Source organism: Dysidea avara, chromosome 4 (genome assembly GCF_963678975.1).
Source record: "Dysidea avara chromosome 4, odDysAvar1.4, whole genome shotgun sequence".
Lineage (NCBI taxonomy): Eukaryota > Metazoa > Porifera > Demospongiae > Dictyoceratida > Dysideidae > Dysidea > Dysidea avara.
In genome coordinates, this window is record NC_089275.1 from 40146941 (window position 1) to 40219029 (window position 72089).

The 72089-nt window shown below is 37.9% G+C and overlaps 4 protein-coding genes across 7 annotated transcripts in view; 2 read left to right on the forward strand and 2 right to left on the reverse strand.

Moving 5' to 3' along the window:
- Window positions 1-21463: 21463 nt before the first annotated feature.
- On the reverse strand, window positions 21464-24979 carry LOC136252120 (52 kDa repressor of the inhibitor of the protein kinase-like). The gene has a single exon (XM_066044497.1). The coding sequence runs from the start codon at window positions 24237-24239 to the stop codon at window positions 21477-21479; it is 2763 nt and encodes a 920-aa protein (XP_065900569.1). The 5' UTR covers window positions 24240-24979; the 3' UTR covers window positions 21464-21476.
- Window positions 24980-31729: 6750 nt separating this feature from the next.
- Window positions 31730-41458, forward strand: LOC136252121 (uncharacterized). 4 transcript variants are annotated; one of them, XM_066044499.1, is made up of 10 exons: window positions 31730-32057; window positions 34065-34263; window positions 37074-37266; window positions 37509-37810; window positions 37994-38102; window positions 38435-38679; window positions 38893-38967; window positions 39061-39981; window positions 40098-40271; window positions 40506-41458. In XM_066044499.1, exons 1-10 carry the CDS (start codon window positions 31740-31742, stop codon window positions 41324-41326), a joined length of 3357 nt encoding a protein of 1118 aa, XP_065900571.1. In that variant the 5' UTR covers window positions 31730-31739; the 3' UTR covers window positions 41327-41458. The 4 variants fall into 4 exon arrangements, with proteins under 4 accessions (XP_065900571.1, XP_065900573.1, XP_065900574.1 ...); XM_066044501.1 differs by lacking the exon at window positions 31730-32057 and adding an exon at window positions 32983-33233; XM_066044502.1 differs by lacking the exon at window positions 31730-32057 and adding an exon at window positions 33010-33130.
- Window positions 41459-47522: 6064 nt separating this feature from the next.
- Window positions 47523-49544, reverse strand: LOC136253857 (uncharacterized). The gene is made up of 3 exons (XM_066046518.1): window positions 49226-49544; window positions 48045-48243; window positions 47523-47679 (listed from the first exon to the last, which is right to left on the reverse strand). The coding sequence occupies exons 1-3, from the start codon at window positions 49542-49544 to the stop codon at window positions 47523-47525; spliced, it is 675 nt and encodes a 224-aa protein (XP_065902590.1).
- A 22038-nt stretch (window positions 49545-71582) lies between these two features.
- The window catches only part of LOC136252122 (uncharacterized), a 5407-nt gene continuing 4900 nt past the window's right edge, over window positions 71583-72089 (forward strand). Inside the window, exon 1 of the mRNA XM_066044503.1 lies at window positions 71583-71934. Within this exon, the coding sequence (XP_065900575.1) occupies window positions 71587-71934 (348 nt within the window). The 5' untranslated portion in view covers window positions 71583-71586. The remainder of the gene's footprint in view (window positions 71935-72089) is intronic.

Consider the following 72089-nt stretch of genomic DNA (forward strand, 5'->3'; position numbering starts at 1 on the left):
ATGTAGCTGAATTCTCTCCTGTTTCCAGCTGATCTCTCTGCAAGGGAATTTGTTTCTAACTGAATACTGTGCAGGGTGATTTATTTCTAGCTGATATTTCTACTGAGAGATTTGTTCATAGCTGGATTCTCCATGGGGTGACTTGAAAAGTAGTTGGCTCCTACAGGGTGACATAATCATGCTGATCTCTCTACAGGGTGCCTTGTTTCCAGCTCATCTCTCTATAGAGTGATTTTTTTAGCTGATCTCTCTACAGTGTAATTTGTTTCTAGCTGATCTGACTTATTTCTAGCTGAACTCCTAGAGAAGAGCCTATGAAAATGTGATGGTAAACCATGAAATTTCATGTAGTTTTCAAGGACACTGCCTATAAAAATTCATGAACACTGCCTATATGAAAATTTGACAATTCATGGCCACTGCAACCTTGAAATTTGCTTGTACCATGAAATAATTTGTCAGTGCTATAAAAGTACCGTGAAATCTTCACTTTTCATGAATATTTCATGGTATGGATATTACAATGAAATATCAACTTTGATGGCACTTAATGGGGATTATTTTACTGTTCATGGATAATCCATATACGTAGGTGTTTCATGGCACTGTTCTCTGGTAGAGCTGTGAAACACCACTACCAGAGAACAGTGCCATGATAGAATGAAGTTCACACTATTCTCTGCAAATCACGGTGTGGACTTCATTATCAGATCTCTCTACAAGGTGACTTGTTTCTGATTAATCTTTCAACAGAGTGATTTGTTTCAAGCTGATCTTTCTACAGGGTGATTTGTTTCTAGCTGATCTCTCTACAGGGTGACTTGTTTCTAACTGATTCTTCTATAGGGTGATTTCAAACTGATCTTTCTACAGGGTGATTGAAATGTAACTAATCTCGCTACAGGGTGACTCGCTTCTAGCTGATCTTTCTACAAGTTATTTTTCTAGCTGATTTCTCTACAGGGTGACTTACTGGCTGAACTCTCTATAGTGACTTTTTTCTACCAGATTTCTCTACAGGGTGATTTGAAATGCTACGTATCTACACTGTTGCTTAATTATCTCTTTATATTTGTTGCTAGCTGTTCTCTCTACAGGGTGACTTCAAATGTAGTTGAACTCTTTGCAGGATAACCTGATCTCTCTACTGAAAGAGTTTGTTTGTAGCTGAACTCTCTACAGCGTTGCTTATTTCTAGCTGGATCACTCTACGAAATGTAGCTGAATTCTCTCTAGGTGGTTTGTTTAATTAGCTGATCTCTATATGGGTGACTTTTTCCAGCTGAACTGTCTACAGGGTAACTTATTTCTAGCTGATCTCTCTACAAGGTGACTTGTTTCTGGCTGATCTCTCTACAGGGTGATTTGTTTCTAGCTTATCTCTACAGGGTCAATTGTTTTTAGCTGATTTCTCTACAGGGTAACTTGTTTCTACCAGATCTCTACAGGGTAATTTTTTTGAGCTGATCTCTCTACAGGATGATTTGAAATGTAGCTTGTCTCTTTACAAGGTCCAGTAATCTCTCAACAGGGTAATTTGAAATGTAGCTTATCTCTTTACAAGCTTACTTGATCTCTCTACGGATTGACTTCAAATGGATTTGAACTCTTTGCAGGATAACTTGCTTCTGGCTGATCTTTCTATTGAAAGAGTTTATTTGTAGCTGAACTCTCCACAGGGTTGCTTATTTCTAGCTGAAACACTCTATGAAATGTAGCTGAATTCTGCATAGGGTGATTTAATTTGTTTCTAACCGATCTCTCTATGGGTGGCTTGTTTCCAGCTGAACTCTCTACAGGGTGAATGGTTTCTAGCTGATCTCTCTACAGAGTGATATTTTTCTAGCTGATCTCTACAGGGTGAAGTACTTCTAGCTGATCTCTACTGGGCTCTTTACGTGCTGACTTGAAATGTGGCTGAACTCTCTGCAGAGTGATTTGTTTGCTGCTGAACTGTTAGTTGAACTGTCTACAGGGTGATTTGTTTGTAACTAAACTCTCTACAGGGTTATTTGTTTTGATACTAGTTGAAAGGTGACTTGATTGTAGTTGAACTCCCCATGTTGTTAACTGAATTCTCTACATAGTGATTTAATTGTAGCTGAACATTCTAATAGAGTGACTTATTGTGCAGCTGAATGTTCTATTAGGATAACTGCACTATTAGAGTATCTCGATCGCACACTTGTTATTTATACTTATTAATACTTTACAGGACTGTAAAGATCAATACAAAATTAAACTTAAGAGCGTAACTATTAAATTACAGACCTGAAGGTCTACCAGTGTCTTGCACTGATAGCCATAATTAATTACCTACAAATTACAATTAGCTATATAATATATATATATACACATAATAATTACAAGGGGCAGCTACAAAGAATACAAGTTAAAGAGTTAAATAGTTTGTAGGAGCTTGAGTGCTTAAACATTTGGAGCAGGGGCAATGGAAGTAAAAAGTACATAGATTGTTACTGTCAAAATTGTTAACGAAATGATTCCAAAAATAACTCTTGAGATTGAATTTGATAGTTTGGAGGGTTTGGGATAGGTAAATTAGTGGTAAACTGTTTCACAATCTGGGTATACAGTAAAAGTAGGAATTCATTACATTGTTTTTAGATGCTGTCATGTGCCTGAGTTTGTATCCTGCTGATCTGGTGGGTCCAGAGCCAAATTCTACAAAGTTTAATATGTTGAACTTTTCAGATGGAAATTTTACTGACTATAAAAAACATGATGTCAGCTAGATCGTAAATATACATGAGTGGAAGAAGTTTCAGTCTCAAAAGCCTTTCTTTGTACGTAGTTACTGGTGTAGTCATTAAGAATGTATTTGGTTGCCCTCCTTTGCACTCTTTCTAACAGCTCAATATCAGATAGTAAATAGGGAAAGAACAATACATTAAAGTAGATCTAATCATCAAAACATACAGATTCTTCCTAGTCTCCAAACAGTAACTGTCTTTAAATATACGACGAAGTAATCCAAAAGATTTATAAGCTTTAGAAGTAATGTTTTGATAGTGTAATCTCCATCATAAACTATCAGAGAAAAAGATACCAAGATCTTTACAACTATCGGAGCAAGGAATGGCATTACCGTTGATAGTATACAATGAATTAAATTTGTTGTGATAACGTAAAAAAATAAATTTTGGAACACTGAAGGCAAGGTTATTGTTACTACTCCAATGAGAAACTGATACAAATCTTCTTGAAACCTTTGAATGTCTAGCTCAGACTTTATTCTCAAAAAGCACTTGGTATCATCAGCAAAGACAAACATATTGGATGAATGAATATCAGAGGGAAGGTCATTAAGTAAGGGGCCAAGAATACTATCCTGCGGTACACCTGACAATACGCGTACGGGTAAGCAATTAGACAAACAGTTATTGATAGAAATGCATTGTACCCTATTGTATGAGTATGATTTAAACCACTTCCAAAGAGTGCCGGTGATCCCAGTGTTCCAGAGTTTCACCAATAGTTGATTGTGCGGCACACTGTCAAAAGTCTTTCGAAAGTCTATGTGAACAACGTCCACTTCATCCTTTGAAGTTATCAGCTGGTGGTGACATAAAAGTAATTGTTGTAGGGTTGATGAGTTACTCTGGAAACCAAATTGACAAGGGGTAATGCACTTGGCCACAGTACCAATCATCTTAACATATTATATCAAATCTTCTAATGCTTTTGAAACATTGCATAACAAGGAAATAGGTAGGTAATTTTTGACAGAGGTTTTGTCACCAGTTTTGTAAATTGGAATGATCTTATGTGACTTCCATTCAGTTGGAATTACACTGGTGTTTAAGCTGGTGGTAAATAGATGAAACAGTGGTGCCACAAGGGAGGTTGCACATTTTTTCAAGATGCTACACCTAGTTCACTTTCATAGTGTAGCTCAGTGGATTTTAATCTGATTCCTCGTAGCTAATTTACTGAAAGATAGTTCAAAAATGATTTATCTACCTCTCTACCTGATTTCAGCTGATTCCGTTAACTAGTTTGCGTGGTAGGTGTGACAAGTATTACTTTTGAACAAAACTCGATAGTGCACATTTTACATATGGTTGGAATTTTTGTTATAACTCCATGGCTGTTAGTACGATTTCTTTCAAACCACAAAAGGTTTGCACTACGATGGTTACTCCATGTACAGACCGATTTTTAAGTTATTCCTTCAAACGGTTTACCCTGTGGCCGTGACAAAAAATCACTATCAAATTTTGGCAAATCGTGTATAACTCCCTTGTGCTTTTATCCAAAGTGTACAAAAGTTGGACTGTTAACATGCTACATTACATTCTTACAGCCCTCCAAATTTGAAGAGAATCGACTAAAGCATGCGTGAGTTATAGTAATTTTTCTAAATGGTGCGAAAAGAAGAAGATAAAGAAAAATACGAAGAAACTGAGACGAAATTTGAAGGCACATATCTCAATGATGGCCTGGTGGATTCAGCTCAAATTTGAAATGGGAGGTACCCCACCCCAAGGGAGTTTCCACAGCAAAAATAGTTAATTTCCGTCGGGCAATTGGAAACAGTGGAACTGGAAACTGGAAATGGAAAGTGGAAATGGAATACAAAAATGGTCAAATCGTCATAATATAAATGTACCCTAGAGTGAAACCCTTGTTTAGTGACCACCTTCTTATAAAGACCACCCGTGTACAAAGACCACATTGTAATTAGATCTCTAAGATGGCTAAGGACCACTTTGTGGTCACTTTTGATAAAGACCACCACTTTACATGGTAATATTTGGTTAGCTTCAAACATGTGTTTCATGACTTATATTTTCATCTCCTTCTCCACACTTCACTCAAGTCATATACCATCATTGCTTAGTTTGTATCAGCATAGATAATACTATGGTACCAAAATGTGTCATACAAAATAATATATTCCATGCAAGTGAAATGTAGCTAGTACACCACAACCTACTGTATCAACGAAAAATGACTTGGTTTGACGACCTTAAGAGCCTAGTCTTTTTCAAAGCGGTCATGACATAGGATGTTTGGAACCTAGCTATTATTGCAATGTGAAGAGGTGGTCTTTGCAAAGAGGTGATCTTTATAAAAGGTGACCATGAAGTGGTCAGTATGTTATTAAGATCTAATTATAAAGTGGTCTCTGTACAGAGGTGGTCTTTATAAAAAGGTGGTCTTTAAGAACTGGCCACTAAACAAGGGTTTCACTCTAGGGTACATTTATATGATGATTTGACCTTTTCTGTTTTCCATTTCCACTTTTCGTTTCCAGTTTCCATTTCCACTGTTTCCAATTGCCCATTTCCGTCCAGCCATTATCAAGCTACGGATGCGTGAAAACGGCGTTTTCTTGGTTCCCGTAAAATACACACTTGTCTGTCGCGCGCCCACACAGGCTGTATTTGGCCACACGATATACTACCGTGTGTCTTGATATGTATTATAATTATGTATATTTACTGATAAAATCAAAATAGTTAAATCTGCTTTATCTTTTTCTTCTTCCTATGGTAAAGAAAAAAAAGATAGGTTTAAAAAGCCCCAAAGCCAGCATGTAGCTACCAATACAAAAAGGTGATATCTAATCCAAAACAGCCAAGCTGTAAAAAAAGAGTGCGGCCCCCAAAAAGGCTATGGTGAATAAAGATGTAAAATCCAAAGTGGCGGCCAAGAAATGGCTGCGATGGTAGGTTAATGGTAAAAATTTTAATAACCACAATTTTTACCCTGGGAAAATTTTACAGATTAGGACTGTCTGAGATTGAATCTGAAGGCATTTTTGACAGTTTTGTCACAGTGTGCCATTTTAAAATCAGAATATAGTGTAGTTGCCACTCACAATTGTAGGGGAGAGTCTGAGATTTTAGGGGGGAAGATCCCCTAACAGCCCTAGAATAAACAGCCCTCCCTTGTCTCACAGTGTGTTGGTGGTACATAATTATGGTAATTCTTGTGACCTAGTGTAAAGCACATTTGCCTATACCAGCCTTCAAGTTATCATGAACAAAGCATTACATGCATTGCTAGTTTATAGATAATGAATGAATTAATCTGAGAATGCAGGAAGTTTTCCTTGCAAGACAGTGGGATAGTGAATATAGTTTTATCTAATCTCATGACATCGTATACTGTATAATTATACAGAAGCTCTATAATGTGAGTGGTTACATTTTTAGGTACTATATGACGTACGTGTATGTAAACTATATAGCACAGCAGAAATTTAGTCTCACATCGCCAGACCCTATTTCTCCACAAGGCACTTATCGATTGAAAATTATAAGCGGGAGCAGGTTTTTCTTATCAAACAACTATTTTGGCTTGGTTTTGCTTTAGTGCTTCATCTCTTCCATGTAATAATACCCTTGCTACTGTACAAATAGCATATTTCAGTGGTATGATCTTCACTTATAATGAGTTAACACTTTGGTACTCCAAGTTAAGGCTAGCACAATTATACAAACTAGCTCCAAAACAGTATTTGACCATGACTGACATAATTTTTTGTGAATAAGACTGGTACCACCTATCTATAGTGACCACTCCTGGTAGCTAGGACTCCTAAACAATACACAACCTCCTTAATAAGGCCGCTTCATTATAAGGATTGTGATACAGGTGTGAATTAACATTGTCAATTTTATGCCTTAGGTAACAGTGAAATCTAACTGATACTATGAACCAATTAAGGCCTCAGTAATGAGGTGGTCTTATTAAGGAGTTCACTGATGAGTTAGTTGCGTTTAGAATTGAACCTGCTTAACATGGTCACTATGAGGTGATCTTACTGTACTTGTGTAATGTTGTGGCATATCTCTGAAAGTGTCTTTAAATTCTTCATTGCAATTGCTTATCTGTTGTAACCAACTAATGTATTAGAATGGACCAGAAATTGCTATACAGTGCACACACTGGATGCACACTATGCAGTCACATGTCACATGTATGTATGTTCACATGTATGTATGCATACATACTGAGATCTCTGACCAAATATGGAATTATGTGTTGAATCCCTCCATTGGCGGTCTGAAATACCAAATGTGGTTAGCATACAAAAGTCTGATAATATTTCCAATAAAGGATGTGAACTACTCTACTTTCCTGTGATGTACTGTACCACATATGTCTGAATGAAAAAGGCTGCCAATGGTATGGCTTAAGGTAGCCATAATGACTATTGATTAGATCACACAGTACACCTTTGGACCTGGCCACTACCCCTGAGGGGCAGATCCAAACTTCAAAAGGGAGTTCCACTCCAATGCATGGTAGCTACTGAGCTAGTGGTAGCTAGTTTCACATAGTGGCTAATGCACAAGTTGTAGCTAGCTTGCTCAGCTAGCTATAATCTAGTTGTAGTATTTGAGATCACTTCCAGCAACATTACATCTTACCATTTAGGCCTTTGGCAGTGCAACTGATTCAGAAGTAGCTGTATCAGATAATCAATAACAGTTTCAAAACAATAATTAATTTTAGAGGTCACTGGTGCTTATTTCGTTTGAAGGTGTTGAGACAGCAGTTTCAAGTGATTTTTGGAACCCCTCGGTGATTTTACAAGGTAAAATGAGTCAAAACATTATGTTTTCTTTGAGTGATAACAAAAAGCTCATAATTTTGTAAATACACAGTTCCTCCCAGGCCATGCTTAATATTCTTCCCTAGCAACCAGTTAGGTTTGCCTACACAAACAAGTATATTGCAACCACGAGTACTCCTATAACAGCCACTTTCTAACCCTGTATCAACAGCTGCACAAAAAAAGTTAATTATTTTGTCATACATATCTTAATCAAATTCTTTCAGACATGTTTATAAAAAATAAATGCAGTGGTTAACTTGCATTGGCTTGGTGACTGATTGCCAGTTGCAGGCTATTAGTCTGCAATATGCTTGGAAGAACATAGCAAATCAATGATCAAAAGTGAGATTTGCAATGCTAGAGATATTTCTGCTAGCAGGTCTCTACCCAGCGGTGGAGGAAGTAGTTGATATGAGGGGGGGCTGGGCTGACCCAGACTTATTTCTATAGTTTGGTAAGGTGAGACCGAAAAAAAAAAAAATAAGGTCACAACCGACTGACAAGAGCTTTCCATCTCACCAGCTACCATTTCTAGCTAATAAACTACATAAAAATCCTTACATAGCTCGCTACACACTGACTACTTTATTAGAGTGACTGCTCTATTAGAGTATCTCGATCTTTATCATGGTTTTCAGCCCCACTCCAAGAAAGATAATTTCGGTGTGATATCATTCTGAGGGGGGCTAAGCCCCCCCCCCCCCCTTTTCGCCGCCTATGTCTCTACCTAACTATATAGTTTATTAGAGACCTACTAGCAGATCTCTTAGTTAGGGTGCTGTGAAAATGCCAAACAGTACAAGCATATTCCAGCACAAAGCGGGTTTCTTGAGATTGTAGCTTTAACTGAACATATTTACAATGTTCATTCTAGTTGAGTTTAGAGTCACGAGGTAGTGAACTACAGGATAATGTGAAATAACTTAGGTGCCCAATGTAAAGGTGGAGAATGACTACTGGAAATTGCTTTCAAAATGTAAATGGAAAAGTCATTTCTTAGCCCATCGGGCTATGCCTGACAGGTCAAACTGAAGCAGAGTATCATTAGGACAGGATATTTACAGTGCTATGTGGTGTTATATTTTACTAAACAAATGTGGGGTTTAAATGCAGCCACCCAACTTCTTTAGTTCACAGAAATGTCATCAGAAAAGTTTATAGCTCAATGGTTCACATTTTTTCAGCTGGCGGATTTATCTCTAATGCCAATCCTGTACCAGCATCTCACTGACACTGATTTTATTTCGGAAACTTTTAGGTGATCATTGCACAACCTCATCCCACAGTGAATCATTATCTTCTGCAATTATGCAGCATAAAGGAAATGCCATACTTTATATGCTGCTGGTTACATATGTAAGAAGGCTTCGGGGAAAAAAAATTGAGAGTAAACATGACTACAAAGAAGAAATGGTATTGTGCTTTATGGAGTTTGTCAAAGATTAAGATAGCACCTGTGACAATTCTGAAGAATGAACTGTGAAGATGAATAGAAGGGGATTATGTCATATCAAGGAGGCCACTTTTAATGTATTTCTAGCTATTGAGGAACAATTGAAGGAGTGTCTTCACACGCTCACTGGGATGCCAAAAAGGATGAAATTATTCAAAGGGTCACTCTGCAAATGATGGCGTTGAATTCTATTGGACAGCTGATTTTGAAGTTGATGAAAGAGAAGTGCATCAAGAACTCTTAAGCAAGATAGTGGAACTGTGTACAGGATTTTTCTTTCACCAGTGCATGGCTTGAAAAATACAAACAGAAAACCAATGAGTACACAGCGATCCAAGAGTCTTTGTAGAGGTTTATACGACAGCAGTATGTAGATTTATTATGCAACAAGATTGTTCAATTACATAATTGTACAATTATTATTGCAATCTATATGTTCTTCAAAATAATTTATATGATTAGGGTAATAGCTTCTGCTCAACTATAAGGAGCTCAAGTTCTTCCTGACAGTTAAGGATAGCAAAACTACACAGCCATATTCAGAGGAACCCAATTTGTAGATCATAATTTGATCATTATCATATTATTCTATCCAACCTGCAGTCACATGAAGAGCTAATACAAATGTTTCATATTAATATGCATACCTGTAGGTACAACAGCACACTCCTTCAATCTACTGTGTAGTGCTTCTAAGCTTTCGACTGGTGCATCACAGTAGCTATGCTGACAACGGTAGCTTGACATTGAATGACAAGAGCAAAGATACTTTCAAGACTGAAACTTCACTCAATGGGATTGATGCCCATCAGGCTTAGGCTTAAAATGCTTTCTACTAGTGAGCCTGAGTGGTCTTTTCCTTCTCCTGTCATTGTGCTGTAAAAACACAGACAAATTAAGTAATTATAATACACATACAACACATCAGGTTTTTAAAAATAAATCTTTCAGAGCAATGCCTACTGACAGCAGCCAGAAAAAACCGACAGAACATCTACTATAAGACTGAATTCTTGGAAATACACAGCAAACCTAATGATAACAGCTCCGGCAATGCTGACATTTGAAACCGCGATGGAAAGCGATTTTCCTTGCAATTTCCCTTAAAAACCAACTGATGGTAGATTTTCACCGTGATAAGTTTCCAAGTTAATAGCATTCACAGTTGATTCAGTTAGTAGTTGTTGCTTTATCTGATGTGGACTATCATTTGGGTACCTTTGCAGTAGAGAGCAACTGCTCCTGCAACCCTAGAACATTATCGTGTCAAGCCATGGAAGTACCCCACTCATCTGTGCTACCCTTCTATCATTCCTATAGCACATGAAAATAAATAAAATGATTCATGCAAATATTAATATTATGTGTATTGGTAGAGAAAATAATCACTTGAGTGTACATATGTCATGTATGTATTTACTTGTGTGAAGTGTAACAACGTGCTAAGAATGTACTAGAATGATTTCACAACACCCACGTGCCTTGTACAATCACGTGCTAATCTATATATTACATCTCCATCATTACAAAAAGGAGTGTGTTACAGGGTACAAGGATGAAAAACCCTTACAGTGCTCTAATCAAATAAGTGAAAGTAGTGCAGTGTGTGCGTATGTTATAGTCACGAAAACTGGTCAGCATATCGAACTGGTGCTCTTATGGTTCTTTGGGAGCGTCTCAGGGCTGGAGCTGATACAACAGAATTAGTGCCACAACTTTCCTCAACTGGTTCATTTGTGTCACTGTCATATGCTTGATCATCTAGGAACTCATCAGTGCTTGTGTTAACCTCTGTTTTACCCATCACCTTTCTTAAGTCCTTTCGGTTTCTACGATAGTATTGCCCTTGTGGTGTCACAATGTTATAGGAGCGTGGAGCTCTTTGACTAATGCTGGTTACTTTGGCTGGCTTCCACGTGCCATCCTTTGATGTCATTAACACTGAGTCACCTATTTTGAGGCTTTTCAATGGTTTTGCCTGGCGGTCGTAAAACATCTTTTGTTGTTTTCTGTGTTTTTGAAGTTCCTCCTGTACTGCAGTTGGGTTAATTGTTGCTGGCTTTAGTAAAGTATTTGCTGTAGGTATGAGAGTCTTTGTCCGCTTCCCCATAAGTCGCTGGGCTGGTGACCCAAGGGTGTCTGACCATGGTGTGTTCCGATACTCTAGCAGTGCTAGGTAGTGGTCATTTCCATCATGTGCTGCCTTCTTCATCAATCGTTTGATGGTTTGTACTGCCTTTTCAGCCATGCCGTTGGACTGTGGATGGTATGGGCTGGATGTACGGTGGTCAATCTGGTATTGCTTGATAAACTGTTGGAACTCGTGGCTGGAAAATTGGGGGCCATTGTCGGATATCAAGACATCCGGTATTCCATGACGGGAGAACTGAGATTTGCAATGCTTAATTACTTGCTTTGCTGTGGTGTGAATGAGCAGGTCTAGTTCAACAAATCCTGAGTAATAGTCCACTATCACAAGGTACTGCTTTTGCTGCAGCTCAAAAAGATCAACACCAACTTTGGACCATGGACAGTCTGGGATAGAATGTGGGATGAGAGGCTCCTTCTGGTTTTTTCTTTGGTATGTATTGCAAGTGCCACAAGCTGAAACGGTATCTTGGATTTGGGATGACATCCCTGGCCAGTACATTATATCTCGGGCTCGCTGTTTGCATTTCTCTATACCTAAATGGGAACAATGTATCAATTTCAACATCTCTGGCTGCATGGCCTTAGGGATTATGAGCTTTTCCCCTTTTAGAAGAACTCCGTCGCTGGAGGATATTTGATCTCGGAATGACCAATACGGTAAACACTCAGTTGGCACTTGTGACTTGTGATCTGGCCAACCATCCAGTGTTAGTTTCATTAATTGCTTTAGAGCTGAATCAGATTGGGTCATTGATTGAAATTGCTCTAACTTGGTTTTTGATATTGGCAGTGATGCTACTACATTCACTTCAAATTCAAATGATGTGGAGTCATCTGGCTGTTTTGTTAGATACGCTCTGGACAGAGTGTCTGCAATCACTAGCTGTTTACCAGGGCAGTAAATAAGATTGATTTGATACTTTTGTATGGACATAATCATCTTCTGGAGTCGCAGTGGTGCTTGATGTAGTGGCTTCTTGAGTATGGCTTCTAAGGGTTTATGGTCAGTCTCTACTTCAACAGACGGCATGCCGAAAATGTACTCGTGAAATCTGGTGCATCCAAAAACCACAGCGAGCATTTCTTTCTCAATCTGGGCGTAGTTCTGCTGGCACATAGTGAGGGCTCTGGATGCATAGGCAATGGGGTGATTATCTTGTAGAAGTACAGCTCCCAATCCTTTAGAACTGGCATCGACGGATAGCTTGGTAGGTTTACTGGGGTTGAAATACTTGAGCACAGGGGCAGTGGTGATTAATTTCTTCAAAGATAGAAAACTGTTGGCTTGTTCAGTGTGCCAATGCCATTCCACATTCTTTTCCAATAGGGTTCGTAGAGGCGAAGCTACAGTGGATAAATTTGGTATAAACTTGCCCAGATAAGTTAACATACCTAAGAATCTTTGAAGATCATCTTTGTTCTCTGGACATGGCATTTTAAGAATGGCATCGGTCTTTTTTGGATCAGGTTTGAGACCATCTTTGCTAAGTATGTGACCGATATAGGTAATGGCATCCTTTCTGATTTGGCACTTGGTTCTATTGAGCTTGAGATTTCTGTGCCGTGCTCTTTCTAAGACTTGTATTAAGCGGGTGTCGTGTTGCTCTTCATTTTCGCCCCATATGAGCAGGTCGTCCACAACAACTTCGACTCCTGGTATATCTTGAAACATCTCTGACATTATTTTCTGGAAAATGTCTTGGGAAGACGAGAGCCCGAAAGGAAGACGTTTGAACATGTAGCGTCCAAAGGGTGTGTTAAACGTGCAAAGCTTTGCACTTGGTGTGTCTAATTGGACTTGCCAGAATCCAGAACTGGCATCCAGGACAGAGAAAACCTTGGCATTTGGCATTCTTGTAACGATGTCATCAATTGTGCTCATTGGATAGTAATCACGTTTGACTGCCTTGTTTAAATTGCATGGGTCTATGCAGATTCTGAGGTTACCATTTGGTTTAACAATTGTTACCATACTATTTACCCAGTCTGTGGGTTCATCAACTTTCTGGATTACATCGAGATTTTCCATGCGACTGAGTTCCTGTTGAATTTTGGGTCTCAAAGTGACTGGAACTTTTCTCGGTGGGTGTACAATAGGCTGGGCATTTTTGTCAATTTTGATGTGGTACAAGGCATCTGTGATACATCCCAATCCGTCAAAGACATCACTGTAGGCATTGAGAATATCATCAGGTTGGTTGTTGATAGCATCTAATCGTTGCACTAGATTCAGTTCCATACAAGTCGTCAAGCCTACTATGTTGGGAACATTCTGGTCAATCACTTCAATAACCACAGGGTAACATTTTTCTTTGTGCTGGCAGTTTAGTGTGACCTTACCACATGTGTCGAGTCGTTGGCCACCAAAGGCAACTAGCCTTGCATGAGATTTTTGCAGTGGGGTTGAGCTTAGTTGGAGGTATTTCTGTCTGGAGATGACATTACATTGTGCACCTGTATCAATCTTAAAACTCATTTTCTGGCGATTTACGAGGATTGTTACTTTCCAATCGGGTGACTTTGAGGTAGCACATTGTATCATACCAATAAACATGTCGTCAGGGGAATCGGAGTCTTCATGTGTAACACTGTGCACTTTCTTTTGGTACTTTGTAGCAGTGCGACTTCGACAAACCTTTGCAAAATGGTTTCTACGACCACAATTGTAGCATTCTACGCCTTGTGCTGGACAGGGCTGATGACGGTAGTGTTGATTTCCGCATCGATCCACTGTCCTGGGGAAAACACATCTACACATCATCCATAATTTGTACCAGGGGAGTTCGGCAATGAGTTAAACCAGCACAGCATGTGTCCTGGTAGGTTGGCATCTGTTGCCTCTTGGATAGCTCCAACTGTGATATCATCTGGTGAACTTGAAGGTGAAGTCGTTACAATGATTTCCTACCACAAAATAAAAGTAGCTAGCAAAGATGAATTGTTGACAAACATCTTGAGTCATACACACCAGACATGATCAAGGTCTGGTGCTATAAATGTATGCAGATTATATATACTGTGTACGTGCAATTATCATTCCAGTGATGTCTCATTTTATTTGATTTAGTTAATTTGTGATTAAAAGGATTTGATTAAATAAACTGGGGATATTTAGAAAGAAGATGAGTTGCTCTATACAACGTGGAAGATATAAAACTGTTGATGCTGTTCAACTTATTTTACCAATAGTAGAATTGAAAAGTATACGGTACACATTTCCCATAAACATATTTCAAGCTACGTATACTTAATCAATACTTAAATTTATGGTGCAATTATTATTCCAGTGACGATTTGATTTGTAATTCGTGACTAAAAAGATTGATTAAATAAACTGGGGATAATTAGAAAGTAGATGAGTTGCTCTACAATGTGAAGATATAAAACTGTTGATTGGATGTAAGTGTGTTTTGTTGACGGTGGGTGTCCGTGAATTGACTTTTTTCTAATTAGCTATACGTATTAATCAGAAATGATTTTGCAGGGCTGCTGCCACCAGACAAAGAAGCCAAGAAAGCTGATATTTGGTGTGCAAAGTCCCACAGCCTTGGCCTATCTAAAGCCATAATAAAAATATAAGTTGTTCAAAAATTCCTGTTGTAGCTCGAGTAATCGCATCCTATGTTGAAGCCCGTCCGATATTAAGTGAATTACACTATATACCACTTACTGTGTATTTTGTTATATAGAACTAGTTATAGCTATGCTATATAGCTATAGCTATATGGAATGTAGCTATAACTACCAGATTTGTTTATTAGAAAGAATCCAAAATCATATAATACACTTGGCTAAATATCTGTTAATGCCACCCTTAATGTAGTGGTATGCTCATAAGATGGTCAGGCATGTTGTGTGAAACAATATCATTGTAAAATTAATGGTATTGTTAGTTCATGCTCTTTAGCTAGCTAAACTGAACTACCAGTTGCGGAGCTGCAATAGCCAAATGAAGTATTGCAATAAGGAAACATCACCAAGAAGAATCTAGTCAAAATAGAGCTAAAGTTTTCCTTAGAAATATTCAAATCATCTTAATCATGTACCTATAGCATAAGCAAGAGAATTTCAGTGATTTGAAAATCAAAGTATTCTGCTACAACAATGTCACCAAGCAGCTAGCTAACTAAACCATGCAAAGTAGCTCAACTGTAATTGGGAAATCAAGTATCTAATTTGACATAGCTAGCACCATAATATTGCAGGCATAGCTAGCAGTATCTTGTTTGCCACCACCTTTGATTCATTAGCTACATGCAATGTAGCTAAGTCAGCAAATGAGAGCTGAAACAACACAAGAAAACTGTACAACGCACAAACCAAAAGCAAAAGCAAAGGCTTCAGCTGCTGTGCTAGCACAGTCACACCTCCCCAGTGTACCAGAACTGGGACACCTGTGTGCTACTCAGGTGCTAGGAGTCAGCGCAGACAAATCCTCCTGGGGCTATGGTCAGGGCCGCCCACAGGGGGGGGGGACAACTGGGGCATTTTGCCCCGGGCCCCAGCCTGAAAGGGGCCCCAGGAGGCCCCATGAAGGGCCCCCTGAATACCTGTTTAAAAGATCGATATACTCTAATAGAGCAGTCAGATCTAAATACTCTAATAGAGCAGTCACAGTATTCTTCAGAGGAGCAGTGTAGCAAGCTTATAGATAAGGAGATATGGTTGGTGATGGGTAGTTATTGTCATTGCCAGCAGGTTGTGACCTTTTTTCTTTTTTGGTCTTCAACTTACAACTTATGTGAAGGGCCCCACTTTAACTCTTTGCCCTGGGCCCCTTAATTTCTCTGGGCGGCCCTGGCTATGGTCAAAGTGTAGGATCGCTAAAAAGTGATGGTAGCCATAGTCACAGTATGTACGTATACCAATAGACCCATTGACTAACACTCTCAGTATTTCTACGCAGCAATACTTTTGCACCAATTGTAGTTATAAGCTTGTGCTCCAGCAATTATATTACAATGTTCTGAGTAAATGATTTGTGGAACATAGTGAAACCACACAAGTCAAGAAATTTAAAATTACAATCATATAGCGCTGCTAGCTACCCACTACCCCTACTTTTCTACCTTATAAATGCTACTCACGTAGTAGTCTCACTATATACACTATAATACAGTAAGAAGAACGTAACCTAAAGGTGAAGAAGAAACCTAAGCTGAACCCGAGCCTAACCCTAATGCTACTTTTCGTGTCCCCTAAAGTTGAATGCTCGGGAAACTACTAGACGCGTCCCCTAAAGTCAAATGCTCGGGGAAACTACTAGATGCGAAAATTAAAAACCTTTTGGTTCAGTAACCACTACCTTTATTTTATTCACATGAACATTTGGAGCAAATAATCTGGCAACACTGGCGGCAAGGCCTGCACCGGCTTGGGTGGTCTGAAGGCATTTTTGACAGTTTTGTCACAGTGTGCCATTTTAAATCAGTATACTGTGTGTAGTTGTTACTCACAATTTTAGGGGAGAGTCTGGGGGGACCCCCTCCCCCCTCCCAACAGCCCTAGAATAAACACTGTATAACATGCTCAGCCCTCACAATGTGCTGGTGGTACATGTCTTTACATAATTATGGTAATTCTTGTGACCTACTGTAAAGCACATTTGCCTATATCAGCCTTCAAGTTATCATGAACTATGTATTACATGCATTACTAGTTTATAGGTAATGAATGAATTAATCTGAGAATGCAGGAATGTTTCCTTGCAAGACAGTGGGATAGTGACTAATATAGTTTTATCTAATCTCATGACATCATATACTGTATAAATATGCAGAAGCTCTGATGTGATTGGTTACCTTTTTAGGTAGTATACATATAGCACAGCAGGAAGTTGAAAATCAGATGAATTAAAATATAATGATCAAAAGGAAGTTGACAGGAAACTACAGTGGTATAATTAAATAATTATGATTTACATAAATTACATATGATGATGACCTAGTTAATGTGCTGTTTAATATATCTAATCCAAAACAGCCAAGCTGTAAAAAAAGAGTGCGGCCCTTAAAAAGGCTATGGTGAAAAAAGATGTGCCAAGCGGCACAAAAATTCACCTGAATTGTCGTTATTAAAATTTTTACCATTAACCTACCATCACAGCCATTTCTTGGCCGCCACCTTGGATTTCACATCTTTTTTCACAATAGCCTTTTTGAGGGCCGCACTCTTTTTTTACAGCTTGGTTGTTTTGGATTAAATTTCACTTCTTTTTGTATTTGTATACCCCAAAGCCAGCCTATGGCCGGCTTTGGGGCTTTTAAACCTATCTTTTTTCTTTACCACAGGAAGAAGAAAAGATGAAGCAGATGTACTTTAAATAATTCTGATTTTATCAGTAAATGTACAAATTATATATATAATACATATAATATTTATTGCAGAACTCTCCATGGTGGTTTCTTTGTAACTGAACACTCTACAAGGTGACATCTTCTAGCTGCTCTCTCTACAGGGTGAATTGTTTGTAGCTGAACGATCTATAAGGTAACTTCTTCTTGTTGATCTCTCTACAGGGTGATTTGTTTGTAGTTGAACTATCTACAAGGTAACTTCTTCTAGCTGATCTTTCTACAGGGTAATTTGTTTGTAGCTGAATTCTGTACAGGTGATTTGTTTGCAGCTGAGCTCTTTACAGAATGGTTTCTTTGTAACTGAACTCTCTACAAGGTAACTTCTTCTAATTGATCTTTCTACAGGGCAATTTGTTTGTGGCTGAAGTTTCTACAGGGTGATTGCTTTGCAACTGAACTCTCTACATGGTGGTTTCTTTGTAGCTGAACTCTCTACAAGGTAATTTCTTCTAGCTGATCTCTCTGTAGGGTGATTTGTTTGTAGCTGAATTCTCTACATGGTGGTTTCTTTGTAACTGAACTCTCTACAAAGTAACATCTTCTAGCTGATCTTACTATAGGGTGATTTGTTTGTAGCTGAATTCTGTATAGGTGATTTGTTTGCAGCTGAGTTCTTTACAGAATGGTTTCTTTGTAGCTGAACTCTCTACAAGGTAATTTCTTCTAGCTGAAGTCTCTAAATGGTGGTTTGTTTGTAGCTGAAGTCTCTACAAGGTGACTTCTTCTAGCTGATCTTTCTACAGTGTGATTTGTTTGTAGCTGAACTATGTACAAGGTAACATTTTCTAGCTGATCTCTCTACAGGGTGATTTATATGTAGCTGAACTCTCTACAAGATAACTTCTTCTAGCTGATCTCTCTACAGGGTGATTTGTTTGTAGCTAAATTTTGTACAGGTGATATGTTTGCAGCTGAGCTCTTTACAGAATGGTTTCTTTGTAGCTAAACTCTCTACAAGATAACTTCTTCTAGCTGAACTCTCTACATGGTGGTTTGTTTGTAGCTGAACTCTCTACAAGGTGACTTCTTCTAGCTGATCTTTCTACAAAGTGATTTGTTTGTAGCTGAACTCTCTACAAGGAAACTTCTTCTAGTTGATCTCTCTACATGGAGATTTGTTTGTAGCTATACTCTCTACAGGTGGTTTGTTTGCAGCTGAACTCTCTACATGATGGTTTCTTTGTAGCTGAACTCTCTATAAGGTAACTTCTTCTTACTGATCTCTCTACAGGGTGATTTGTTTGTAGCTGAACTATCTACAAGATAACTTCTTCTAGCTGATCTCTTTACAGGGTGATTTGTTTGTAGCTGAATTCGGTATATAGGTGATTTGTTTGTAGCTGAATTCGGTATATAGGTGATTTGTTTGCAGCTGAACTATCTACAAGGTAACATCTTCTAGCTGCTATCTCTACAGGGTGAATTGTTTGTAGCTGACTCTCTATAGGGTTATCTGTTTGTAATTGAACTCTCTACAGGATGGTTTCTTTGTAGCTGTTCTCTCTATGGGGTGACTTGTTTCTAGCTGATCTTTCTACAGGGTGTACTTGTTTCTGGCTGAACTATCTACAGATGATTTGTTTGCAGCTGAACTCTCTACAAGGTGATTTCTTCTAGCTGATCTCTCTACAGGGTGATCTGTTCGTAGCTGAACTTTCTACAGGATGATTTGTTTACAGCTGAACTCTTTATATGATGGTTTCTTTGTAGCTGAGCTCTGTACAAGGTAACTTCTTCTAGCTAATCTCTCTATAGGGTGACTTGTTTGTAGCTGAAATATCTGCAGGGTAATTTGTTTGTAGTTGAACTCTCTACAAGGTGATCCTTCTAGCTGATCTCTCTATAGGATGACTTATTCTAGCTGAACACTCTACAGGGTGTTCTGTTCATAGCTGCACTCTCTACAGGGTGATATGTTTGCAGCTGAACTCTCTACATGGTGGTTCCTTTGTAACTAAACTCTCTATAAGGTGATGTCTTTTAGCTGATCTCTCTACTGGATGACTAATTGTTTCTAACTGATCTCTCTATAGAGTTATAACTTTCTCTATAGAATTATAACATGTTTGTATAGCTGAACTCTTTACAGAGTGGTGTTTTTGATTGGGTACTGAATTCTCCAGCTACACGGTGACTTGTTTGTACTATAGAGTGACTTGTTTGTAGCTGAAGTCTCTACAGAGTGACTTACTTGTAGCTGAACATTGCATAAAGTAACTTGTTTGTGGCTAATCTAGATGAACTCTCTACTGGGTAGCTATTTTGTAGCTGAACCCTTTACGCAGTGACTTGTTTGTAGCTGAATTCTCTACAGAGTGACTTGTTGTCTCTACAAGGTGACTTGTTTATAGCTGAATTCTCTTCAGTGTGGCTTATAATGTTTTGAATCTCTACAGCAACATATTTGTAGCTGAACTCTCTACAGGGTGACTTGCTTGTAGCTGAATTGTCTATAAGATTAACTGTTTATAGCTGAACTCCCTACAGAATAACTTGCAATGTCATATAATTCTGTAATGGAGTGAATGCTCTATTAGGGTGACTGTTCTATTAGAGTATCTCGATCTCGCATATGCTACACGTAGTTGACTTTGGAATCATAACTCAGTGGTTTGTAATCCGATTCTTCTGTACTACTGCAAGGAATTTCTATGATAATTATTCCAGCTACACACCGATTTTCAGCTCACTGCTCTAAGCGGTTTGCCTGGTAGGCGTGAAAATTGATAGTTTTTTTATTCATAAAAATTCATCGCGTAATTGTGACACAGGTTGGTTTTTGTGTCATATCTCGATGGCCTTTAACTGGATTCCTTTCAAACCACAAAAAGGCACTCCTACGATAGTTACTCCATCTACATAGCAATTTTCAGCTCATTCCTTCTAGCGGTTTACCCTGTGGGCGTGACAGACCTTCGACCTTATTTTACGCAAATAATTGGTCATAACTCCGTGAATGTTCATCGGATTCCTACCAAGCTTGGTACTGCGATTCGCCTTAATGTGCCCTTTAAGTGTACCAAATTTCAGCCCGATTGGAGTACGCATGCGCCTTTTATGGCGGATTTTGCAAAGTGTACGAAAAGAAGAAGAAAAAAAAACGAAGAAAAAAAAACCCCAAAGTTTGGCCGCTCGTATCTCGGAAATGGCTTTAGCGATTTTCTTCAAATTTGGAATGTGGACTCCCCTACCTAGCCGGCACTTCTGTAGCAACTTTAGTTTCAATCGGATAAGGAATCACGGAGCTATAAAGGTGTGGAAATCGCGTTTACTTTCTTCCTGTAAATATACTCACGGTGTGGCGCGCCGGCTTCTTGGGCCGCACAACACACTACCGTGTGTCTTGATTTGATGTCAATATTGATAATTATAGCCAGGCTCTATTAAGGTGTATGACAGTATATGAAATCTGAAACATCCAACAGCTGAAGTTAATGAGTAGGATAACTTTTACTGTTCCATAAAGATCATTGTTACATGATGTGTGTAGCTATACCCAATTACCCATTCAATTGAGCTACTTCTACTATACATAAAAAGTAGATGTGTGTATTTACATCTGTTTAGCTATTATTATATGGCAGTATTGTATATTAGGGGTCATGGAGGATTGCACTTTCTCATTATTAGTATCACCAGGCTCAGCGGCGCTCTATCCACTTGGCCACGCTACCTCAACAGTGCTCATACACACACATACCATTATAGCTATACTGCATACCCAGTTGTGTTTTGGCAAAACAACAAACGTTAACAGAAAAGATTGAAATTACAATAACTACTTATATCAAGAGTTCACTTTCTATTATTATGAATTCTTGCTTATATCAGGGGCTGATCCAGGGGGGGTGGATGGGGTGGCTAGCCACCCACCCTGGATTAAACTATATATCACGGCATGCAAATTAAGCATTAACAGCTCATACTAATCATATAAAACACTACTTGTACACATTTTTCTGCTATGTTTAGTTGCAAACTCTTTACATATTTGTTCAACATTCAGTTGAAAGCTAAATCCTTGCATTGCTAACACCCCAAGGTTGCCCAGTCTTTCATCCGTCATAGTGGTGCGCAACCACAAATGAATTTGCCTGAGACAAGAAAAGGTCCTTTCTGCTTCAGTGCTTCCAATCGGAAGTATTACCAATATGCACAGGAGTTCTCTTATATTGGGGAAGAATATTGGATCTGCATCTTCACTCAGCAAGTGAGTTATAGACTTCTCCTTTAAAGTGGCATGGAATTTATTGCAGTGAGCTTTCCATCTAGCAAGTTCACTGTCAAGGTCATCTTCTGCTGGTAGCAAATGACTCCATTTAGATTTTAAGATGGTACACAGTTGATGTTCGTCTTTTGTGGTAATTACAGTGGGCACCAATGCACACAGTTCATAATGTGCTCGTGTATCTACAGAAAATCTGGCTTCCAATTCACTTATAATTGAGTCTAACAAAGGAATGGTAATTGTCACTCTCCAGTAATCAGTTGGTGAGCTTACTGTAGGGTTTGGTCTAGTTTGACGGCCTCTTATAACACGGGGCATACTTTCGCTGCTGCTAATATCCCTGCATAGATTTAGAGCTTTATGATAAATTCTATTATGTTCAGCATTTACATTTTCACGAAGTTGCTTGTAATGCTCCTTGACTTCATCAACTTTTTTAAAACCAAAGTATACCTCTTGTAGTCTACCTTGTAAACATTCTGCAATTGGTTTAATCGGCTCCAATAATTCTTTTGATAGCAAAAATGCAACCACGTGCTCAAAGCTAGTAAAAATGTGCTTCAAACCATTAGCAGTGCTACGAGATTCAGAATCCCAGTTCCAAGTATTTCCATCAGGATAAATTTCATTGTCATCATCAGCAGGTGAACAAATATGTTCCCAAGTCTTAATAAGGTAAGGATACAATTCTAAAATTGTGGTGAAAGTATTATGCCGTTCAACCCATCTTGTTTTACACAGCCCATTTATCTTAGATTTCCTGGCAGATGGACACAAGCGCTGAATTATGTGTTCAAGAAACCGTTGTCTCTTTGGAGAGTTGTGGAAGTATAAGAACGCCTGATGACAGTTATCAATCATATTTTTTACAGCTTGAACCTTTGAAGAATGGCATATTACTAGATTCAAACTATGCAGGCAGCAACCTTGAAATTCTGCATCTGGTGCATTATTCTTTATATGTGCTTGTACACCAGAATTTGAAGAGCTCATGGAAGCTGTTGTATCGTATGCCTGCCCTCGGCAATTTTTAACATCAATTTCATGTTTTTGTAAAACTTGCAAGATGCCATCTGCAATGCTTTTCCCAGTTATCCTCTGAAGAAAATGGAAGTCAAGTAACACTTCGTGCTTTATTGGCTTCACACGAAAATTTTCATTATCAATTTCCAAGAACCTTAAGCAAACCGACAAAATCTCCTTACCATGAGATGTAGCTTCATCAGCAATTAATGAAAAATGTGGACACTTCTGTATGCAGGTTCGATAAAATGCACGAATTTGGTCAGCAGCTATTTCCAGTATCTCGTTTTGAACGGTCTTACTGGTATATTTTGCATTCTTTGGACCAAGTATTAAGTGTTCGCTCAGTGCTTTATTGTTCTTTGCCAGCAATCTAAGTATGGCAATGAAATTTCCTTCATTTCTTAATGGCTCCTGTGTAAAGTTCACCTTATCCTGATTGTGACCTTGGAGAGAAATTCGTTGCTTTGCACACAATAATACTGTCTCAGCAATTGTTGGCAATACTTCAGTATTAAATTTAAAATTCTTAGAGCTTTTATCAATTAACTGACTATTGATTCTTGATTCAGGATTAGCCCACCTTCTTGTAAATTCAAAGGCATGATCTACTGCTCTCAAATGATATGCATGTTTGGCATGCCTCTCCATCAACTCCTTGGATTTGTTGTAATTCTTGAAGGGCGTACACACAAATGCACCGAGATGTGTCTTTTCACTGTCAGTTAAAAACAAAATGCAGGGCAAACACCATCCTCCTTGACTATTCTCCAAACCATAACGTAACCATTTGTAATCTTGAAGCCATCGAGATTGAAAAGTTATCTGTTTTCTTTTCCTTCCTCCAGAAACAGTGAAGTAGACTGTGTCAAAATCAGTGCTCCTTAGATTGCTTTGTGATGAAGTAATCAATTCATATTTTTCATGATCTTTTATTATTCTTGATCTACTAATGGCCACTTGCAGAATATCACTAGATTCTGAGTTAGATACAAAGTTCACGTTAGGATAAGATGGCTCACCATTGCTATTAAATTCAACAGGATCACTATCATGGAAAGTTTCTGGTGCAACCTCACGGCAAAGCTCACCAGTTGATTGTTGAAGGCTCACTGTCAAATTATCTGGCCAGTTAGCTGCTTCAATGAAATCCGCATTAACTCTAATACTTTCAGTAGTGGAAGGGGTAGCCTCTGTCTCTTCATTTATGCCCTGAGATTGACATTCATTCCCATCACTGTCATTGTTGATACCACTTTCATTAGTGATTGTGACTGGAGTTTCACTTCCAGACTCAGTCTCATTGTCAATCAAACCTTCTTCCCCAACTTCACTGTCACTGTTACTTCCATCAGTAGTAAGGGTTTCACTTAGAGGATTCTGTCCTTGTTGGGCTATAACTTTTGATCTAAAATAATCTAAAATAGACCTGGACATCTGTACAAACTAGCACATGGCATCTACACTAACAGTGCACTTTATTTGAAGCAAAACCTTCAGGTGGACATTTATTATTATGGTTTTGTTCATTTACAGCTGCAGTTGTTAAATGGACATAATAGCACAGCTGCCAACAAGTTTTTAAACTATATGCTGTAGCTAGCTTTACAGTGTTTCTTCTAAACAGCTAGTACACTGTCTGAAATTCTAGCTAGTAGCTACATACAATTGTTCTTTTCAGTCAAAATCACTTCCAGATTCAATCTAATTCTTTGGTGGATTCAGGGTGGAGGGAAGGGGGCTACGGTAAAACTTTTGTTCTTATACAGTAACTGTTAGCTGCTACTGCTTTTCTTAGCTGCTACTGCTCTAACTACACTACAGTGTACAGATACAATTTATCCTAAAGGGACCCTTTTAGGATATTGTATCTGTACACTATAGTGTAGTTAGGGCAGTAGCAGTAGCAGCCAACAGTTACTGTATAAGAACAAAAGTTTTGAAACTAAGTAAAATTTGATCTAAATAGCATGTTTTGAACACCTAATTTTAAAAATTTTCCTGGGGGGGCATGCCCCCAGACCCCCCTAGACAGCTCGTGCTTCGCACTTCGCTAAGCGTGCTCCGCACGCTGTCTGCAGTCACCTCTCTCACCAGTGTATAGCTACACCCTTACTGCACATGTAAAGCTTGTGAACTAAGCCAGCCACCCCCTTTCATTTATTCCTGGATCAGCCCCTGTATATGTACATGGTGAACATACAATAGACATGTTCTATATGCAAACATGTTAAAAAATTATTAGCTATAGTATGATGATAATACTGCATGTATCTTATACTTTGATAACATACCTTAAATGGTTAATCCTCACATAAATACATAAAATATTGTTTCTGTGAGTTGTTAAAATAATAACAATGAATAGGCACCGGCCGATCATGCCAGCATAATTTAAAGCATAATAGGTGACCAAAAGCATCAAGCATAATGCCAGCATAATAGGGACGATATTTGAAAATTTAATTAAAATGTGCAATACGTGCGCCTGAAAGAAAGCAAATATTCACTGCCAATAGTATTATTAGTGCATTTCATATTTAAAAACACATAATATAACTTATTAAACCGTTTCTTTGTTGGCTATTCACACTTTGCAGAAATAAGGTCGAGATACTCTATAGATCAGAGCAGTCACTTATTCTAATACAGTAGCCAGGAAAGGCTGATATACTCTACTAAAACAGTCAGTTCTTGAGCATAATCGTGATTTTGAAAGCATACACCCCCTGTAATTTTGAGCATAATAGGCTTAATTTTTGAGCAATGGCTCAAAAGTATAATAGGTAAAATTTTGGGCATAATAGGCCGGAGCCTAACAATGAAGCATAAACACACATGATGCCATATAACTCTAATAGCTGTGTTCATATTTGGTCCTCTCATAGATACTACATCAGATACACACATGACCATGATTATGAGAACTTGTACATTTGTATGTATTCTATGTTACTATTGTAACTATTGTATTATGGTGATTTTCATTAAGAGTTCATACATATTTATTTATTTATTTAAATCATACACTTAAAAATACCTTTTGACAACTGATAAAGCCTGTATTGAAAAGCACATGAATACAGTACAATGTGACTGGATTTGCAAAAAGGTACCTTTTTCACACACCATTTTTTGAACTTTTAAGGTTCATAACTTTATAATTATTGCATATAATTTGCCGGAACATTTCCATGAGTGTAGCTACAGTATCTGGCTGCATTTTGATACTAAGAGGAAGTTAATAAGTAGAAGCAGTAAACTGTTACATCATTTTGTTTGCTGGTATGTAAAATGTGTGGAAAAGGTACCTTTTTGCAAATCTGGTCACATATCATACCTTGACACTCTTTGCTGCACTAAAAGACTTTGTGATGCAATACCTCAGATTCTCACTAATCTGACACAAGTTAGGGAATCAATGAGTGCCAGATTATAGGGGTTTATTGTATTGATACATTCACCTGGTTGTAACTCAAACAAGAAATCAGAAAATGTGTGAGAGTGAGATGGAAATCCATCTGTCAGATAGGAGTGGGTTTGTGTGTGTGTGTGTGTGTGTGTGTGTGTGTGTGTGTGTGTGTGTGTGTGTGTGTGTGTGTGTGTGTGTGTCTGTGTGTCTGTGTGTCTGTGTGTGTGTCTGTGTGTGTGTGTGTGTGTCTGTGTGCGTGTACGTACACACACACACACACACACGCACAATGTGTATAGTTTCATACATAATGCATCAACGTTAGTAGGTTTTAGTCTAGTGGTGTACAAGTGAGGAATGTACAATATAAACAAATAAGTAAAGAAGCCTAAGAATTTAGTACGTATAGCTATACGTATATAACAATGTGTAGGTATAGTTGAAGTCAATATATCCACTTGGTAAGAAATGGCCAGTATCTTGTATACAAAAATAGTGAAAGTTTACTAATTTCATATGTCACTGCTGCAGACACTCTGGGTTAATGCATGCCACCTGTCCATTGGTTTTAGAAATATTCAAGAGTACACTGAGTTTATGAACTATTCTACTAAAGTAGTGATTGGAATAGTGCAATGTATATTTTACATACACACCGTTAAAGAACTCATCCCTATCTGTGCAACTATGGTAGGTTAAAACTGACATGTTGTGTGCATTGCACCTAGACACCCAGAATGACATTATATATAATTACATAATGACCAAGATTTATTTGGTTTCATGGTTTGAGTTCTAACCTCGATACTTAGATTTGCTTTCAATAACTAATAGGCAAAAAAAATAAACAGAAATTTAATACTGTAGATCAATAAAATTCAGATGTAGTTAGTAAATGTGACCAGGCCTGCGAAAACAGGGCATGTGGGCACAAACTACACCCCATCACTCTACAGGTCATATCTCAGTACTGCAAAAGTATATTTCCATTCTGTAACTTGCATCATGATGCCGATTAAATGCTTACTAAGAGCTGAAAATTGCAATGCCATAGCATAATGGTACAAAATGTTATAAGTGATGAAAGTGTGAAAAAGTAGGCAAAAATCATGTGCCCACATGCCCTATTATCGCAGGCCCAGTCACAAATTATGTTTAGGTTTAAATATCTTTTATCTTTGATATTAAACACAAAACATTTGCACATTTACTAATTCATTAGTTTCAGTTTCACTAGAAAGGAAACTTAGTCACATGAATTACTCCTATAATTTACAGTAGCTAGCACAACATCAACTGGCTACCTCTATAGAGTAATCATTCAAGATTTTATGATCAGTTGTTCGTGAAACAATATGGCAGTGCACTTATACAAGTATGTCATAACACCCAATGAGCTCTTGACTCAAACAGTGTATTGATTGACAGGGTCACTGTAACAGTTCCAAGCCAAAACCTTGTCATTGTGTTGAGGGGAGGTGACAATCAGGTAACAATCAATGGCAAGAACTTTGCAGCAGTTGATGGTAGAATGATGTCTGTTGGAGAAGTTAAAGTAGAATGGATTGGTAGTTATCCACAAGTTACCTTTGAAGACAGAGACTTAGACATCTTTTGGGATGATGCTGGTAGTGTCCAAGTTTCGGCTAGTAACAGTTTAAGGAGACAGTTGTGTGGCTTGTGTGGTTTTTACAATGGAGATGATTCTGATGATTATCGTATGAGAGAAATGGGGCACAAAGGAAGACAAAGGTAAGCCATTGTACATACAGTGCATTGTACATACTGTGGTATGCCAAAGGACATGTCACGGGATGAAGCGATGGCGAACAGTGAAAAAATCAAGCCCGTAGCCTTAGCCATTATCGAGTTATGCTTACCTGAAGGTATCAGGTAGGCAGTTGGTTAGTAAAAAATTCCATTGATACTGAAGGCACTTTTGAGCTTGCTGGTTGTATCTAACCAATACTGCCACGACACCTGGATGGTTTTGTGAAGCTAATTGTTTGGCCAAAAAGACCCAAACCTCCACGATTAGTGCTACCATACTGTATGATAGCTATAGGTTCCTATATAGTAACATCTAAAACAGTCAGTCACTTTATCATTCTTTTTAGGGAAAATCCTGATTTGAATGACATTAATAATCTCCATGTTTTCTGTATGTATCTGAAGAAGCCATGCATAATACATCCTTTTTCAACTGATATCTTAATTTACTACAAAACAGACATTCAAATTTTTATTATAATAATACTGTGGATTTTCTGTCCATTTGAGTATTGCACACTGCATATTGAGTATTGTGTACTGCATATCACATACTGAGTATTGTGTACTGCATATCGCATACTGAGTATTGCGTACTACATTAGATTTAGATCAAAGTCACAAAGAAATGGGAGACAAAAAATGGGGGAAGTAGTGATGATACAATTCGCTATCCTAAAAGCATCTGATTTACAGATGAAAGCACTGTATGTAATACTTCATATTGTTGTGGAAAGTGAAAGTATTATACCAAGCAATCAGTGTGGTAGTGAAATTTCTGAGAAGAACTGATGGCCCTGCCCCAGACATCTCGCTTGCCCAAATATCTGCCACAAAAGTCTGGTATCAATAGCATAACACTTCTTATTGTTTTACTGTGATTTAATATCGTGCACTACTCCAGCTTGTTTCAGTACTTTTTATCGATGGGCTATGGTCCCTACTCTAGTTGAAAATTCCATTTTTTTCTGTGTACTTGTTCACACACCATCTGGCCATGGGTACACTACCTTGGTGTCCTTGACTCTAAACTCAGTTGGAATGAACATTGTTCAGTTACAGCTATGTATGAGCTGCTTTCAAATCCTCGTTGTGCTGTAATATGCTCATCCTGGTTGGCACCTTCAAACCACTGGATGTAGAGATCCCATTGGGATTCCAACAACAGGTGGAATCCCTTATCTTATTGCTGGAGCAGTCCCTCTAAGTGGCGGAACTAGAAATGTTCAGAGAGGAGTTTCAGGTTAGGCAACAAGGGCAGATCGAGGATATTCTTACACGAGCATTAGTGAATCTCACTCAGCTTGTGAAGCATGCTTGCATGGTACTATTTATTATCCATCTCTAGCAGCAGCAATTCTAAAAGTTGACATCAAGGCAAAGTAAACCAACTGAATGTCTTCCACAGGAAAAGTTTGACATTTTAGCCTTATTTAGTTACAATTTCAGCTGAAATTTGTGAATAAACATTGTAACTTAAGTGATCAAATGTAGAAGGAAAGCTCGTTATTCAATACCACTGTCTATAGAAGTGGCAATTATGAATCTGTATGATAGATGATTTCACTCATCTCTTCAAACTCTTCATTTACTTTCACTTTGTAATAGCTGAGCTTATATTGGTTCTCCTAGGCCTACTGCTAAAATAAGCTTTGGAGATTTTTTCAGAATAGTTACCAGGGGTGGATCCAGACTGTTAAAAAGGATGGAACATGACAATGGTAGCTTCAATCTAGCTATACCTACTGAATATTTCATAACAAAACAATCACTCTCCAGCAATGTTTTTTCCATTAAGTTTTTAGAAAATGTAAGTGAAGCCTTATTGTCTGTATGAAGAGGCCGCCTTCCCAGCCTGATAAGGGTGGTGCCAGAATGGCATCAAAGACTTTAGCTATGCATAATAGCAAACTTAATTAATGCACTTGTCTGTCCACAAACTAGGTAGTTTCACACACCTGTGCCTACTCTGTAAACTAATATCAGGTGCTCACCTTATTGGTTTCAGTTGAAACCAATGGAACCCCCTGTATCCACCACTGCCTCTGTGTGAGTTAAATTGGCCTACCATCAAGATTATATCTCTACTTGCCCTGTATGTACATATTAGTCTACATCACAGAAATTCATTGTCTTTTTATACAGTTTAATATTACCAGTTATTCATCCAACCATTTGTGTAAACAGACAATTCCTTTGGAACAGCCATCCTAAAGATTAAGAAGCATAATTATCTATTTAAGCTTTTTTTGTTCTGTTTTGTATTGCTCTGATATGATTCATTTTGTCAAGTTATTGTGTTACTGTTTTGCTGTTTGTAATGCCGTTTTCACTGTACATGTGCATGTGGAGTACATTTGCAGGCTTGTCCTTTTGTACAACCCTGTCAAATTTGATAATCCTACTGTGTATTTCCATTATGGTATTTTGAACACAGTAGGGATATAGCACTTCTTATTGTTTTACTGTGATTTAATATCGTGTACTACTCCAGCTTGTTTCAGTACTTTTATTGATGTGCTATGGTCCCTACTCTAGTTGAAAATTCCAATTTTTTCTGTGTATTTGTTTGTTAACTTTTTTTGTAAATAATTATTATGACTGGTGAACCCACTCATACCACATCTGAAATGGCACCACACACCCCAATTATCGTCTGAAAAGTGAAGTATTCATTATGCTTCATTGTCAGCTATGTTCAACCCATTACACAGCATTTTGAATCAAGAACTGTTCGAAAAGCACCTCTGCAAAGAAATGGTACTGCACACCCCAGTTATACCAATTATCATCTGAAAAGTGAAGTATCCATTACACTTCGTTGCTGGCTATGCTCAACACGTTACACAGCAGCATGAATCAAGAACTGTTTGAAAAGCACCTCTGCTATCAAAACAACCACTATGACAAATATGGACAACAATTTCCGTTACGAAGGGAAGCCATCATGTGCTATCGCCAAATCGACACTTTTTGCTGTCAGCAAAGATGAATGGGACACAAACGAGGACACTGGTAAGTCCATGAAGAATGCATTGTACATACTGCGGTATGCCAAAAGGCACCTGTCGGGCGAAAGCGACGTTGAACAGTGAAAAAATCAAGCTTGTAGCCTTAGCAGTTATCAAGTTATGCTTGCCTGAAGGCATCAGTCAGTCAGTCACTTACTCAGTCAGTAGAAAATTCCATAATATAAATTATTTTTAAAATTCTATAGCAACTTGTTGAAGCATTTCGGGTCAATCTGAAAGCTTGTTTGGGCTTAACCAATACTGCCTCATCGTCATCTGGGAAAATTGAGGCTGTTTTTTGGGTGATGTTATTTCGTGGGCCACGCCTACTTCTTTGTGGTCCCTACTATACACTACAATAGTAGTGTATGATGATTGTTGGAAATTACAATATAAAATATTTTTAGTGTATTTAAATGGAAAAGCCATTCCTAGTCCATTGGGCTATATGTTGGACAGGTCAAGCTGAAGCAGAGCATCATTAGGACAGGATATTTACATTGTTACCTGGAGCTACTGTATGCTTTACTAAACAAATGTGAGGTTTTAATCCAGCCATCTAACTACCTTATAGTTAACAGATATAGTGGTAATCAAGATATTGTAAGCCACACAGATGATGACATGGATAAACCACAAACTGTAAACTAACAATGATGAGAACAACTATAAAAGCATCACATTTGGCCACACTCATCATCGCTACAGCTACTACAGATTTTCAACATGTGGCTGACTAAGCTGATGATAATAGCTTGCTTGCTACTAGCCATGGGGTATGCAAAATGTATCCGACCAACTGAGAGGCCAGCAACACCGGCTCCTGAACCCATGGAGAGTGGGTGCCTTGCTGAAATGCAAGCACAGCAAGAATTTATGATACAGTCTAACCTCCCTAGAAGATTTCTGGTTGTTGCACGCAAGGGGAGTAGACGGATGTTTGGAAGAACGTTTGATAATGTAAATGGACAAAGCAACATACAGATTGCTACAGCAGGAGATGGTTACAACATCACTAATGGAATATCTGTCATCACCACTACTAATGATGGAGCAGAGCAGGTTAGCCACTGTAGCAGGATTTTTCCAGAAACTTTATTAAACAGTAGAACTATAAACACAAGGTACCCTACAAAAGTGCTAGACTTCAAAGGATACATACATCCATGTACAGTCTTGGCTACTGCAGCATAATTGTCATATAGCCAGTAATTGTATATACTACCCTATAATAGGGTTTCCAATGTAAAATTCGACTTCATCAAAATCATTTGCTAACTGCTGTACATGTTGGACTAACTCTCACTTGAATACAGCTGCAGTGGCAATAAATTACATTACCTTCTTGGGGTAGAAATCGATCGAAATATCTGCAAAATCCGACATTACGAGCTGTAACTCTCAGAAGCCTTGATCCTTTATCGCAATACTGGAGTTCAACCTTCCTCAGTGAGTAAACCTTCACCTAAAAGCATTGGTAGTTTGATTGGTGAGGTAGGATTCCTGTCGCTGCATCATTTGAGCACGATTTTGGCGGATCCAAAAACAGGTTTTCGTATACGGACACCAAACGATTGATAGCCCAAACTTCCTCACACCACAGTAGTAATCATCCATCGACAAAGAAGTCACATACGAAGTTCGGTTCAGTTGTGACATCTCCAACCATCTGGGTGAGCGTGATACTGTAGGACAAAATTATCCGGAAATCACACCTTGACTACATAATTTGCCCACTCAACTGCTTAAAAATAGAAATCTTGACGTAAAACAACCGTATGATCCCTAAAGTACGGCTAGAAGTGAGGTTATCGTCGCTGCAATTCACCTACACGCACTTAGCCTAGTTCAATCAGGCTCGGCGTAGGCGTGGTCAGTAATGATCCACTGCCTACATTTATTTGTTTATTATTACTGGGTAGGCAATATTTGTATTGAGGGATAAAATCACAGTTGTCGTAGCACTGCATAAGACATCAAGCGTTTTTTTAGATGGCAGAAATCACGCGAGCTTAATTGTAATTTTCTTACCGCCATAAATTTTATTTTACGATTCCTGACGACGATAACCTCACTTCTAGCCATACTTTAGGGATCATGCAGTTGTTTTACGTCAAGATTTCTATTTTTAAGCAGTTGAGTGGACAAGTTATGTAGTCAAGGCGTGATTTCCGGCTAATTTTGTCCTATATCAGGCTCACCCAGATGGTTGGAGATGTCACAACTGAACCAAACTTCGTATGTGACTTCTTTGTCGATGGATGATTACTACTGTGGTGTGAGGAAGTTTGGGCTATCAATCGTTTGGTGTCCGTATACGAAAACCTGTTTTGGATCCCAAAATCTAGTCTGGCGCCGCCCGCCCCTTTGCATAAAGTAAGGGTCTGGTGAAATACAGATACTAAATCATTTCTAGCGCCCAGATTCGGCGCTAGCCAATTAGTGCATGCCAATGACGTTCACACAGAAATCGCCTTGGCAACACAATGCTTTTGTTCGAATTGAAGTGCAATTATCTGACGTAACAAGCATTACGTGCGCTGTCTAATTGAATTCCTTTTGAAATGATTAGGTATTTGTATTTCACCACATCCTTACTTTTTGCGAAGGGGCGGGCGGCGCCAGACTACCCAAAACCGTGCTCAAATGATGCAGCGACAGGAATCCTACCTCACCAATCAAACTACCAATGCTTTTAGGTGAAGGTTTACTCACTGAGGAAGGTTGAACTCCAGTATTGCGATAAAGGATCAAGGCTTCTGAGAGTTACAGCTCGTAATGTCGGATTTTGCAGATATTTCGATCGATTTCTACCCCAAGAAGGTAATGAAATTTATTGCCACTGCAGCTGTATTCAAGTGAGAGTTAGTCCAACATGTAACAGCAGTTAACAAATTATTTTGAAGAAGTCGAATTTTTGCATTGGAAACCCTACCTATAACTAGTAGGATACTGATAGCAGTGGCTGGCTATGAGCAGAGAAACATAATATATAGTCAACTGTTGAGTTGTTCATAGCATGCATGTAAATGTACAGTACTGATGTATGCACATCTATTCATATTATAGATATTGAAAAACAAAAATGTTGAACGAGTGGAAGAAGACAAGCCAATGTGTGTTGACTTACTGAAACCAGACAATGAAACAGAAACAGACAATGGCAGAAGTAGACGATCATCTGAGCCTGATGAAATTTGCTGGAACATTGACCGCCTTGATGAGAGATCTCTACCTCTTGATGGTGATTACTGTCCTCTGGTTCAAGGTGAGTAGCTATATCTGTTTGATGCATAAATCATTAGTTATGCCTAGCTATATTGGGCAATAAAGTAGTTCTAATACAGTGGCGTAGCCAGGAAAATTTTTTACCGAGGCAAAGTTTATACATTGACCTAATTGAAAGGGTCTGCTTCTGACTCAGCTGACTCACACTTTCAAGCATGGGTGGTACAGTATTAATTTTACAGGTTGACTATCTGGTTGGATAGAAGAAACTGTTTTAGAAGACTCTGAGTGTTTTTCTACATGTCATAAGTACTGCTCCAGCTTAGTCAATGCTACAGTATACCATGCTTTAACTATTAGACTAGTTTAATTGCACTCAACACAAAAACTGATTTACTCTGGAGATATTTTGAGTGGTCAAGCCATCCACTGACTGCAACGGACGTCATAGTCATGCACACTATACTTTTTATTGATCTGATGTGATATTAACATCAGAGATTATCTCTTTCATGTGATGCCCAACTGCATGTGCTAAGCATGTCGGCTAGGGAGTCTGGGAGCATGCTCCTTCAAGGAAAATTTTGAAAATATATGCTTTGACATGGTGCGTGGAGGGTATTATTGATTGTAACTGCTAATGTATGATATGCATGATTAGCTCAATGTACGTAATGTCATGCAGTTGACTCACTGGAACTTTTAAAAAGTAATTTAAAGACAATTAACCGAGCGAAATTAACATAAATGTAAATGATTTAGCCCAAGCAGTGTAATGAGAACAGTGTCATGAATGCTCTATTAGAGTATATGTGACCCAGTCTGACAAAACCGGGCTTTTCGCCTATTTAAAAGTATCGAGAAATGCCGGTTTTAAATATTTTGTGTGTTGTAGCTCGCCAATGGTTGAAGCTATGTGTACCAAATTTTCACACGTTTTACACCAATTCCTTACCTTCCAGAGCATCCACTGTACAAGTAGCCAACAACTAAGTTTCCCGCCATTTTAGATAGTTTTTAAACCGAGGTTGACTGTATCAGGCGAGCTGCAAATTGGGTGAGAGGCGGGGGCCCTGGAAGGCGGGCAAGATAATGTTCAAAAATTGAAAAGGAAGGCCAAGGGATGAATTAGGCCAAGTTTTGAGCCATTGAAGTCTCAAAACTGGCTAAAACGAGGGGTCACCAACTCACGAAAAAGGGGTACAGATTTCAAAATCTTGAACAAATTTCCCAAGATTTCACGGATTTCTAAAGATTTCACAAAATCAGACGAGAGCTGCAAAATCTGATTTTAAATTACAGATTGGTGTAGAGTGATAAGTTCTGAAATCACCAAAAAATAGTGGGAGAAAGAAACAGAAGTTCAGCAGGCATGTAGGAGCAAAGCCTCACAAAACTGAGCAAAGCCATATAAAGCCAGGAGTAAAGCCAAGGCATAACTATTAAATGAAACCCTACAAAACCAGGAGCAACTGTCAAAGTTCTATCTGGTGTGAAACCCCACAAAACCAGGAGCATCTGTATGCTTAAGTTGTTTTTGTAGTTGATGTGTTGCTAAGTTTATGAAGTTTTGCTAAGTTTGTAGTTTGCTAAGTAAATTCGAAGTGGAGCGGAACATCGGATTTCATTCTTACGTTTGTGCAGGAGCAGTTTGCATGGATTCTCCTGGTTTTGTGTGGCTCCTTTCCCACAGCTCCTGGTTTTGTTTGGCTTCCACAACTCGCTTAATACAAATCCGAAGCGGAGCGGAACATCGGATTTCATTCTTACGTTTTTGCAGGAGCAGTTTGCATGGATTCTCCTGATTTTGTGTGGCTTCTTTCCCACAGCTCCTAGTTTTGTTTGGCTTCCACAACTCACTTAATACAAATCCGAAATGGAGCAGAACACCGGATTTTATGCTTACTTTTGACAGTTTGCATGGATTCTCTCCTGGTTTGTTTGGCTTCTTTCCCACAACTCCTGGTTTTGTTTGGCTTCCACAACTCGCTTAATACAAATCCGAAACGGAACATTGGATTTCATTCTTCTGGTTTTGTACGGCTTCTTTCCCACAGCTCCTGGTTTTGTGCGGCTTCCACAACTTGATTATACAAATCCGAAGCGGAGCGGAACATCGGATTTCATTCTTACTTTTGTGCAGGAGCAGTTAAGTGTAAGCTACGGTACCAGAACGAGTATAGAATCAGAATCACGATAACAGCATAAAATTTCATATTTCAGGCAGGATTTCACTGAAGGTGTACGAGATTTCGAAGCAGTTGGTAACCCCTCGGGCTAAAATGAAAGGAAATTTACAGCAGAGGTACTCATTCAACACCACAGAGGTGTACAGCCACATACAGTCATTCCCAGGCTGACCAGAGCTCCATTAAGGCCCCACACCACACGTACGGATCGCCACTGGGCTCGGGAAAAAACAGCCAGCAAAACCAGACCACTCAAGTCTAGCTGATTTTAAGTGTGGAATTATTCATGTAGCTGTGTGTCCTGGGTGAAAAATCAAATCTGCTGACATGGGCGATAAGACCAGTTTTCTCAGACTGGGTCACATATTACGATGACTGCTCTATTAGAGTATCTCGATCTTTTTCATACAAATTCAAGTAGCTGAAAAGTGGTCCAGCCAATGCCAGAGCATGTCACTGTGGGTTCCAGTACTACAGCCATAGATTCTATCATGTGTGGTGCAGTAATGCTGTCTAGTAACGTTTGAGAAGAAAATTCTGGCTACCAAAACTCAGGCCTGGTCAGCCTGAATTTTTACCGAGGCAGCTGCCTCGGTTGCCTCAATGGTAGCTACGCCACTGCTAATAATGTGATAAAGAATATGTGTGTGCTGCCTGATAGGAAATGGAGTAGATGTGTACATTTTCGACACTGGTATAAGATACAGTCATCAAGTTTTTGGAGGACGTGCATCATTTGGTGGATATGATGAGTTTGGTGGTCAAGGAGATGATAACAATGGTCATGGTACTCACTGTGCAGGATTGGCTGTTGGGAGGTTAACTGGAGTAGCATGGGGAGCTAGAGTGTACAGGTAGATAGCAATTATGCATGTTTTTTACACTGTGCAGGGACCATAATAAAGTGTCCTAAATGTGTTTACACTAATACAAATGGGACCATGGACAAATGTTCTGATTATCAAGATGTCCAAATTCTAGCATATCATTTTGAGGGGCTTCACTGGTAAATTAAGAATTGCACAGAATGTTTGTCACCTAAAAATATTGACATTCTGCTTCTTAAAGTATCATTTTTGAATTCTTTACATTGCAGTATCAAAGTTTTGGATAGCCAAATGAGAGGATTCTTCTCTTATGTTATTAATGGAATCAATCATGTCATCAGTCGTGCCAGAAGCACTGGAAGAAGATCAGTAATTTCAATGTCTCTTATTGGACCAATCACTGCACCTGTTAATGATGCCATCAGAGAGGCTGTTGCTAACAATATAGTAGTTGTGACTGCTGCTGGAAACTTCCGTCAGGACTCTTGTGGATTTTCACCATCAAGTTCACCAGATGTTATTAATGTGGGAGCAATACAAGAAGCTGAAGATCCCGACTCCAGAACACCTGGTAAACATGTCTGACTTGTAGGGCTGTTTATGAATGCATAAACATAAATTTTGTTATCTGAGCTATAGATGTGTACATGTACGTATATGTACAAATTTTGTTACACAATTGCAAACATATTTTTTAAAACTTTAGTTTGTGTTGTTGCATGTGTACCAATCAAAATTTTTTCACCTGTCCTAGGACACCAGTTGTATTGGTTCAATTCACGACCTAATTCTCCTGGCAGTAACTATGGACGATGTGTAGATATACTTGCTCCAGGACAGTGGATAAGAAGTGCCTCTTACACGTAAGTGGTATATTATTAACTATGTATACACAAAGCTAGTGGAACCTGTGTATAATGGTCACTCTTGGATCAGTAACTGAGCCTTATTATAGGCAATATAGGGTAGTAGCTACAGTAAGAGTTGAAGTTATGAATGTAACAGGATTCATTAGCTGGTGGTTGTAAGTATTAGACAGGTAACTACTTCATATGAAGGGGGAAATATTTGTGACCTTGTGGTAATGGTCACTTCTTGTGAATGTTTAATTCAGGTGACAGGTACCAATGTATCATAGTAGCAGAATTCCTTAACCATACATATTATATTTTTGCATTTAATCTTTTATATTTAGGAGTGACAGGGATCGTGTATCAATGAGTGGTACTTCCATGGCTTGTCCCACTGTTGCAGGAGCTGTTGCTCTGTTACTACAGAGATTTCCAAGTTACAGTCCTGCACAGATCAAACGACAATTACAAGATGAGGCTACACAAGGAGCTATCAACATGAGAACATATCGAGGGGGTTTTCTACCAACAATAATACGGGCAGAGACGACTAACAGACTTGTCTACACTGGAAAATCCAGACAATGTGGTAAGCTAGATGTTTTTACAGACATGCATTAAAGGACTAAATCATGCATATGTATGTGGTTATGGTACTTCCTGCTTTTTGTCATCAACACAGTTTTCTTAGAAGATAGATTTTGATCTCCAAACTTTGGTGAAAACAAAAACGCTCAACTCCTTTCATAGGCTTTATTTCTCAGTACAACTATTATGCACACTGATTGTGTTTTTACTGTAGCTGCAGAATCTGACCGACCTACTGCTACTAGACCACCAGGCTCTACTGCACCAACAACACCTGCACCTATACCAGGTAAGTACATACATTGGTTATATGTATGTACATAAGCAAGTATTTCATAGATTATACTGATATCCATTTAGGTACAATTTACTTTTCCTGTAGGTTGCTATTTTGATGGTATTTTCTATGAACACAACAGAAGAATATCTCAGAACTGTTCATCAAGCTGTGTATGTAAACGGGGCACTTGGAAATGTCAACCAAGAGACTGTTACACTGATTACTGCCAAGCTTATTCCTATGGTCATTACAGAACTTTTGATGGTAGTCAGTACACTTACCTTGGAAGTTGTGAATATGTACTGGCAAAACCATGTGACAATGATGACTTCACTATAACTGTCACCCAAAGAGCTCTTGACTCAAACAGTGTATTGATTGACCAGGTCACTGTATCAGTTCCAAGTCAAAATCTTGTCATAGTGTTGAGGGGAGGTGACAATCAGGTAACAATTAATGGCAGGAACTTTTCAGCAGTTGATGGTAGCATGATGTCGGTTGGAGAAGTTAAAGTAGAATGGATTGGTAGCTATCCACATGTTACCTTCGAAGACATAGACTTGGACATCTTTTGGGATGATGCTGGTAGTTTGCAAGTTTCAGCTAGTAACAGTTTAAGGAGACAGTTGTGTGGCTTGTGTGGTTTTTACAATGGAGATGATTCTGATGATTATCGTATGAGAGATGGAACCACAAGCTCTGGTGTTAGGAGGTTTGCTAGATCTTGGCTTACTGAAGACATTTCAGGAGGTTGCAGGGATAGAAGGCTGGATAACACTTGCAATGAAAGAAATATGAATAGAGCACAAAGAGAATGTGCCATGTTGAACAACGCTCCTTTTGATTCTTGTCATTCTGCTGTTGATCCTAAAGTCTACATTGAAAACTGTGAATCTGATTATTGTACATGTGTTAGGACACGTAACAGAGACACTTGTTCCTGTAATGTGATGGCTAATTATGCCAGAGCATGTGCAAAAGCTGGAGTTGATGTGAGCACTTGGAGAGATGTAACTGGATGCTGTAAGTCAACTAAAATTATGTACATGGTTAGGTATCCAATAAAAATAAAGTGTATACACTAAAGTTTGCACAAGCAGATCATCTCTACCACATTAACTGCTTTGCTCTCTTTACAGCTGATGACTGTGTTGGAGGTCGAGTATACAAGGAGTGTGGTACTCTCTGTCAATCAACTTGCGACAATCACCAATCACCACCATTTTGTTCATCTGATTGTACACCAACTTGTGTCTGTCCTGAAGGGCAAGTACTGAGGAATGGTCAATGTATTGAAACAGATCAGTGTGATGGTAAGTGTATGCCTTACTGTAATGTGTATTGTCGGGTAGGCATGACAATTAACTCTTTTACCATTGGTTAACTGATCAGTGTATTGTCACTATTTCAATAAACTGTGATGTAAGAATCTCAATGGATTTAAATTATAGACTATACCATAAAAGTAATGATATTATACTGTAGGGATAGGAAGATTATTAAATTCTTTGAGACAGTATTTTACTGTATATCATATATTTACATAGCACCACCTCCGTGTAAGGGGACTCCATTGCCATCCAGCACTCCATTTTTCTTTGAACGCTTCTACCTTGGAGAACTTGAAGAGTTCATAGAAGAAGGCAGAAAAAGAAACAGAGTTCCTTGCCACATGAACACCTACCATGATAGTCGAGACACTTTGTTCTCGATAATCTTCTGCAGTGTCCCAGATGTTTCACAATATGAAATTGTACATGGGCTTAGTACAAGAAATCTAAACAGAAGAGCCAATGAATTAAGGAAGACACACAGAATACACAACTTTGTTTGCTATAATGATGACAATGATAGATCTCGTTGTGTGGCTGTCTTTGAGCCTGTTACAAGACAGCAATGGAGAACAGAAAAGACCGAACTTATGATTAATGTGCCTTATGACGAATATCAACAAAGACTACTTATTCTAAAGGACCAGGGCATGCGAGTCCTCCGTCGTAACATTTATTCTTCTGGTGGAGATCTCTCTGTCAGTGCCATCTTCAGGAGTCCAGGCTATGCTATCTCCCTTCGTGATGGAATTGATATAAGGGGCTTAGTTCAGTTGATAGAAAGAAACAAGGAACGTGGGTTCTTCCTTGCTGATGGAAATGCTCGTATGGATGGAGACCAAGTCATATACTCAGTTGTGTTTACTACTCAGAGATTTGGTAACTGCGATTACAGAGTGGAATACAATGTCGATGCCATGCAGTTGTTTAACAGAGAGCAAAAATATGCCAAAGATGGTTGCCACATCACTGTCATCATCCCTAACACAGGAAGTCTCACTCCTCAATTTATTGCAGTCTTCTGGTGTACTGACTAAGTACAAATCAAACTTGCCTATTTTGGATTGGAATATATATTTAATATATGTATATTATAAATATTATGATATATGTATATCTGAAATACATGTAAATGCACTATTTATCTCATCATTGTTTATTTATTGTGACTGGTTATAGTGATCATGGAGAGGAAGGGTGACATTAGCATGTTATATAATGGTTTCTACTGCCAATTCATGAGTACTGGACATTTAATATTAACTGCAGGGAAATATAATCCTTTTGAATCTTCCAAAATGTACATGCATGTAGACACACACTTAACACATATGTATACATATTATCCTTATGTGCGTACAAACAAATAATTATTATAGTAAAATCGTAGATATAACTATAAATAAAGCAATAGTCCAGTAGCTCACTGCATGCCTGCACCTTTCCAGTCAAGATGGTTAACTCACTATATGTGAACAGTTCAAGTAAAAATGAAACGTTAGCTATATATTTTTGTATTTTAATGATCACTAGGCTTGAGTCTATTATGCTCCAAAATTTGCCTATTATGTTTTTTGACATTTCTCCAATTTTCTGCCTATTATGCTTGTTTTTATGCTTTTCAGAAATGCATTATGCTTTTATTTTGTGTTTTTCTTTGTGCAGAGAAGTTCTTCATATGATACAATGTAAATGGAGAAGTGTCACTTCAACTGCAACATACAAATAATAGCGATAATTTGAAATTGGATGTGCTCCAAAGTTCATAGGCATATTAGAGCATGGGGTCTGGGGGCATATCTATAGTCCCTCATAAACTATAGACTAATGTATTGTAGTTTTGTATGCATATAAAATATTATGCGTAATTTCTGATTAATCTTCTGAGTTGCCGGTAGCAATTGGTATTGAAAGGACAGCAACTGCTCAGTATGTATGTATAATATGTAACTTGCATTTACATCACCATGCCAAGAACAGTTAGCTTCCTGGGGATAAACACTTAAAGGTTCCCTTTTGCATGCAATGACTGTTCTATTAGAGTGTTTGACTGTTCTATTAGAGAATCTTGATCTCTCCTGGTTTGATATTAACCTCAGTTTCACTTCAGACCTCATGCACTATTTTAAATGTTTAGACATTCAATAGCTATCTGACTCAACTCTTACCTTATTATCATCAGAGCTTTTATTGTATAATTTTCCAACCGAGTTTCCAATAATCATAACCATCATAGCTATCACATTTTATTCAAAATCTGGCTATGGCCCTGTATATAGCACCAAGGCATGGAAAAGCAGTTTAGCTGAGTTTCAATGGTATTTATATATAACACGTCTCATCATCTGATTTTGAATAAAATGTGATAGCTATGATGGTTATGATTATTGGAAACTCGGTTGGAAAATTATACAATAAAAGCTCTGATGATAATAAGAGATGATGAGACGTGTTATATATAAATACCATTGAAACTCAGCTAAATTGCTTTTCCATGCCTTGGTGCTATATACAGGGCCATAGCCAGACTTTTATCTGGGTAGGTTCTTTTACAAGAAAAGTGGACCTTTTTATATGACATGATTCAGATTATATTATGGTGTGCGATTGCATGCTGAAACTAGGTGGGTCTGGGGGCATGCCCCCCCCCCCCCCCCCCCCCCAGGAAATTTTTTGAAAATATTTACTAAAAGGTTGAATTTAGTGGCATTTCAGTCAATAAAAATAACAATTTTTTAGGTAAGGTGAAGACCAGCTGTATGGATGATATCTGGAAAAAAATCTCTACTGCTACTGTAATTATACCATCTGCACATGCATGTGTCTAAATAGCTATAATATATTGGAATGTCACAGTGAATAAGAATGGAAAGATTGAGCACTCTGCCATGATCAACAGGGGCAGTGGAGCAGAACAAAAGGATGAAATTTAATTATTGCATGGAGTTGAAGCATGGAGTTGAAGCATGGATGCTATTTGTGGACTCTGCATGGAGGGACTTGTCCACCACAATCTTGTATTTTAACGAATGCTTGGTTTAGACAATCTACATGTAGCTTTTAAACTGTAAGTGTGACTGTTCTATTAGAGTGATTGTTCTATTAGAGTGGTGGACTGCTCTATTAGAGTATCGCGATCTTGCATTGCATTTAATACAAGCACTGAATGAGCTACTCGGAGCACTTAATTTAGATTCTTATTAGTGGTATCTAGTAAACTGTAGCTACTGGACTTTTGCTCCCGAGAATTTGGACTTGTATACTAAAATTGTGGACCTTTTCCCCCCGAACCCCCCCCCGGGCTACGGGCCTGATATAGTTGGCACATAACTGCATGTGTCCTATGAGTATAAAACTCAAACCCACAATGAAAAGTATTCATTTCGTCGAGGCGTAAATTTGTAGTAGTGCATTTTTATACTGGTTACCAGGAATCATTTCACCATCCAAAACAGATAAACCCTTGACTTTTATGACTGTTATAGCAGAAGTTATACTTATTGTGGCGGAAATTTGCCTATTATGTTCCTAATTATGCTCCATTATGCCAGCATTATGCTTTATACTTTTCATCCCCTATTTATATGCTAAAAATTATGTCGGAATCGACGCAAGCCTAATGATCACAAGTGCAAAAGTTACATGACTGAGCAATCTCATATTGAAAATAGTTGAATGGCCAGTTGAGCTGAAAAATGCTGCTACAGTAAAACCTGATTTAGCGACCACCTGCATAGAAAGGTCACCTCTCCAAAAAATTGAATTACCAAACTGAAAAGATAAGCTATAAGCAGCAGCCACCTGCTTAGAAATCTTTTTAGTAAAAGTTTTGTAATTTTCAACTCAAAAAATATAGGTAAATGCATAACGTTCCGTTATTATTTGAACCGTTCACATAATATTATTTTTTGACGTGTTGTAAGTCCTGCATACATATGGTTAAAGTAGGTAATTAAAGTTCGCTCAATTTGTCTATGGCATAATAGTTATAATACAAGCAACTTAAGTAAATATATGTGTGTGCACAGATGACGTCAACATGGCTGTCATATAATAAGATGATCCTTCAGACAAGCACCAGCTGTTATTGAAAGTGTTATTAATGTAAAGTATTCATCATTAAGACATGGACTGAAGCACACATAAAGGATTGTCTTCACTGCTTGAAGTATCTTAGTTTACTACAGTGGTATATCCCCAGTATATGGAACAGTTAATTGTTTGTTATTTTAGTAGTTTTTCAGTAAACCCGCATTACTGATGTTTTACTGAGAGTTTAAAACTTAGTAAAATAATTATGTTCCATATACTTAAGTTTACTGACACTTTACTATCAGTATAACTACAGTTAGGCATCTTAACAAATTAGTAAACTAAGGACCTTCAAGCAGTGCTTATTCAGAGGATTTAGTCCAAGTATCAAAATCAAATATGTATATTGAATGTGTGTGTATGGGTCATAAGTATTTTGTTCAGTTATCTTCAAGTATATTAAAAAAATATAGCACATCATAAGTACATATGTACACTCAATTCATCAGGTCTGCAGTCAAACAGATGGTTACATGTGTGTTTACAATGTGTTGCCAACTTGCCACAGGTCCCATACCACAGTGCACTGGTGTTAAGTTACACTTGTATGGCCTAATTAAAGTGGCACGGTTCCCTTTTCCAATAGCTAACAGTAACATGATGAACTAGTGGCTGAGTTGTACCATATACACATGCAATATATTATCAGGTTGAGACCTGCAGTGTATGCATAGTTCTCAAATATAGGTAAGATTAACCTGTTGCATTTGTGATCAAGTGTATATTGTGTGTGCTCAGTTCTTCAGTCTGACATGCCATAATAAATCATACTATGAGAGTGAAGGAAGTTCAGTAATTGACATCATACTGTGTGTTATCAAAGTTCTATAAAATTGATGGGTTGCCATTTTAAGTAGTACATTATAAAGAACATGTTAAATTACATAACAAATTATTGAAGCCTCACAGCAGAAAGTTGGAAAAAAAGTGGTATTATTGTGAATAGTAAAAGGAAGAAATTACAACCATGCATGTACATGATGACCTAGTTAGTAGCAGGGGCAGATCTAGGATTTCCCAAGAGGGGGTGCTGAGTTAGGGGAATTTATAGTGAGGGCTAAAAAATGTGGCATCTGATTGATACAACTAGTAGTGCAGTGTGAGAAGAACACTCAGCATGAGGAGCATGCTTTTATCTAAGAGATATTGGAGGATGCCCTTCAAAAGAATTTTTTTTGCAAATTTAGCTTTCTGAGATTGAATTTGGCAATAATATTGACTGAACCTTATCAAATAAGCAATTGTGAGCCACTTGTAACTAAGTGAAATCATTATTTTCTAGCAGTGGTAACTAGTCTTCATATAAAGGGCACAACATAAATGCTGCAGTATAAATTCAAGGTGGGAGTTGGTTAGGGACCCGCCGATTATGCTCATAATTTTACCTATTATGCTATGCTGCACTGCTCAAAAATTCACCTATTATGCTTAAATTAATGCTCAATATTTACCTATTATGCTCGATTATTCTCAATGTTCATACCTTAGTTCATATGCTTTGCTACGAGTTTAACACTGTATAGACAAAAAATGAGTGGCTGGAGCATAAATAATAAATTCCTGCTGCATATGTAAGAGAAAAGATCGATATACTCGTCAGTTTGATGATTGTTCTATTAGAGTTACTGACTGCTCTATTAGAGTATATCGATCTTATTTTGCAATTGTCATTTTCCAGCAAGAATTTATACTATCGTACAAATATTTAACCTATTATGCTGGCATTATGCTCAATGCTTTTAGGTACCTATTATGCTCAAAATTATGCCAGCATAATCGGCGGGTCCCTAGAGTTGGTCTTTATAGTTTAAGAATTTATTGATGAATGTTCTATAAGAGTAGTTGGCTGTTCTATTAGAGTATTTCGATCTTTAGCAGTTTTACCCCTTTGTTTCCCTCTTGTTGACCCCTAGAAGAGATTAGCCCTTCTATTCTTGCTCTTTCCATGTTTTCATGTTTTAGATGCAACCGCACCTGTATTGTAGCTTCTACTATCTTTCTAGCTAACACAAGGTAAAAATTTGGAGGGAGAGTGCTTCAGCCCCCCAAGCACCCCCACTAAATCCGCCCTTGAGTAGAGCTAGTTTTTTTTGCTGCACATGGTCACTTGCCTCCTGGATAGTTCCAACTGTGATAACATTTGGTGAACTTGAAGGTGAATATCTGCATGAGTCGTTATGATGATTTCCTACCACAAAATAACAGTAGATAACAAAGTAGGCCTGTGTCAAATATGCCAGCATAATAAACAGCATAATAGGATGGAGTGCTATGCCAGCATATTAGGTGGATATTAGAGCTTAATTATGGTACTCCCTTATAGAGCTGTCAGTAGAAACTACAATAGAGCACTCAAATGCATTGTACATTGCTCTCAAGATTAATACTTTCTAATAGAACAGTCACTTTGTAGTGAATACTCCCATAGTGATGCAAGATAATTGTAAGAAATGTGGCTAACCTAGAAGCATAAGAGGAAGATTGAAGAGCATAATAGGTGAAAATTTTTGGAAATTCCTTAAAGCAGTTTGGGCAGCATATTATATTCAGGCCTACAACACAGATGAATTATTATAGACAAACATGAAATACTGATGTCATATATGCATACATCCCATGCAGGCATGATCAAGGTCTGGTGTTATAAATGCATGCACAATTGCACTATTAGCTGGACAGTATTACTAGGAGTACATAATAAAATTAGGGAGGCTATATTATGTACTGTTGGTCTTACCTGCAGCAGTCACAACTACTATATAATTTTTTTTTATTTTTTATTATTTTTTTATTATTTTTTTCCCGGGATAGATGGACTGCCCTTGCCACCACACCCAGCACTAGGTGTTAAAGTGCTGGACAGCTGGAAATACGAGCAATCAAACAAGGCCGCCAGACTCCAAGCGACCCTTGGAGTAGGCCAGATCAACATTAGTGGTTGATGGACGACCAACTGAAGAGCGATGACCCCTCAAACACATCATTGCAGATCTTAACAATGAAAAGCAAAGCCTACATCGCAGCCAGAATAAGCATTTGCTGTAATTAATGCTGCGCTTCTCAGTTAACATTGAAGCAAGCTTCCTAAAAACTACTAAAGCTTCCTATAAACTACAATAATATTAGCGACAGCTGCTCTAATTACATTACAATGTTAACAGCTGGAGTGATTGGTCCAATAAGAGACATTGAAATTACTGATCTTCTTCCAGTTTGTCTGACGCATCCAATAACATGATTGATGCCAGCAGTGATGTAGGAAAAGAGCCCAGATAGTGTGCAACCCAGCACCTTGATGCTAAGTGAATATAAATTAAATTTGTATCACACATTAGTATGAACAGCAACTTGTATCAAATATCTATCAATTGCAGAATTGCTTTTGTTACTTGAAGCTATAACCACTGTAACTGTTACTGTCTGAAAATGAAATAATCTACATAATAGGCCATATTCTACCAAACAATGAATTGAATTTTAGCATGTTTGGTGAATTCATCAAAATTTTGAATCCCAACATACTAATAGCCTATAACAAACTTTCGCACCATCTATGATTATGACATAAAAAATAAAGACAGATAGAGTAAGGTATATAAATTCAAAAATAGCTACTGTACAAGTTAGTCTGTGGTACATTAAATTACAACTATACCACATTACCTGCATACTCTAGCCCCCCATGCTACTCCGGTTAATCTCCCAACAGCCAATCCTGCACAGCGAGTACCATGACCATGACTATGACCATCATCTCCTCGACCACCAGACTCATCATATTCACCAAATGATGCACATCCTCCAAACACCACATGATCATAGTTGATTCCAGTATCAAGTATGTACACATACATGCCAGAACCTGCAGTTGAAAGAATAAGTGAATTACAGAGTATAGAACCCCATCATGAACACTTTAGAGCCTCAATACATTTCTTCTGCTGAAATATAATTATAGAAGCTCTTATGTTTTGGATCACAACTGCTGAAGCCAAAATTGTTCATATTTGTTTGCTATTGAGCCTACAAACTTTAAAGGTGGTACTGCTTCCTACCCAGGGTGAGTAATCAATCATAACATTATGCACCTAATTGTAGTGTAGTGGTAACTAAGCACCAGATCAGCCCATGTAACTACTAGGGTAAACAATGAATCAAATTGTGTACACATTATTAACCAAATATGCATGTAGGAAGATACGTGTGTAGATGATTGTGTGTGTAAATAACCACTTTGCACATATCCACAATTTATTCAAAAAACTGTAATGGCATATCTAGCTAAGAGATGTTGATTTTAAAATGGTTGCAACTAAGTGTAGAGACTTCAACTTGCAAAGCTACAGCTATAAAAAAATTTTTTTTGCAATGTGAAAATCTTTGGCTTTTATTTACCATCACTTTTGGACAGTAGTGTTTGTTGAGTGGTAAATTCCGTTGATCTAATTTGTCAATGTTCCAGCTCAGTTTCACTTCATTATCCTTGTCAATAATGTCAACAGAATTTGATTCTGATAAGTGTCTAAGTCTCCATACACCTTCTGGTCCTCCTCAACACGAAGTACCTCATCATTTCTCTATAACCTGTGAATACACATACACCAGTGTGTAACTCTATAGTAGTAACCGGACTATACAGTGAAACTTGCATAATTGGACACCACGAGAGCAATCACAACTGTCCTGACCACATTAAAATTTCCAGAGCAGTTTAATAACCTAACTAAATGTCTGTGACTTTTGTGTCCACAACAATGTACAATTGCAAGTTCTACTGTACACTCAAATACTTGTCACCATTTTTAGTCCTTCTTAATCTTTTAGTTCAGCTGTTACCATGCTACCAGTGTTGTCTTGTACTTTCACGTTCCTGGAGTCTACTGGGTTGTTAGGATCATCAGTGGCATCAGTGAGGTCACCTATAATATGTGAAGCTATTGAGTTACTTTCATTCTTCATTATGATGACGTAGTGGCCATCTTGATGATCATCTACATTTCTAGCCTTTCTTAATTTCTTGTGATGAAACTTCACAGCATCAAACAAATCAGTGGTGACTAGTTTTGATGAATTCACAACCGGTGGCTGGTGCAGTTTTGCATCAACTAACAACAACCAACCAATGCAAACCATCAAAGTTAGTACTACAAATAAACTCAACATCTCAGGTAGATTGATGGTAAAGTCCTATAAGCACTTTTATACCAGCAGTACGGTTGGTATGGTATTTGTCACTTCACAATTGTATATTCACACTCCTTGTCCCTCCCACATGTCTTCATAACTAGATAATAAATGTATTATGAAACTTAGATGACTTATGTACATTGTGAATTGCAATGTTCATATCCAGTTATTCTTCTTCAAGCCACGCATCTGTTCATTGTAACTATATTATATGCATGCAGACTCTACAGTCCTAAGCAACTAGCTACAGATGTCGATGATTTACTGACAAGAACAAGAGCTATAGCTAGACTTTTACTGTATACATAAAATTTTCAAGGAGGAAAATTTTAAGCTGAAAAAATTTTCCTCCAAATCAAGTCATTATGCACATAATCAGTTATGGCACTAACTACTTAGCCACAATTTTTTCCCCTCCAAATCTTGCCACAACCAACAAAAGGTTTTTACATTGAAACTTTTTATGCATGTGGTAGCTCCTTTAGATGAAAAAGTGGATCTAATTTGTGTGGTGTGATGCAGGATTACATCAGGGTGTCCTTTGCAGCATTCTGCTCCCCCCCCCCCCCCCCTTCCACCCTTAAGGGAAACTGTAAAAAGCATATCACTAACTGACTGACATTTGTCACTAAAAATACCAGTAATGACTTGGCTTCTAAAAATTTAAACCATTTACTGAAATTGTGGACCTTTATTTAGAACCTTCTCTCCCCCTTACAGATTTGAAGAATACATCTGATGGAAGTGAATATCCTCTATGTACATATCTACTTAATCGTATATATGTATTATGTATGCACATACACAAATTGATATGTAGTTTTGCACAACAATGCATGTACAATATCTTCTTTTAACTTCATAGATCTATTTCTCTTCCCTATAGTTTGAGTTTGAAATCAGCTAACACTGCACTTTACAACTGCTCTACAATATTTAAACATTCAATAAGTTTAACTGATTCGCTTTTAAATTAGTAAAATGATTAACACATGTATGCTTTACTGTAGCATATTATGAATAGGTTGGCAACTGATTCAACTCTTTTACCATTAGTTAATTGATCAGTATAGCTATTTGTCACTGTAGTAAAATGTACTAAGAAACTGTGATACAAGGGATTTGAACTATTGGATTTTGGACAACTTAATTGATGTGACTGAGTCTGGGAAAATCAATTGTATAAGAATCAAGAAATGCTGGTTTAAGTGTTGTATATAGCTTGTCAATGATTGAAGCTATATGTGAAGAATTTTCACACCCATTTTCACATTCATTACCTTAATTAAATTCTAGAGCATCCACTGTACAAGTATCCAGCAGCTAATTTTACTGCCATTTTAGATAGTTTTTAACTTGATGTTGACTGTTCCAGGCAATCTGCAATAGGGGTGATGGTGGGGGGAGGACAATAGGTTTCTCATAACAAAATGAAAAAGGTAAAAGTTAGGATGAATTATATAGGCCAAATTATGAGCCATTCAGGTTTCAATGCTGAAAGGACATTTGCAGTATAGATCTTAATTCAACATTACAGAGTTCTACAACCACATGCATCCATCCCCAGAGCTCTATCTCGGCTCCAGACGTCTTGTACAGGCTTGGGAAAAGGAGCCAGCATAAGCAGACCAGTGATGAAAATCAAACCTGTTGTCATGAATGACAATATCGGTTTTCCTATATTTCCTATACCCAATCACAATATAAGTTCTTTGAGGCAGTATTAAGCACAACCTCAATGTAAGGGAACTCCATTGCCATCCAACACTCCATTTTTCTTTGAACGCTTCTACCTTGGAGAACTCAAAGACTTCATTTATACATATAAGAAGGCAGAAAAAGAAACAGAGTTCCTTGCCACATGAACATCTACCATGATAGTCAAGACACTTTGTTCTCAATGATCTTCTGCAGTGTCCCAGTATTCTTAGCAATATGTGCTAACATACACAAAACATGGAAGCACACAGAAAGGAGTGTCTTTTTCAGACAAAAAAACTCACCAGCAATGTGGTGTGTGAACAGAGGATATTACTTCAGTTGAAGAAAGCATACGGAAAGATACATAGATGGAAGAATGCTTATCTTTGACTAATAAAACTGTAGACTTTAAAAACTACTATATGTTCGGAAATACCCTGTGAAATTTAAATTTATGGGTTTGCAGCAGGAACACCAGACCATCTTAGTTGGGCAGCACAGATGTGCAGAGTAAATTCAGGGTAGTATAGTATAGAGATTACTCAAAAGTGCATTTTAAGGGAGAACATGACCATATGACCTTTATATTAGCCAGATGTATTCTAATAGAGTAGTCTAACTATTCTAATAACAGACTGCAGTATTAAATGGGTATTACAGAATGATATAAATACAGTGGAACCTGTGTTACGGTCACCTGGATTAAGCGGTCACCTCTGGATAACGGCCATGGACACGAGGTCCTAAATATTTTCCCATACAAATGTATGCATTGTTGTCTGCATTAAGCGGTCACCTGTCTAACGCGTATAACGGCCAACCAAGAATTCGCCTATGAATCACTGTATCAAGACACACGGTAGTGTGTCGTGCAGCCCAAGAAGCCGGCGCGCAACCCCGTGAGTATATTGACAGGAAGAAAGAAAACGCAATTTTCGCACCTCCGTAGCTCTGTGCTGCCTTGATGAAACAAGACAAATTTTGCTGTGTACATTTCCTCCAACTTCAGTACTCCACATTCCAAATTTGAGCGAAATCGCTTCAGGCATTCCTGAGATATGCGACTTCAAAAATTGGCTTAGTTTCTTCGTTTTTTTCTTATTTTTCTTCCTTTTTTCGCACACTTACAAAAACTGCTATAAAACGCGAACGCGTTATCCGATTTCCTTGCAATTTGGCACACAGAAGGGGGGTATAAAGGCGCATCCCTGTACCAACTTTGGCTGGAATACTATAAAAAGGCAAAGAGTTATGAGCAATTATGTACGAAAAATAACACCAATATGTTGTCACGCCTACAGGGTAAACCGCGTATGGGAAGAAGCTGAAAATCGGTGGGTGAATAGGTTAACTATTGAACCTCAAACCTTTTGTGGTTTGAAAGAAATCGAGCTAAAAACCAGGAAGATACGGCGAAAAAATCAACAGTGTGTAACAATTACGCAATCGAGATTAGCTAATAAAAAACGACTGCTTGCCACGCCTACCAGATAAACCGCTTGGGGTAATGCTTTGAAAATCGCTGTACAGATGGAGTTATCATCTTAGAAAGGCTCTTCAATGGTGTAGAAGAATCAGACTTAAAGCCACGGAGTTATAACACGAAATCCAACTTGGTGTAGCAAGTGCGAGATCGAGATACTCTAATAGAGCAGTCATCCTAATAGAGCAGTCACCCTGAACAGAATTCAAGAGATCAGTTAGAAATAAGTAACCTGTATAGAGATCAGCAACAAACAAATCACCCTGTAGAGAGTTCAGCTACAAACAATTCACCCTGTTCAGACATCAGTTAGAAGTTTTCTTGTAGAGAGTTCAGTTACAAACAAATCACCCTGTTGAAAGATCAGCTAGAAGATGTCACCTTGTAGATAGTTCAGTTACAAAGAAACCACCATGTAGAGAATTCAGCTACAAACTAGTGACCCTGTAGATACATCAGCTAGAAGAAGTTACCTTGTAGAGAGTTCAGCTACAAAGAAACCATTCTGTAAAGAGCTCAGCTGTAAACAAATCACCTATACAGAATTCAGCTACAAACAAATCACCCTGTAGAGAGATCAGCTAGAAGAAGTTACCTTGTAGATAGTTCAGCTACAAACAAATCATCCTGTAGAGAGATCAGCTAGAAGAAGTTACCTTGTAGATAGTTCAGCTACAAACAATCCACCCTGTACAGAGCTCAGTTAGAAGAGGTTTCCTTGTAGAGAGTTCAGCTACAGACAAATCACCCTGTAGAGAGTTCAGTTAGAAGAAGTTACCTTGTAGATCGTTCAGCTACAAACAATTCACCCTGTAAAGAGATCAGCTAGAAGAAGTTACCTTGTATAGAGTTCAGCTACAAAGAAACCATCATGTAGAGAATTCAGCCGCAAACAAATCATGTGTAGAGAGTTCAGCTACAAACAAATCTCCCTGTAGAGAGATCAGCTAGAAGAAGTTTCCTTGTAGAGAGTTCTGCTACAAACAAATCACCCTGTAGAAAGATCAGCTAGAAGAAATCACCTTGTAGATAGTTTAGCTTCAAAGAAACAACCATGTGAGAGTTCAGGTACAAACAAATTGTCCTGTAGAGAGACCAGCTAGAAGAAGTTACCTTGTAGAGAGTTCAGCTACAAAGAAACCATCATGTAGATAGTTCAGGTACAAACAAATCACCCTGTAGAAAGATCAGCTATAGAAGAAATCACCTTGTAGAGAGTTCAGCTACAAAGAAACTATCATGTAGAGAGTTCAACTACAAACAAATCACCCTGTAGAAAGATCAGCTATAGAAGAAATCACCTTGTAGAGTTCAGCTACAAAGAAACCATCATGTAGAGAGTTCAGCTGCAAACAAATCGGCCTGTAGAGAGATCAGCTAGAAGAAATTACCTTGTAGAGAGTTCAGCTACAAAGAAACCATCATGTAGAGAGTTCAGCTACAAACAAATCACCTGTAGAGAGTTAAGCTACAAAAAAAATCTCGAGATCAGCTAGAAGAAGTCACCTTGCAGGGAGTTCAGATACAAATAAATAAACCATGTAGAGAGTTCAGCTGCAAACAAATCACCCTGTAGAGAACTCAGCTACAAACAAATCACCCTGTAGAAAGATCAGCTAGAAGAAGTCATATTGTAGAGAGTTCAGCTACAAAGAAACTACCATGTAGAGAGTTCAGCTGCAAACAAATCACCCTGTAGAGAACTCAGCTACAAACAAATCGCCCTGTAGAAAGATCAGCTAGAAGAAGTTACCTTGTAGGGATTTCAGCTACAAACAAATCACCCTGTAGAGAGTTCAGCTACAAAGAAATCATCATATAGAGAGTTCAGCTGCAAACAAATCATCCTGTAGAGAGTTCAGCTAGAAGAAGTCACCTTTTAGAGAGTTCAGCTACAAAGCAACCACCATGTAAAGAGTTCAGCTGCAAAAAACTCAATCACCTTGTAGAAAGATCGGCTAGAAGAAGTTACCTTGTAGAGAGTTCAGCTACAAAGAAACCACCATGTAGAGAGTTCAGCTGCAAACAAATCACCCAGTAGAAAGTTCAGCTATGAACAGATCACCCTGTTGAGACTTCAGTTAGAAACAAGGAATCCTGTAGAGAGATCACCTAGAAGTATCGCCTTGTAGAGAGTTCAGCTACAAACAAATCACCTGTAGAGAGTTCAGCTACAAACAAATCACCCTGTAGAGAGATCAGCTAGAAGAAGTCACCTTGTAGAGAGTTCAGCTATAAAGAAACCACCATGTAGAGAATTCAGCTGCAAACAAACACCCTGTAGAGAACTCAGCTATAAAACAAATCGCCCTGTAGAAAGATCAGCTGGAAGAAGTTACCTTGTAGGGATTTCAGCTACAAACAAATCACCCTGTAGAGAGTTCAGTTACAAAGAAACCATTCTGTAAAGAGCTCAGCTGCAAACAAATCACCTGTACAGAATTCAGCTACAAACAAATCACCCTGTAGAGAGATCAGCTAGAAGAAATTACCTTGTAGATAGTTCAGCTACAAACAAATCACCCTGTAGAAAGATCAGTTAGAAGAAGTTACCTTGGAGAAAGTTCAGCTACAAAGAAACCATTCTGTAAAGAGCTCAGCTGCAAACAAATCACCTGTACAGAATTCAACTACGAACAAATCACCCTGTAGAGAGATCAGCTATAGAAGTTACCTTGTAGATAGTTCAGCTACAAACAAATCTCCCTGTAGAGAGATCAGCTAGAAGAAATTGCCTTGTAGAGAGTTCAGCTACAAAGAAACCACCATGTAGAGAGTTTAGCTGCAAAGAAATCACCCTGTAGAAAATTCTGCCAGAAACAAATTGCTCTGTAGAAAGATCAGTTAGAAGAAGTTACCTTTTAGAGAGTTCAGCTACAAAGAAACCATTCTGTAAAGAGCTCAGCTGCAAACAAATCACCTATACAGAATTCAGCTACTGTACAAACACATCACCCTGTAGAGAGATCAGCTAGAAGAAGTTACCTTGTAGATCGTTCAGCTACAAACAATTCACCCTGTAGAGAGAGCAATTAGAAGAAGTCACCTTGTAGAGTGTTCAGTTACAAAGAAACCACCATGGAGATTTCTGTAAACAATATATGTGACCGGATTTGCGAAAAGGGGTCTTCCACACACATCCAATTCCGTAAACGTTGGAGACCATAACTCAGTGTTCAAGTAACATATTAACCTGATAATTTCACCATGTATTCAGCTATAGTGGTGCTCACCACTGCCCAAATTTCAAGGCAATAGCTCTTTCCAATCTGAAGTTATCAATTGTCAAAGTTGGAAAATTGGATGTGTGTGGAAGACCCCTTTTCGCAAATCCGGTCACATATGTATTATATATATAATCTAATCCAAAACAGCCAAGCTGTAAAAAAAGTGTGCGGCCCTCAGAAAGGCTATAGTGAAAAAAGATGTGAAATCCAAGGTGGCGGCCAAGAAATGGCTGTGATGGTAGGTTAATGGTAAAAATTTTAATAATGACAATTCAGGTAAATTTTGTGAAGCGGCACAAAAATTCACCTGAATTGTCGTTATTAAAATTTTTACCATTAACCTACCATCACAGCCATTTCTTGGCCACCACCTTGGATTTCACATCTTTTTTCACTATAGCCTTTCTGAGGGCCGCACACTTTTTTTACAGCTTGGCTGTTTTGGATTAGATTTCATTTCTTTTTGTATTTGTATACCCCAAAGCCGGCCTATGGCCAGCTTTGGGACTTTTTTAACCTATGTTTTTTTTCTTTACTACAGGAAGAAGTAAAGATGAAGTAGATATACTTTAAATATTTTATCAGTAAATGTACAAATTATATATATAATACATATGTGACCGGATTTGCAAAAAGGGGCCTTCCACACACATCCAATTTTCCAACTTTGACAATTGATAACTTCAGATTGGAAAGAGCTATTGCCTTGAAATTTGGGCAGTGGTGATTTCTTTGCAGCTGAACTCTCCACATGATGGTTTCTTTGTAGCTGAACTCTCTACAAGGCAATTTCTTCTAGCTGATCTCTCTACAGGGAGATTTGTTTGTAGCTGAACTATCTACAAGGTAACTTCTTCTAGCTGATCTCTCTACAGGGTGATTTGTTCGTAGCTGAATTCTGTACAGGCGATGCGTTTGCAGCTGAGCTCTTTACAAAATGGTTTCTTTGTAGCTGAACACTCTACAAAGTAACTTCTTCTAGCTGATCTTTCTACAGCGTGATTTGTTTGTAGCTGAACTATCTACAAGGTAATTTCTTCTAGCTGATCTCTCTACAGGGTGATTTGTTTGTAGCTGAATTCTGTACAGGTGATTTGTTTGCAGCTGAGCTCTTTACAAAATGGTTTCTTTGTAGCTGAACTCTCTAAAAGGTAACTTCTTCTAACTGATCTTTCTACAGGGTGATTTGTTTGTAGCTGAACTATCTACAAGGTAATATCTTCTAGCTGATCTCTCTACAGGGTGATTTGTTTGTAGCTGAATTCTGTACAGGTGATTTGTTTGCAGCTGAGCTCTTTACAGAATGGTTTCTTTGTAGCTGAACTCTCTACAAGGTAATTTCTTCTAGCTGATCTCTCTACAGGGAGATTTGTTTGTAGCTGAACTATCTACAAGGTAATTTCTTCTAGCTGATCTCTCTACAGGGTGATTTGTTTGTAGCTGAATTCTGTACAGGTGATTTGTTTGTAGCTGAACTCTCTACAAGGTAACTTTTCTAGCTGATGTCTCTACAAGGTGGCTAGTTTGTAGCTGAACTCTCTACATGGTGGTTTCTTTGTAACTGAACTTTCTACAAGTTGACTTCTTCTAGCTGATCTTTCAATAGGGTGATTTGTTTGTAGCTTCACTCTCTACAAGGTAACTTCTTCTAGCTGATCTCTCTACAGGGAGATTTGTTTGTAACTGAACTCTCTACAGGTGATTTGTTTGAAGCTGAACTTTCTAAATGATGGTTTCTTTGTAGCTGAACTCTCTACAAGTGAACCTCTTCCAGCTGATCTCTCTACAGGGTGATTTGTTTGTAGATGAATTCTGTACAGGTGATTTGTTTGCAGCTGAGCTCTTTACAGAATGGTTTCTTTGTAGCTGAACTCTCTAAAAGGTAACTTCTTCTAACTGATCTTTCTACAGGGCAATTTGTTTTTGGCAGAATTTCTACAGGGTGATTTCTTTGCAGCTGAACTCTCTACATGGTGGTTTCTTTGTAGCTGAACTCTCTACAAGGTAACTTCTTCTAGCTGATCTCTCTACAGGGTGGTTTCTTTGTAGCTGAACTCTCTAAAAGGTAACTTCTTCTAACTGATCTTTCTACAGGGCAATTTGTTTGTGGCTGTATTTTCTACAGGGTGATTTGTTTGCAGTTGAACTCTCTACATGGTGGTTTCTTTGTAGTTGAACTCTCTACAAAGTAATTTCTTCTAGCTGATCTCTCTACAGGGTGATTTGTTTGTAGCTGAATTCTGTACAGGTGATTTGTTTGCAGCTGAGCTCTTTACAGAATGGTTTCTTTGTAGCTGAACTCTCTACAAGGTAACTTCTTCTAACTGATCTTTCTGCAGGGCAATTTGTTCGTGGCAGAATTTTATACAGGGTGATTTCTTTGCAGCTGAACTCTCTACATGGTGGTTTCTTTGTAGCTGAACTCTCTACAAGGTAACTTCTTCTAGCTGATCTTTTTACAGGGTGATTTGTTTGTAGCTGAACGATCTACAAGGTAACTTCTTCTGGCTGATCTCTCTACAGGGAGATTTGTTTGTAGCTGAACTCTCTACAGGTGATTTGTTTGAAGCTGAACTCTCTAAATGATGGTTTCTTTGTAGCTGAACTCTCTACAAGTTAACTTCTTCTAGCTGATCTCTCTACATGGTGATTTGTTTGTAGCTGAATTCTGTATAGGTGATTTTTTTGCAGCTGAGCTCTTTAAATAATGGTTTCTTTGTAGCTGAACTCTCTCAAGGTAACTTCTTCTAGCTGATGTCTTTACAGGGTCACTAGTTTGTAGCTGAATTCTCTACATGGTGGTTTCTTTGTAACTGAACTCTCTACAAGGTAACTTTTTCTAGCTCATCTTTCTACAGGGTGATTTATTTGTAGCTGAATTCTTTACAGGTGATTTGTTTGCAGCTGAGCTCTTTAAAGAATGGTTTCTTTGTAGCTGAACTCTCTACAAGGTACCTTCTTCTAGCTGATGTCTCTACAAGGTCACTAGTTTGTAGCTGAGCTCTCTACATGGTGGTTTTTTGGTAACTGAACTCTCTACAAGGTGACCTCTTCTAGCTGATCTTTCTACAGTGTGATTTGTTTGAAACCGAACTCTCTACAAGGTAACTTCTTCTAGCTGATCTCTGTACAGGGAGATTTGTTTGTAGCTGAACTCTCTACATGATGGTTTCTTTGTAGCTGAACTCTCTACTAGGTAACTTCTTCTAGCTAATCTCTCTACAGGGAGATTTGTTTGTAGCTGAACTCTCTACATGATGGTTTCTTTGTAGCTGAACTCTTTGCAAGGTAACTTCTTCTATTGATCTCTCCACAGGGCGATTTGTTTGTAGCTGAACTCTCTACATGGTGGTTTCTTTGTAGCTGAACTCTACAAGGTGATTTTTTCTAGCTGAACTATCTCTTTCCATAGTTGCATGAACTCCCTACAAGGTAACTTCTTCTAGCTGATCTCTCTACAGGGTGACTTGTGTGTAGCTGATCTCTATACAGGTTTCTTATTTCTAGCTGATCTCTTGAATTCTCTTCAGGGTGACTGCTCTATTAGGATGACTGCTCTATTAGAGTATCTCGATCTCGCACTTGCCGCACCAAGTTGGATTTCGTGTTATAACTCCGTGGCTTTAAGTCTGATTCTTCTACACCATTGATGAGCCTTTCTAAGATGATTACTCCATCTGTACAACGATTTTCAAAGCATTACCCTAAGCGGTTTATCTGGTAGGCGTGGCAAGCAGTCGTTTTTTTATTAGCTGATCTCGATTGCGTAATTGTTACACACTGTTGGTTTTTTCGTTGTATCTTCCTGGTTTTTAGCTCGATTTCTTTCAAACCACAAAAGGTTTGAGGTTCAATAGTTAACCTATTCACCCACCGATTTTCAGCTTCTTCCCATACGCGGTTTACCCTGTAGGCGTGACAACATATTGGTGTTATTTTTCGTTAATAATCGCTCATAACTCTTTGCCTGTTTATCGTATTCCAGCCAAAGTTAGTACCGAGATGCGCCTTTATATCCCCCTTCTGTGTGCCAAATTTCAAGGCAATTGGATAACGCGTTCGCGTTTTATAGCAGTTTTTGTAAGTGTGCGACAAGAAAAAGAAAAATAAGAAGAAGAAAAAAAAACGAAGAAACTGAGCCAATTTTTGAAGTCGCATATCTCGGGAACGCGCGAAGCGATTTCGCTCAAATTTGGAATGTGGAGTGCTGCAGTTGGAGGGAATGTACACAGCAAAAATCGTCTTGTTTCATCAAGGAAGCACAGAGCTACGGAGGTGCGAAAATTGCGTTTTCTTTCTTCCTGTCAATATACTCACGGGTGTTACGCGCCGGCTTCTTGGGCCGCACGACACACTACCGTGTGTCTTGATTTGTACATTTACTGATAAATATTTAAAGTACATCTACTTCATCTTTTCTTCTTCCTGTAGTAAAGAAAAAAAACATAGGTTAAAAAAGTCCCAAAGCTGGCCATAGGCCGGCTTTGGGGTATACAAATACAAAAAGAAATGAAATCTAATCCAAAACAACCTAGCTGTAAAAAAAGTGTGCGGCACTCAGAAAGGCTATGGTGAAAAAAAAAGTGAAATCCAAGGTGGCGGCCAAGAAATGGCTGTGATGGTAGGTTAATGGTAAAAATTTTAATAATGACAATTTAGATAAATTTTGTGAAGCAGCACAAAAATTCACCTGAATTGTTGTTATTAAAATTTTTACCATTAACCTACCATCACAGCCATTTCTTGGCCGCCACCTTGGATTTCACATCTTTTTTCACTATAGCCTTTCTGAGGGCCGCACACTTTTTTTACAGCTTGGCTGTTTTGGATTAGATACATAACTTTCTCCTTCATATAGCGGTCGCTACCTCTTGTTAAGCCAACTGTCTGGCACCATGGCACCGTTTCAATTAATGCACAATTATCACACTTCCTGCCTTTCAATGAATACTATATGTGACTGGGCCTGCGAAAATAGGGCATGTGGGCACACAAAATTTGCTTACGTTCCAAACTTTCACCACAATTAACTTTGTATTCCATCATGCTATGGCCATAAATGTTTTAGCGTTACTTAAAAATTTAATTGGCTTTATAACACAGGCTACAGAATGCAAATAGATTATTCCACTGCAGAGATATGTCCTGTTGTGTAACGGGATGTAGTTTGTGCCCACATGCCCTGTTTTCGCAGGCCCGGTCACATATAACCTATCAGGCTTCATTGCTTAAACGTATTCAATAGCTATAACCAACATTCATAACAAGCTCACCTTGTCCTTTCTGTACTAAAATATTACTGCATTGCGGTTGGCACGAGCCTCTTAATAATAATCACTCATTTATAACGGCAATAGCCACTAAAATGCTGCTGACCACCTTATGCAGGTTTTCTCTATAACAGTCACCTGTATATAAAGGCCAGATATATCTGGTCCCAAGGTGACCATTATAGACAGGTTCCACTGTATAAAACTAACTTGAATACTAATTGTGATCGGGCCTCTAAATGTCAGTCATTGACAATATCTCTGCATGTTATATTATCCACTTGTCACATACATATGTACCATATCAATCCTCTGAAAACACCATACTGAAAAGCAAATTCAATCTCTTGTAATGTGTAAATGTGCTAAGTGCTTTGTATGTATATAGATAATTGTGATCAATAAACAATTGTAAGTACATTTTTTGCCAAAAACATCATGAAGTTTTATGTAGTTCACAAAATGTTCAACCTTAAGTGTATACGTACATGCATAAACAAGTGACACTTTTCACTGCTACATTGGATGAGCATGTTTTGAATGCATTTTGAAATGCATTTGGTGGCTGTTCTTCAGGTGCTCCATCTGTGGAGGTATCACTTCGACACCTTTGTTGCAGATGGTGTAGACTCTGACCTCATAGTTGGTGATATGGTCCACTGATTCACCATCATAATAGTCCAAGTAAATTCCTGCAGTAAAGTGAATGGCTATATACTCAACATTGTAATGTATAAATACACCTAAGCTTAACTTATAGTGTACAGCACATGTCTTGTTGTCAATTCAGCACTCATCAGGACTCCATTATGTGACTGGATTTGCAAAAAAGGTAGTTATCATTTTCACACACAAGATTTGACTTTTTTAAAACTTTGATACTTCATCATAACTTCTGTATCATTGCATATAATTGTAAATTTTCTGTCAAGCCACAGTAATTTATAATTACTGCTTTTTTGAAATAAAGAGAAATCCGATTAGTACAAGGAGTCATGTTATATATATAGCGTTTTGTTTGTGCTGTAAATATGAACAGTCAAAGGAGGTAAATTGAATGTGTTTGGAAGTCCCACCTTTTATGGCTGTATGTGACATAACCACATAACTACAGTATTCATGTGTATACTAAACTCATCATTGAGCTCTGCAGCCAAACAGATGGTTACAACTTATAGAATTTCCAAGCTTAGTATAAGGTTCAAGTATGCATATTTACTGTAACACTAGCTATATAGTATCAGTGTTTATTCTTGGATTTCTATTTCGGGGGAAGGGGGAGGGGGTAATCAGGAATTTGGGGAGTGACCAAGTGACCAGCTAGCTACACATATCCAAGTCAAGTTTACAACCTGCAATTGGGTGAAGCCAGATTCTATGGTGGGAAGATTACTAACATCTGTCAGGTGCTGTTTCTATAGAGCCATTCTCAAAACAAGGACTATTTTAAGATCAAGCTTTTTGAGATTAAATCTTAGGGTAGTTTTGCTGACTGTGCATGTTATTTAAAGGTAAACTGGCTTAGAATACAATTATGATCAGACTTACTGAGAATGAAGTTAAGGTACAGTGTACAGTTTTGAAAGTTGACTGTGCTATTTTGAAAACATGCTTAATTTAAGAAACAGGGCTCTGCAAATGTTGAATAGTTCACTGTGTAGGAATTTTTGAGAGTCATACATAATACCCTTTGAAATTCTATTTTAAAGCTATGCATGCAATTTTTACTGTGGAGAAATTTTACAGAATGACCAGATTTGACAAAACCAGGCTTCCACACACATCCATTTCTTCAACTTTAACCGCTTGTAACTTGACCTCTCAGTAGGCTATTGACCTACAATTTTCACAAAAGTCTTTCACTGCATTAAATAATAACAGGTCAAACTTTAAAAGTGATAGCTTACTCTTATACTGAGTTATGGTCCTTTAAAGTCACAAATCTGGATGTGTGTGGAAGCCTGGTTTTGTTAAATCCGGTCACTGTTTTTGACAGTTTTGTCACAGTGTGCCATTTTAAAATCAGTATACAGTGTAAGTTGTGACTCACAATTTTAGGGGGAGTCTGAGATGTTAGGGGGGGGGGGGGTTCCCCCTTAACAGCTCTATTAGAATAAACACTATATAGTATGCTCAGCGCTCACAATGTGCTGGTGGTACATGTTTTTACATAATTATGGTAATTTTTGTGACCTACTGTAAAGCACATTTGCCTATACCAGCCTTCAAGTTATCACGAACAATGTATTACGTACATTACTAGTTAAAATTCATGCCATTTTTATTATTTTTATTTATTAAGGCTTTACAGCACAAGTGCTGAAGGTCTGTAGGACAACTGGTCATATAGCCTGTGTAAAGTTGTAACAGAAAGTGTGTTTGAAAAGGTGGAGAAAGGAGAAAAAGTCCATGTATAGATGATGGATGAATTAATCTGAGAATGCAGGAATGTTTTCTTTGCAGGACAGTGGGATAGTGAATATTTTATCTAACCTCATGACATCATATACTGTGTGGCTACCTTTTTAGATACTATAATGATGTTTTGTGATAAAAAATTATGTTAATTGAAACCTAACTATAATATGTAAAAAGATACACATATATAACACAGCAGGAAGTTAAAAATCAGATGAATTTAAATATATTGCTTAAAGGAAGTTGATAGGAAACTACAATGGTATAATTATGATCTAGTTTACATGAATTACATATGATTATGACCTAGTTAATATGCTGTTTAATATATTTGATATCATCATTAAATTGGTAATAATAGCCAGGCTATTGTATACCATTAAGGTATACGGCAGTATATGAAATCTGAAACATCCAACAGCTGAAGTTATTGGGTGGGATAACTTTTACTGTTCCATAAAGATCATTGTTACATGATGTGTGTAGCTATACCCAATTACCCATTTGACTGAGCTGTTCCTGATATACATAAAAACAAGTACATATGATGTGTGTATTTACATTATATGATATGGTAGTACTGTATGTTAGGGGTCATGGAGGATTGCACTTTCTCATAAAATATTGACCAGAAACCAGCTACACACTACCTTCATGGCACCTTGGCATTACTGGAGGTATAACAAAGCCCCAAAGTGTCTTCAGTATGACCAAAATTTTTCCAAAACAAAATTCATACAGTGGAATTTTCTACTGATTGAATGATAGACTGACTGACTGTGATGCTTTCAGACAGCTCAAGGTATCAGTTCACAATAGCATGCAATGGCTTCCTTACATTTGCAGCTAATAGAAGTTGTCCGTATTTTCATGCAGTGACTAGATTGAATGCAGAGATGCTTTTCATCCTACTCTTGAGTTGTAACACTGTGTAATGGGCTGAGCATGGTTGGAAAAGTGTAATGGCCACTTTATGAGGTATGTTGCAAGCCGTTTATGGCAACAATTGGACAGCCTAAAAGTTGCCAAAATTGGCAACTTCAGGCCACCCACCACCCAAAGTTGCCAATATCAGGCCACCCAAAGTTGCCAACTATGGCAACCCAAAGTTGCCAATGTTGGCAACTTCAGGCAACCCAAAATTGGCAATAAATGTACTTTCTTTTATAAAAGATGATAGAGAATTTGATTGTGGGATTCGGATATCCACAATTGGTAATTTTGTGTGACAAATTCTTAGAATTGCCAAAAATGGCTTTTAGAAAAGCGTGTGCAGTAGCTGCTGTTTTTGGAAATTATAACAACAGTCTAAAAGTTGCCAGTTTTGGAAACTTTGACACTTACAGTTTATCGGTATTAAGCATGAAAGTGAGCATTACAGTGTTAAAGTTCACAAAGCTGCTAACTTAACTATGCTTACTTTAGAGGAACTGTTATAATGATGCCTGAAAGTATTTAAATATGATTACTAGCAATATTATCAGTGGATGCCAGGTAGCTAGCTATACATTCACTTTAAAAGCAGGAGTAGGAATATAGCTATGTAGCAAACTTATGATTTGAATGTGAATTGACTAAAATACAATAAAATGGACAAAGTCATAAGAATATCTTGCTACAAATCATGCTATATAGCTACAAATCAAGGTACTAATTTTATGCATGTCCATGCAGATTGCACTTTCATCGGCATCTTCACTCAGGTTCGAAATGCTGTGATGATTATAAATTTGCAACATTCATGATTTTTGTAGCCTCCATTATATTAATCAAACATAGCTCTATCTTTTGTACATACTTACATATTGTAGTTTATCAACCAAATTTGCTATACAGCAAATGCATCTGCTATTCTGTAATACCAGCTCTCTGTGGAGCATCAGTGCGCTACACCTGTTCAAGTTCTCAACTTTCTTAGTTAAAATTGAGTTGTATTGCCGGAATGCAGAATGGATAGGTACAAGCACAGTTTGTGGATGTTCAAGCTACCAAATTTGGACTATAGTTTTCAGTTTTGAGGCAACTTTTGGCTTGCTTCCAAAAGTAGCCTAAAGTGGAAACCTCAGAAAATCGCCGAAACTGGCAATTTGTAAGCAATACAATAGTTTTGCAACTTTTAAAAGTTGCCAAATGTGGAAACTTTTATTTGCAAGAAATTGCCAGAAGTGGTAATTTTAGTATGCATGAACAGTCCAATAGTGGGCATCAAATTTTGCCATTTTTGCAAACTAGATCCCAAAATTGATTTATTCATTGGTCTTCATAAAAAAGAGAACATTTATTGCCAGAATTGGTAGTTTTGAGCACCATCATAAACTGCAAAATTTGGAAACCATCAGCAGTTTCAGGCTTGGAAACTTTTTGATGGTTTCCAAAAGTTGCCAAAGTTAGATAGAAACTTAGTTATCAAAACTTGCCAAAACTGGCAAATTCTTAGCAGTCCTATAGTTTTGCTTTATAAAGTTGCCAAAAGTGGTAACTTTTGTTTGCAAGAAGTAGCCAAAATTGGCAATTTTTAGGCTGTCCAATAATTTCCAAAATTGGCCTTGTAACATACCTAACTTCATACATAGTTGGGGCAAACATGCAAACATATAGGAAAAACTAAGAATTTTTAAGTGATCATAGAAATTAAAAGTGTATGTAGTGGGTTCACCATTCATAGCTAATTATGTTATTAAAAAGTATACAAAAAAGTGCAAGGAAAATTAGGAATTTTAAATTCAATCAGGGATCATGGGTATAACATGCAGCAAAATAAGGGAAGCCACTTACACCTGCAGATCTGTACTAGTATACATTAAATCCTCAACTCAGTCATGGGTATAAATTGAACTGAGTAGAGATTAAGTGTCCACTAGTAATTACTGTACGTGTACCCAGGCTGTGCATACAGACTGTTAATGCAGACTTAACAGTCTGTATATAGCACCTCATAATGTTGTGGGCCTTGTAGGACAGCATAATAATGATGGAAGGAGGTGACGAATTATTATATCAAGCGATTGCTGAGCTCAGGTATGATGAGATAAAGCCATACTTCACCAGTAAAGACAACATTATAATTATTATAGTGATACTCACTATATTTATGTCAGAGAGTTAAATCCTAAAATAGACCAGTTGTTCTCATGACTATACCATCTCATTAATTAGTGAAATCCCAGAGAATAGCTGAGTAGTTGTGATGGATCAGTGTTGTTTGCTTGTACCATACATTTAAAGTTTTAGGTGCTGTAGATGTTCTAGCACAAAACAGAGGGACAATCACCTGTGCTGCTAACATCTTTTCAATTTAGCCAAGCCTGTTTTCTTTCACTGGCCAATATGTGTGTGTACATTTACTGTATGATCATGTGCAGTCTTCAGCTACCAGGTAAATCATGTACGTTCATTATGTTCATAGTACATTTTGATAATCACATAATACGTAAGACAAGGGCAGTTGTCATTAGCTTCTCAGACTAACACTAGCAATAGGATTTTACAGCAGGTGGGCTGCTTTCCTAGTTGACACCTAGATACCAGGTTCCTATCACACAGCTGGATGGACTAGGAGCAAAGCGAGTAACTCAAGGAAAATATAAGAACTGCAACTGGGCATATAGGGCACACACACACAAACTCACACAAACACACACACACACACACACACACACACACACATATACTACACACACTCTACACACACACACACATGAACACTACACACACGCACACACACACGTACACACACACTACACTACACACACATGGAACATGCACACAAAGCAATATAAGCAATGCCTTCGACTGCCATATAAACACCACTCAATGACTGGCAACCTGTGCACTACTCAGGTGCCTAAGAGTCAGTGCTGACAAATCCTCCTAGGGGCAGGAGTAGTAATCCACAGGGGTGTGCCATGCCTCACAAGTAAAGGTGCGGGTATCCAAAGGCCTCACCTATTACATGATGCATGGACAGTTGGCATTTGCCTCCCCATTTAACACCAGGTACCCCCATTGGTGATACAAGTGGTTGGGCTGCTTACCCAGCAAATTTCAAGTCATTATTTAAATAAAATAACAACAGCAACAACAGCAGCAACTGAGTATCACCAGGCTCAGTGGTGCTCTATCCACTTGGCCATGCTACCTCAACAATGTTCATACACACACATACCCTTATAGCTATACTACATAATTACCCAGCTGTGTTTTGGTAAAACAACAAACGTTAACAGAAAAGATTGGAATTACAACTATATACCTATATCAAGAGTTCGCTTTATAATATCAACTCTTGCTTATATGTACATGATGAACATAAATAGACATGTTCTGCATGGAAATGTGTTAAAAATCATAATTCTGCATGTTCCTTATATGTACTCTAATAGCATACCTTAAATGGTTAATCCTCATATCCATATACATTGTTTCTGTGAGTTGTTAAAATAATAACAATAAAGCATAAACACACATGATGCCATATAACTCTAATAGCTAGCTGTGTCCATATTTGGTCCTCTTATAGATACTACATCAGATACACACATGACCATGGTTATGAGAACTTGTACATTTACATGTATTCTATGTTACTATTGTAACTATTGTATTGTGGCAATTCTCATTAATAGTTTATAACTTAAAAATACCTTTTGACCACTGAATGATAAAGCCTGCAGTAAAACCACATACAGATGCATACCAACCAAATTCAATAGATGAACATTTACACACCTAAACAAACAATCATGGACTATTGAAAGTATCAAAACAATGTTGCTATCTAGCTATAGGGTGGCGTACTGGGAAATCTCAACTTGTAGAATTGCATGTCTGTTGTAAGGAAACATGCCTCTCCCAAGAGGCAAGGAGAGATTCCATTGAACTTGCTAATAATTACAATACTTTCAAGATTGTGCACAAGACTGAGCAGAAGAATAGTCATTTGTATATCATTGGTGCCTTCTACATATTTGTATTGTTGACAAGTGCAATCATGATTGGTCTAACAGCTATAGTAACATGTTATTGTAATGTTAATATTACATTCTTAGGATTATATAATACAGTCATGCAGCATTTCAACTGACCACAGTTATGAAGGGAAACTATATAGCCGTGTAGTTTTTACACAGATATGCCTTCAGGTTCAAACTGTGTATTACATACATTGCTACATATGTGCAAAGTTATACAGTAGCTATATATGTACCATATCTTCAGGTTGTGACCACATGTGAGTCACATAGACATGACCATGCTGTTAATTATGTGCATAATATGTGACCGGATCTGCAATAAGGGGTCTTACAGACTTTAAAAATTTACAAGTTTGACAAATCATAATTCATCATGTGTTTAACCTATTTGTCTTAAAAGTACATCCAGGAATAGCGCTATGATAAGAGTGTAAAGTGACCAAATTCCAGGCTAGTACCATATTCTTAAGTCAAGTTGTGGATTGCCAAGTACATGCAATTGGAAAGGCTATAAGACCTCTTTTCACACATCCGGTCACTTATAACATGTGTACGGTTAACATTCATAATTATACTCATATGATTAGCCTGAGAATGTTGGAAGTTGTCCTTGTAGGTCCCTAGTGGAACAGTGGGATAGGGACTAATATAGTTTTATCTAACTTCATGACATCATATAATTTATGCAGAAGCTACAGCTGTATAGTATGATTACCTTTTTAGGTACTATGTGATGTTTATAATGTTGATAAAGAACATGATGTAGGTAACAGGTTAATTGAAGCCTTACTGTATATATACTACATTATAACACAGTGGCAGGAAGTTGAAAATTACACAATGAATGAAAGGAAGTTGATAAGAAATTACAATCATGTATGTAATTAAGATTCTAGTTGAAAACATATGATGACCCGGTTAGTACAGCTAATGTACTGATCATTGGTAATAGTAGCCAGGCAACTACTATAAGTCAGTTACTGTCAGTATATATGATATCTGAAAGGTCACATCTGCATTCCCAGTACCATTGCTGCATTGTTTGGTGCACCCATTATACACGCATTACTCTTTGTAATATCAAGAGTCCATTTTAAAAACTAATACATGTTATTCAATACCATTGCATTGAAAATGTAAGTCAGAGTTTTAGTAAAAGCGACAGCCATTTTCTACATAACTATCAAGGTGGTTACCCAAAGAATTGTCAAGCAAGTAAACACTCATAAAAAGTTTTATAGTAAATGTTAATTTGCCAAGATACAAGCTATGAGCAGCAGGCTTTGGAATGTCTGTTAACATTGTAAATGCAGTAATTACAGTGTAGCTACACCATAGGATAAAATATTTTGTTATAGGCAACCTGTCAGATGTCTAAGAGTCAGTGCTGATATTTTTGTGGCAGAATAAGTAACCCGCAGAAGCTGTGCCATGCATGAATGTGTGGGCACCTAAAATCCCACCTGAACTTCACTCATTACACATGGGCAGTTGGCATTTGTTTCTCCATGCAGACCCTAGGTAGACTGGAGCAAGGTTTTTTGCTCAAGGATCACCGGGCAACAAACCTGGAACCTTTCAAATTACCAGAGTAGTGCTCCAACCACTTGGCTATGCTGTCTCAACAATGCATGTACTTACACATACCCTTATTATAGCTATACTGCATGCCCAGCTATGTTTTGGCAAAATAACAAAACTTGACAGAAAAGGTTGGAATTACGTACAATAACTGCTTATTATGATTAGCATAAATAATGGACATGCTCTGGATGTAAACATGGCATAAATTATTACGTAGCTAGTACGTAAGTCTATTTTAGCAAATATGATGGGCATACACTATATACTCTGATAGCATACCTTAAATGGTTAATCCTCGTATCCATATACATTGTTTCTGTGAGTTGTTAAAATAATAACAATGAAGCATAAACACCAAATAACTCTAATAGCTGTGTTCATATTTGGTCATCTTATAGGTACTACATCAGATTCACACATGACCATGATTATGAGAACTTGTACATTTGTACGTATTCTATGTTACTATTGTAACTATTGCATTGTGGTGGTTCTCATCAAAGAGTTCATACTTTATTTATTTAAATCATGTACTTAAAAATACCTTTTGACAACTGAAAAAGCCTGCATTTAAAAGCACATAAATACAGTATATTATGCCTTGGCACTCTTTGCTGCACCAAAAGGTTTTGTGATGTGATACCTCAGCATCTGATTCTCTGTTTGACACAAGTTAGGGAATCAATGAATGCCAGATTTTAGGGGTTCACTGTATTGGTACGTTCACCTGGCTGTAACTCTAATAAGAAATCTGAGATAGACGATCATCTGTCAGTGTGTGTGTGTAGTGTGTACACACACTACACACACAATAGTTACAATGTGTGTGTAGTATGTGCACAGTGTGTGTAACTATTACACATATATGGTCAAAGTTCATTACACACTACGAAGTGACGGTAGTCAAAGTACGTACTAATAGACTTACTAATAGGATGAGCAGGAAGCCTATGGAGAAAAGAGAAAAAGAAGCCACCAGTGAAAAAAGGGTCTCCAGGGAAAAAAGAACCTCTAAGCTCCATTTTCAAACTGTTTTAGACTAACTATGAATTTATCTGTTAAAATATTATTCATAGAGCTAATTGCATTCACACCTCCTTGTTGCCTAACCCGAAACCCCCCTCTGTAAATTTCTAGATCCACCACTTAGAGGGACTGCTCCAGCTATAAAATAAGGGATTCCACCTTTTGTTGGAAGCCCAATGGGATCTCTACAGATATGGTGGTAGTCAGGATATTGTAAGCCACACAAATGATGATATAGATAAACCACAAACTGTAAACTAACAACTATGAGAACAACTATAAAAGCATCACATTTGTCCATTCTCATCATCTCTACAGTTAATACAGATTCTTAACATGTGGCTGACTAAGCTGACAATTATAGCTTGCTTGCTATTAGCTATGGGGTATGCAAAACGTACCCGACTAACCGGGAGACCAGCAAAACCGGTTCCTGAGCCAGAAACCAATCCCATGGAGAGTGGGTGCCTTGCTGAAATGCAAACACAGCAAGAATTTATGATACAGTCTAACCTCCCTAGAAGATTTCTGGTTGTTGCGCATAAGGGGAGTAGACGTATGTTTGGAAGAACATTTGATAATGTAAATGGACTAAGCAACATAAAGATTGCTGCAGCAGGAGATAGTTACAACATCACTAATGGAATATCTGTCATCACCACTACCAGTGATGGAGCAGAGCAGGTTAGCTACTGTAGCAGGATTTTTCCAGCAACTTTATTGAACAGTTCTGTAGTAACTACATACACAAGGTACCCTACAAAAGTGCTAGACTTCAAACGATACATACATCCGTGTACAGTTCGGGCTACTGCAGCATAATTATCATATACTTAGTA

Coding starts and splice junctions, on each gene's coding strand:
- LOC136252120 (XM_066044497.1), bottom strand. CDS start 24,239: ATGTCCAGGTCTATTTTAGATTATTTTAGATCAAAAGTTATAGCCCAA.
- LOC136252121 (XM_066044499.1), top strand. CDS start 31,740: ATGATAATAGCTTGCTTGCTACTAGCCATGGGGTATGCAAAATGTATC. Junction 38,968..39,060: donor AACACCTGCACCTATACCAG/GTAAGTACATAC, acceptor CTTTTCCTGTAG/GTTGCTATTTTGATGGTATT. Junction 40,272..40,505: donor TGAAACAGATCAGTGTGATG/GTAAGTGTATGC, acceptor ATATTTACATAG/CACCACCTCCGTGTAAGGGG.
- LOC136253857 (XM_066046518.1), bottom strand. CDS start 49,544: ATGTTGAGTTTATTTGTAGTACTAACTTTGATGGTTTGCATTGGTTGG. Junction 48,244..49,225: donor GAAAGTACAAGACAACACTG/GTAGCATGGTAA, acceptor TTTCAACTGCAG/GTTCTGGCATGTATGTGTAC. Junction 47,680..48,044: donor TGGGGGGCTAGAGTATGCAG/GTAATGTGGTAT, acceptor ATATTCACTTAG/CATCAAGGTGCTGGGTTGCA.